We start from the raw sequence: 58,129 nt of genomic DNA, 5'->3' as shown, positions 1-58,129 counted from the left end.
AAAAAATGAAGACTGAACGAAAAAGACACTAAGACCAGCACAGACTAACAAACAAATGTATTTTTATTCATCACACAACACACATATACCCTCTTTGACATGTCATACACACAAACACAAGAAAAAAAAGCACTTTACATTATCTCATGTCTAACAACTTCGTCTAACATTCAGTAGCCCTGTCCGATAAGGAAATTCAGTTGTTAAATGAAATGAGATAATGTAAAGTGCTTTTTTCTTGTGTTTGTGTGTATGACATGATACATATTTGTTCATGTGCAGGTGTTGTCTAAGAGGGTATATGTATATGTGTTGTGTGATGAATAAAAATCCAGTTGTAGTCTGCTCTGGTCTTCGTGTCTTTCGTTCAGTCCTCGTTTTTTGTGTTCTCAAGTTAGTCATGAAGGGCAAACTGTTTTGTGCATCAATCTTGAGCAGACAGAAACCAGTGATGGCGATTGGAAGACATTGGTGCTGCTGGTACTGGTGCATACTGTTGATTGGTTCAACAGCTAAAGGAAGTGATGCAGTCTTAAGAGATGGCTGCAGTCAATGTGCGTTGACAGGAAGTTCATCCTGTTGCTTGATGGCCATCTCCCCAGTCTTGTGTAATGTGCCCAATATGGCCTGCTTGAACTACGAGTTGTGCGTTGCGATTACTGCTGGGAAACATGGCTTCACGCTGATAGGTACATGGCATTCACACTGCATGCTTGTGACATTGTTCCCAGATATGTCCGGTAATTCCTGTACACGTCCAGCGCTATCTACTGGTTTGCTTGGAGCACTGCCTATTGCTAAAAGACCCACTGTTTGGCCTCTGTAGCCCTGGGGTTACCAACGTGGGTTTTAATGTGATGCTTAACTTTGGTTCTTCAGGGCCAGTTCTATGCATTCCTTTCATAAATAATGTGGATGGTTAGGTTTAGGTCGGTTTAGGTGCGAAGCACCATGTACGAACACGTATTGCACCTGACAGGAAGAGCTTGCAACTTTCTCGGAACAGAATTTGGCGTTTTGGATAGATGTGGCCTGCCAGCTGTGCTAGCATAGACGGCAGGTGCAGGTTGAGTGGCATTGGTGTAGATGGGATGTTGAACATCATCCACAAAGGCCCGTACTACTCGGGACTGGGTCTTGGCCGCCAGTACCGATATGCTTGCGAGATGCAGAAGTGCTGAGGCACCCGAGAAATATGGATCAAATGCTGTTTGCACACCACACAAAAAGCATCCAGTCTGCCAACACCAGATGTCTCATCGCAGTGCCGTAGGGCTGCCAAGCAGTTGAAAGCCCAGTGCATACTATACGTGGCTTAGAAGCACACAGTTTAGAGAGGCAGACGCTCCATACCATAATGTTGTTCATATATGCGTAAACTGTAGGTCTGGTACAGAGGCAAGAGGCCAGGGATGCAGCCGGACCACCACACATCATATAAGAAGATACTGGGTCATTGCACGATGCCATTTGCTATCTGACAGCTGATACCCCATTTCAGCTGTGGCAGACCGGTCTTGCAGCTTCAGCGTAGAGCTGCAAAAGCGGTCTGTTTCAGCTGAGGTGGACAGCTGCCAAACCAGTCTTACGAGACCAGTTATATCGTGTAAACTGGGGAACGAAGGAATGCTTTCACATTAATAATATTAAAGATCAAAGGTGTGAGGGCTTTAAACATGCCTTTGGCGTTTTGCAGTCTTCGCTGTGTATGATTCTTCACAACACCGACTAAACTCTGACCCTAGCTGTACGTTCCCAAAGCAGCAATCAGAAGAAGTGCAGTTCAAGCAACTAACAGTGGTAATACTTCAAGGAAACACTAATGTGATGAGTTATTAGGCAGGGAGATGATGTTGAAGCACAGTTCAACAATTATGCTGTGCGAAAGGCAAAGGTGGGCATTTATTGGATGACAATGATGTGGGGGGGAATGCAGCAATGATGTGTCTTAGTAGCTGAGCTCTGCTGTCGCCTGGCTGAGGGTCCTTAGCAAGGGATATGGCGCTGCTGCGTTGCTTCGACATGCGCCCTTGACGTCGTCTGAGTCCACGTTCCACGCCACCACGCACAGGTTCTCCCAGCCATCCTTCAAGAGCCACTTGGCCTGCACAAAATGCCCAGGTGACCGAGTTGGTGTTACCTTGCTTCCCCATCATATCAAAAGAGCAGAAAGTGTATGAAGCAGCACTTTCTGTTTGCAGGATTGATATGAATCTTAGAAATATTGAAATGCATGCCAGGGCACATTTTACAGCCTTAGCTGTTATAGATGAAATGGCATGTTACCATCTCAAGCTTGCCGTTTCATTAGGGAGCATTCTTGTTGGGGTGTCGGCTCAGTTGAACATAAAATATTCTCGGACAAGGGCACCTGGAGTTTATAGTGGGCCAGAAACTATGAACTGGTTGGAAACGTTATCAATTACCAATTAACGAGACGGTTGTAAATAACTAGTCCAACATACATGTATACATGTCACTCATTTCTCCCGTTTGGGAATCCACTCATGCAGGTAAGTATTAGGCTCAGTTTTTATCACAACCTTTGCAATGCAGGCTACAAAATATTGTTCGCACCTGTACTTGTAGATAAGGCGCAAACGATCCAGGCCCAGTGGTTCACACCTAAACTTACAGTCCAGGTGTAAGCGATTGTACCACTGTTGACTGACAAAACTCACCGACGATTACAACACTCCCTAATGTGTAACTTAAGTGCAGCTTTTTTGGTGTTTTCATTCTGCGATACATTGAGGCAATGTATTTGAAAGGCATGCACTACTTGTAATTCTTTTTCGATGTCGGTGGAACGTTGTACAGGAAGTACTTGGCTTGTACCGCCAAGCCAAGCACTTCCAGTTCAACCTTGCACCATGTACTGGTTCGTGTGGAACAATACCACTATTCTCTTGAGCAACTGTGGTCTCGAGGTAGAACCGTAGATCCGCTCATTCTTACAGTGATAACTTGGGTTCGAGTCTCTTTTTTAAATGTTTTCTTAGATCATCTCAACATGTTTTTGTTTATAAGGGTGGTTTAATATCTTCTAGGTAGGTTTAGATGCAGGGCACAGCATGTCACCACGCTCAATGAAGGCTCTTCATTGCGTCAGAAATATTGGGCTTGTACCTACAAGGGAGCGGAATCTCGCTGTACAGTTAGATCACACTAGCACCACCTCTTAGCTACCGCTAATAGACCTCCGTTCACGTAGCGCTGTGTTTCCAATTATGGTATTGGTAGACGCGTTCACTGCATACCTTACCCATGGCACTGGCACTGCTCAACGCAGAAACGGGCGCTGAAAGCTGTGCTCTATTAGAGTTCCTCTATATTGTCACGTAGCCAAGGACGAAGCAGTTGTTTGGAAAAGAAACAAGTTTATTGGAGCGAACTTGTGCTCCCCTAACAACTGAAAAGAATACAGACGTGGCGAAGCAGTGGTCAACAAAGTGACGTACGTGCGTCGGCGAGCGTCACAGAATCGAATGCCCCGGCGTCTGCTCTGCAGGCTTTTTATCTTTCGGCGCGCGTGGTTCTGGAACCGTCGATTCGCATCGAGAACGTTGTAGATGCAAGAAGATTATTCCGGGATGTTCACGTTAGATCGGAATGCTCTCCCTATCTGAACAGATAACACATGCGGCACAGAAAGAAAGAATGGAACACGCGCTTCCCTTGGCACGGAGATAACACAGACCGGCGCAGCCGGGCGGTAAAAGCAAAACGCAAATAAACAAACCCAATGCATGGTTCGCGGCATTACCCCCCCTCTAAGAGTGCATCGACCCGATGCTAACATAAGCGACAGTCCGAAAATGAAAATAAAAGTTCGTCATCGTTCGTAGAGAGGTTTTAAGCGAACCACGTGGACGACTTCGGGCCGCGTACGTCGTCGTGATGTGCCGGAGTCACCATCGGGGATCACTTCGTAGGTAAGTTGGCCAACACGTCGTAGAATCTGGTAGGGTCCGAAATACCGTCGCAGGAGCTTCTCACTGAGTCCGCGTCGTCGGATGGGAGTCCAAACCCACACACGATCCCCTGGTTGGTACTCGGCGTCTCGGCGTCGGAGGTTGTAGCGGCCCGCATCCACCAGCTGCTGGTCCCTTATACGAACTCGAGCGAGCTGGCGGGCCTCCTCCGCACGTTGAAGGTATCCTTGGACGTCGGCATTGAGGTCGTCGTCTTCTACATGCGGAAGCATGGCGTCGAGCATCGTAGTCGGTCGTCTTCCGTAGACAAGCTCGAACGGTGTCATCTGCGTAGTTTCCTGCGTCGCTGTATTGTACGCAAACGTGACATACGGGAGGACTTCGTTCCAAGTCTTATGTTCAACGTCGACGTACATGGACAGCATATCCGCAATTGTCTTGTTCAGACGTTCTGTTAGTCCGTTCGTTTGGGGGTGGTACGCCGTCGTTCTTCGGTGATCCGTGTTGCTGTAGCGTAAGATTCCTTGCATCAGCTCCGCGGTAAAGGCCGTTCCGCGGTCTGTGATTAGGACTTCAGGGGCTCCATGTCGCAGCACAACTTGGTTTATAAAGAACTTGGCGACTTCTTGTGCAGTCCCCCGCGGAAGAGCGGCGGTCTCTGCGTAGCGCGTCATGTAGTCTGTCGCTACGACAATCCACTTGATCTCCGATCGTGACGTCGGGAACGGGCCTAGAAGGTCCATTCCAATTTGTTGAAAGGGCCTCCGCGGGACGGCGATCGGTTGTAGAAGTCCGGCGCGTCTTGTCGGCGGCGTTTTTCGTCGCTGGCAGTCCCGGCAACTCCGAACGTAGTGGGTGACGTCGGATGTAAGGCGGGGCCAGAAGTACTTCGCCTTAATTTTTGCAATAGTGCGAGCTGTGCCGAGATGTCCGGAAGACGGGTCGTCGTGGGACGCTTCCAAAATTTCGTCACGAAGGTCTGCGGGGATGACAAGTAGATAATTCGTTCTTGTTCCGGGGCTGAAATTCTTCTTCACGAGGACGGAGTTTCTGAGGCTGAATGCTGGTAAGTTACGCTTGAACGCTCTAGGCACGGCGACGTTTCGTCCTTCGAGGTAGTCGATCATTACTCGCAAGTCGGGGTCGGCACGCTGCTGGGCGGCTAGGTCGCTCTCCGTCACGATCCCGAAGAACGCGCTGTCTTCATCAGCGTCTTGTGGTGGTGGGTCGACGGGGGCGCGGGACAGGCAGTCGGCGTCGGAGTGTTTCCTGCCTGATTTATAAACGACTGTAACGTCGAACTCCTGCAGGCGCAAGCTCCACCGCCCAAGACGGCCAGAGGGGTCCTTCAAATTGGCTAGCCAACACAGCGCATGGTGGTCTGTTACAACCTTGAACGGTCTGCCATACACGTATGGGCGAAATTTTGAAATGGCCCATATAATAGCCAGGCACTCTTTTTCGGAGGCAGAGTAGTTTTTCTCCTCCTTCGACAGACCACGGCTGGCATAGGCGATTACGTTTTCGCACCCGCTTTGTTTTTGGACAAGGACGGCACCCAAGCCTATATCACTGGCGTCCGTGTGTATTTCCGTTTCGGCGTTGTCGTCGAAATGAGCGAGCACGGGCGGGCTTTGCAGGTGTTTTTGCAGCTCGCAGAATGCCTTTTCTTGGTCGTCTTCCCAGCTGAAAGCGGTGCTATCTTTCGTCAAGCGCGTGAGCGGCTCTGCAATGCGTGCGAAGTTTGTGACGAAGCGCCGGTAGTATGCGCACAGTCCAAGAAATCTGCGCACGCCCTTCTTATCTTCCGGCCTTGGGAAGTTCGCTATGGCTGAAGTTTTCGCCGGGTCAGGCAGGACTCCCGCGGCGTTGACGACATGGCCCAAAAACTTCAGTTCCTCGTACGCGAAGCGGCACTTTTCAGGCTTCAGCGTTAACCCCGACGTACGGATGGCCTCGAGTACTGACTGCAACCTTGCGAGGTGTTCGTCGAAAGTCCGGGAGAAAACCACAACGTCGTCGAGGTATACGAGGCAGGTGTGCCACTTCAGGCCAGCTAGCACAGTGTCCATGACTCTTTGGAACGTTGCTGGTGCCGTGCATAGCCCAAACGGCATTACCTTGAACTCGTATAGGCCGTCCGGGGTTATGAATGCAGTCTTCTCTCGATCTCTCTCGTCCACTTCAATTTGCCAGTAGCCGGTCTTCAGGTCCATCGATGAGAAGTACCTCGCATGGCAGAGGTGGTCGAGGGCGTCGTCGATTCGTGGCAGGGGGTACACGTCCTTTTTGGTGATCTTGTTCAATCGCCGGTAGTCAACGCAGAACCTCAGTGTGTCGTCTTTTTTCTTCACGAGTACGACCGGCGCAGCCCACGGACTTTTCGATGGCTGTATAATGTCGTCGTTGAGCATGTCGTCGACTTGAGTCCGGATGGCTTCGCGCTCGTGGAAAGAGACGCGGTACGGTGACTGTCGGGTAGGTCGGGCTCCATCCTCGGTTATTATCCGGTGCTTCGCCAGAGGTGTTTGACGTAACTTTGAGTTCGACGAAAAACACTCGCTGTAGTGACGCAGCAAAGCCAATAACTTGTTCCTTTCTTCTTGCGGTAGCGCCGGATTCACGTTGAAGGGGTGCGGAAGCTTGAAGGTATCGTCGGGTGCGCGTTCAAAGTCGGCGACTGCTATCACGTCACTTGCTTGTTGCGTTTCTTCGACGAACGCAATTGCAGCGCCCTTGTTTAAATGCTGGTACTCCTCGGTGAAATTGGTGACCAAAACGTGGGATTTGCGCTGCTTAAACCGCGCAATGCCTCTTGCGACAGACACACCGCGGTCAAGAAGCAACCTTCGGTCACTCTCCACGATAGCATCGACGTCGGGAGCAGCACCTTCACAGTAGACGGTGATCATCAAGCTTGCGCGGGGTGGCAGGGTGACGTGATCATCGGCGATCCTTACAGCTGCACGGTGTTCGGGGTTCGATTCCGGCGTCATGGAGTGGTCGGAGGAAAAAGTTATCGACTTCGTCTGGAGATCAATTATTGCGCCGTTGTCTGTCAAAAAGTCCATTCCGAGAATTACGTCGCGGGAGCAGTTGGGCAAAACGACGAACACTGCAGGGTACGTCGTGCCGTCTATGGTGACGCGCGATGTGCACGTTCCACTTGGCGTCACGAGGTGGCCTCCTGCTGTGCGTATGTACGGACCGTCCCATCTGGTCATAACTTTCTTCATCTTAGACGCAAATGGTCCGCTCATTACGGAGTAGTCGGCTCCCGTGTCTACGAGGGCGACTACATCAAAACCGTCGATGGACACCTTGACGTCGGATGCCGCCTTCCTCGAGTTCCGGGTGCGTCGGGGCGTCGCATCTCGGCTTGTGCGTGTTGACGGTCGGGCACTGTGCGTCGTCGTTGTCCACGTCTTCTCAGCGGACGTCTCGGTCAGGTCGGGTAAGCGTCACGGCGTATAGCTGTCGTCGTGTTCGGGAGTCTCATCAGGGTTAGGTCGGGTCGTCGGGATGAGGGCATGTCGTGAATCACTGTCTTCGGCGCGTCCTTGCGTCGTTGGAGGGTTTCCGGTTTTTCGCCGTAGAGCAACTTCACCTCCAGAAGTTGCTGCTTTTAGTTTCCCCCGCGTGGGCTGGGGGACCTTCCACGGGCGAAGTCAGCGTTGCTACGGCGGTTCGGCGATTGGTATGGGTAGGGCGACGGCGAACGGTTGAAACGCGCTGGGCCACGGCTGGTTTCAGATAGATACTCGTCGATCTCACGTGGTCGGTGGCCAGGGAGAGGGCGACGTGCGTCGACGGAGAAACCACGCAGTCCGAGTCTCTTGTATGGGCAGCGACGGTAAATGTGGTCGGCCTCTCCGCAGTGGTAGCACAGAGGACGGTTATCGGGAGTTCGCCATACGTCCGTCTTCCTCGGCGTCTGGTTTCGGGCTACCGGGGGTCGGGCGGGTGACAGTGGGCGGCGGTACGGCGGGGCCTCTTGACGGCGTGTTGGAGCAGGGCGGGGTCGACGAACAGCCGCGGAGTATGTCATATTGATTGATTGTAGGGTTTAACGCGCCGACGCAACGCAGGCGATGAGGCGCGCCGTAGTGGAGGGCTCCGGATTAATTTTGACCACCTGGGGATCTTTAACGTGCGCCGAAATCTCGTACACACGGGCGTTTTTGCTTTTCGCCTCCATCAGAAAAGCGGCCGCCGCAGCCGGGAATCGAACCCGCGACCTCGTGCTCAGCAGCGCAACGCCTTAGCCACTGAGCCACCGCGGCGGGTCGGAGTATGTCATAGCTTGTGGCTCTCGGGGTACCTCGGATGGCGTAGAAGTTCCCAACGCTTGTTGCACTTCTTCTCTAATCACGTCGGTGAGGGAAGCGACTTGGGGCTGCGGCGGCGTTGGGAGAAGTTTCCGCAGCTCCTCTCTCACTATTGCGCGGATAGTCTCGCGTAGGCTGTCGGCCGGGATCCGCGTGCTGCCAAAGTCGTTCTCATTGGCCGCGCCAACAAAGTTGCGGTCATACTGCTTAGCACGCATTTCGAGGGCTTTTTCAATGGTGCTGGCTTCGGTCACGAATTCGGCGACGGTTTTGGGCGGATTTCGGACAAGTCCAGCAAACAGTTCCTCCTTCACTCCGCGCATTAAGAAGCGCAACTTCTTTTCTTCCGTCATTTCGGGGTCCGCGCGGCGAAATAGCTGCTTCATCTCCTCAACGAAGATCACGACACCTTCGTTGGGGTGTTGCGTGCGTGTTTCCAACAAAAGGGCGGCTCTTTCTTTCCGCACGACGGTAGTGAAGGTCTTAGTGAACTCGCTTTTGAACTGAGCCCAGTTTGTCAAGGAGCTCTCGTGGTTCTCGAACCAAGTGCGAGCCGAATCTTCCAAGTAAAAGAAAACGTGCCGGAACGTTTCTGCGTCGTCCCACCTGTTAAATTTCCGGACGCGCTCCAGTTTCTCCAACCATTCTTCTGGGTCTTCTGCGGGGGCTCCTCGGAATGATGGCGGTTCCCGTGGCTGCTGCAGAACGACAGGAGGATTGGCTTGGTTGAGCATGGTGCTGGTTGCGACGTTTTTCTTCTTCGTCTTCTCCGGTAGTAGACCGAACTCGGGTGGTAAATCTTGCACGCGGAGGCTGGCTCTTGTTGGACTGGCTTGGCGGCTTCCAGAGGTTGTAGTGGGCATGAAGGGTGCGTACCCCGCACCTCCACCAGATGTCACGTAGCCAAGGACGAAGCAGTTGTTTGGAAAAGAAACAAGTTTATTGGAGCGAACTTGTGCTCCCCTAACAACTGAAAAGAATACAGAGGCGGCGAAGCAGTGGTCAACAAAGTGACGTACGTGCGTCGGCGAGCGTCGCAGAATCGAATGCCCCGGCGTCTGCTCTGCAGGCTTTTTATCTTTCGGCGCGCGTGGTTCTGGAACCGTCGATTCGCATCGAGAACGTTGTAGATGCAAGAAGATTATTCCGGGATGTTCACGTTAGATCGGAATGCTCTCCCTATCTGAACAGATAACACATGCGGCACAGAAAGAAAGCATGGAACACGCGCTTCCCTTGGCACGGAGATAACACAGACCGGCGCAGCCGGGCGGTAAAAGCAAAACGCAAATAAACAAACCCAATGCATGGTTCGCGGCAATATAGCTCCCGCAGGGAGCTAAGAGTTACGCGACCGCCCGCCATCTTGTTATCCGGATTAGTGCGGGAAAGCCGCCCGTCGCGAGTGTAGGAGCCTCGCCGCCACGCGTCCGACGGCGGCCGACGCGCGTTGGGGCGCTTCGGTCGGCGGCGCCTTACAGCGGCTACCATGGAGGAAAGCATGAGGAAAGGCTACGCTGAATTCCTGCAATGGCTGCTGCCGCGGCTGTTCCTGGGCGGGGCGTGGTGCCGCCCGCGTCGGCGGCTGCGGCGCAGCCGTAGTGGGGGCTTCTCTGCGCGGCATGGATAACCGGAATGACGTCATCACGGCGGCGCGCGGAAAAGGGTCGCGCAACTCTTAGCTCCCTGCGGGAGCTATATAGAGGAACTCTATGTTCTATAAACTCTTTCGCCATACTCCTCTCCTCCTCAATTTCCTCCTCATGCTTCTACTCTACTTTGCTCCGCTTTCTTCCTCGCACTCCCCGGTGGAAGCGAAGAGTCTTCGCTATCACCTTCGTCCATTGCCTTCGCCATTCACTATCTTTCATCATCCATTGTGCTCCTTGTTCGCTCGGCCGGTTCCACTAAGCCATAGGTACGGGCACTTGAGAGCTACGCTCTAAAATTGAGCCTCATCCCACTGTGGAGCGAGGATGGTGCAGGAAGTGAGACAACAGGAAATTGCTAGAGAAAGTAAAATAGTCTGGTAGCTGCTTATTCCTAGTTCTGGTTGAGAGCATTCTGGGAAGGAGGGGAGGGTACGGAGCGAAGATATTACCTTGGACGCGACGGCCTCTTCGTCCACGTAACCGTACCAAGTGTCTCCCACCTTGTCGTAGCAGCTCTTTTCCACGTACGCTCTGTGACAGGTCAAGTTGAGCTTGCACACCTGCGGCAAGAAAATGTCCGACAAGGGCACGTGAAAATGATATGTTGCGACAGTTTAATCCTTTGGGAAGAATAAGTTTAAACGAAAGCCATTAAAATGATCCTTCATGCTTGTTTGCAAACAATGTTATGTCTTTACGCTAGAATTCACATGTTGCACTATAAACTGCCTTGTTATCTTCATTCCCATATGTAATATGCCCCACTGAAGCCCTCAGGTTAACTGACGTTAGTAAACAAACAAACAAAAAAAGACATCTGCACCTGTGGGGCTTAAGAGGTAACTGAACGTGTGCGGCTGTAGAGTGTTGTGTTTGATTGAGAACACGCCAGTTTCAGTTTCTAAGTGTATTATATAGGTTGTATTCATTGAAAAGTTTAGCTGCCAATTTCTTCACCTGGCAACACTGGAAACAGCCACGGACATCGTGTATGACTTACGCGTGCCGTCTCTGGAGGTCCAAAATTATCGATGTTATTTAATAACTCATACAAGTTATTGCGTTTGTTTTGTTTACAAAAACAGTAGTTACCGTCGCATTAAAATCATGGGTGACCTGCGTGAGAGGCAGCAAAATACGGAAAACAGAATTTAAACTATCGATAGTTTAACCATATCCTTTTTTGGAGGCCACTAAGTACGGATAAATCCGAAACCAACGTGTGTGTAGGCTGAGCACGCGGGTTCGATCGAATGCGGGGCGGCCGTTTTTTTTTATTATTTTTTTTTATGGAAGCGAAAATCAATAATGCAAGCCTCTCGAGATTTCGGCGCACATTAAAGGTCCCATGTCGTCTAAACTCATGTGTATGCCTCCACTTCAGGTTCCAGGGGAAATAATGTTTTTTGGAATCACAAATTTCTTCTAGCTAGAAATAGGCAGAATTTCTAGCTAGAAATTAGGTTTCTGGCTCATTTCTAGCTGGATTGAGAGTTTTTCCGGCTCTTACTTCCAGCTAGCATTTGTCAGTCCAGCTGGAAGAAAAAACTGCCAGCTGGAAATAATCGTCTCTAGCTAGACTAAGAATTTTTCTAGTTAGAAGGTGTCGATTCTAGCTATAATCCATAAACCTAGTCAGAGATGAAGCTGGAGATTATGCTTTCTTGCTAGAAACGCTCTTTCCATTTCCACGGAGGATAATAATAAAAAAAACGTATCGGATAAATTTTAAAAAACTTTTTTTTTGTTTTTTTTTGGGAGGAGTGAGTAGCGCAACCAAAGACTACGGACAGGTAGGGCGCACACGGTCAGAGTGCTCTGTCCATATGTGTCCTTCCTGTTCGTCGTCTCTGGTTGCGCTACTCCTTAAATATGCTTTACCAACTATTCATACAACGCGATTTATTAAACCCGTTTACAGGAGCCAGCCCGGACCCTCAAAGGAGTACTGACACAAAATTTTGAAGGCTAGATAACTTGGGCGATAGATTGGTGCGAACACACATACATCATCTGCAAAATATCAGCGCCAAATACAGCCTAGAACATACTTAAAATCAATTGTAAGGTGTGCGCAACGCAGCCGAGCAGCCAGCGGAAGTCCTCGCGAGATCGACATCTGCTTTAAAATCAATTGTAAGGTGTGCGCAACGCAGCCGAGCATCCAGCGGAAGTCCTCGCGAGATCGACATCTGCTTAGGTGTGAAGTACACGTCCAAATACGTCACGAGTTTGTGTTGGCCGTTCCGCACTGCCGGCGTTTTTCGCCGGCTCGCCGCTCTGATCGGAGGTTTGGGCTTTTTGCTCACGAGCTAACGATCCTATCGTTGGCGGCGGAGGCGCCGGGATTTCGTTGGCTCATCGGGCAGCTGGCCGCTACCAAAGTTCTACAGCGATCCAGGCCCTTCTTTTAGTGCTTATTACACTGGACGCAAAAACGCGGCGAGCACACGACAGGCGCACTGAGCACCAGCACGGTCGCTGTGCGGGCGGCGGCCGCACGCACTAAATGACGCTCATGGCGCAAACAAAGGTAAAGATACGAGGAAGGGGGCAAATTGCATTAAGAATCGTTATCTGCACTGCTTACGAGAGGGGTAATCGAATATCCGCCGCAGTGTTAAGCCTAACATCTGTAGGCAGACCTGTAGGCAGACCGGCCGGCTGCTCCAGCGCGTGCCACTCCACCCACTGCCTCGAGCATCGCGCGTTGCTGCCGCGGCTATAGCCGCGGCAGCAATTTGCACTCGCAGCGTCTGCATCACGTACACCGTCGCTTTTTATTTAGGTCGCTGACGAGATCAGTACATAGGGGAATTAGCAGAAACTGCCGCCGACGCGTAATCGACAGTCACGCGGACAGCTTTGTTTATACCGAATCCAACCTTTTGCGGCACTCGCTGAAGCCGATATCGGGACTGGCCGCATTAAAAACGTGCCTAATTAAACAACCGTCGCGTGCTGAAGCAAATGAGGTTTCCATACGTGATAAATAGGTCATTAGCTAGTTATCGCAAAACAAAAAACAAGATGGAAAATATTTGTGTCTTAACACTTCGTGACCATAACGAGGCAGATGTATCCCGGCCTGGTTGACAAATTCCAAAGATGACCCGATCCTGGCCCGCCGGTTGCGAGGGAAGGGACACTTAATTTAGACTTTAGGGGAGCTGAGCTCGTGCCTTTGGGATGGCCCGAGGGTGCGCAGTGTTACCACTCACCTCGTCATACGTGACAGCCCGGCCTTCCTTGGGCAGCTGAGCGGCTTGGCGTGCGGCTTCTTGGGCGGGCATGCCGCTCGCCTGGTCTCTGCCGGCTCCCACCAGGGGCACGTACTTGGCCAGCGCAGAGCCTTCGTCCACCTTGTAGGACACTCCGGACAGGCCGAACGTGAAGCACAGCTGCCGAGAGTTGCTCGAACCGATTTCCCTGATCACGTCCGCGATGGCCGTGAACTGCGGGCGCCACAGTTTAGCTTAGGGCTTGACAACAGACGGCGCTGAAAGAGCGACCGCTTGCCACCCGCTATTTCTCTCAACAATACCGTTCTGTGACAGTTTAAACACGTTTTTCGGACTATTAGCGATGCTGGACTTTGCCTCTTCAGTGCAGCACAGCCCAGTCCACGCCTCGATGACGTTAGGGTCGCCGCAGCAGGGGCGGTATTTTCGTAACTGTCCCTTTTAAAAACGTCCCTTTTGAGTCCCTTTCATCGTGACGTACTTCCGGTTAAGCAGTGGGCGTTGGCAGTAGGTTTGTTGCGCCTGCGTTACGTCACTTCCGGTTGTTTGCTTTTAGCCAATCAGGGCTTGCCAAAAGGGACACTTTTGAAAGGGACGCAAAAGGGACAAAACTCGAGAATACCGTCTCAGGAGTCAGGTAGCAACTCCTAACGGTAATGGGTCTTTTGATAGCTCACGCTGGGCTCACGGTTTCTGCCTCACGCTTTTCGCCCGTTCAGAGAATCATCGCTTAATTTCTGCCTTTTTCTTCTGCGTGACAATGTTAGGGCAGGGCTGTACAGTCAGAATACTTACGATGGTCATCACGCGAGCTGCCGCCGCAGTTGCAATTCCTGTTTCTCTTAGAGTGGCGTTGCAGTGCCTAGAATATACTATAAGCACTATAGTAGCGGAGTCGCGCGACAATCCGCCATATTGAGTTCTAAATTCGTGCAAAAAAGCCACCCGCTATGCACGCAGGAGCCACGCTGTGCAGCTCGGCCGTACAGGAGGCTTTCTTTCGCAGCACTAAAGGTGGTGCGGCAGCTCTCCGACCACCGGCCCTTTAAAAATACGAAGGCAAACTTTTTTTCTTTTTTTTTTTTGGGGGGGGGGGGGAGCGTATCAAGGGAGCTGTAAACGACTTTTACCATTTGCTGCAAAATTACTTGATCTCAATACTGCCGCCGGTTTCACAGCTCACAACGAGCTCGTCCTCGTTCGATATGGCTGGTTGTGTTAGTGGCTGATTCACCCCAATATATTTTTCAACCATATATGTATTTCTATCCTCAGACGATTCACGCACCATGCCGCCTGTTTCAGTGTCTTGCGCCGGGCCGTTGAAGCGGGTGAGTGCCGAGTACGGGTTGAAGTTCTTATGCGTGCTCAGGAAAAGGTAGTTAGCCAACCTGCACCAAAACACAAGTTTTAGCGGAATGCTTTAACTTATTAGTTTGTAGCACTGCTTGTAAAGGACTGCTATGTCTGAATTATCACTAAAGTAAGGGTTTAGCAGGAGGGGTGTCATAAATGTTGACTTCCAATCTCCTTACGGCTGAATCGCCTTGACGTTGAATGCTGCGTTCCTCTCCTCACGCTCGCTGGGCAGCACGACAGTGATGATGGCCGACGAACCAAGTTCTCTCCTAAGTTTCTGTGGGACAAAGATTGCGAGCAAACGAGGTTAACTTCACAGTATTGTCTATACGCATGTATACGCATTACACTATTCATGGCTCAAATACACTTCTCCACCCCCATCGGCACGTCAAGACAGCAAACGTGGTTTAAATGGAGCTTGTGCGCACATTTTATGACAAAATTTTGTGACAAGGTTAGCTGCTGCAGAGGCTAGTTTGCACTCCTCAAGATCGAATTCGCTGCGAGAACTTGACGCAACTTAAACTGCCATGCAAAGGTGGAAGTATGTAGAACCTAATTCTATCCGCTGCGGGGGCTCAGTGTCTCAGTGGCTATAAGGCGCTGTGCTGCTGAGCTCAAGTACGCGGGTTCGGTCCAGACCGTGGTGGCTGATTTTCAGACGGTGGCCAGAACTCCCGTTTGTCGAAACTTTGGCGCACGTACGTTAGTGATCCCCAGGTGGTCAACATTAACCCGGAGTGGAGCTTCGGCACGTTAAATTCCATAATCTGAATCTATAACCTAATTCTCATAAAAACAGATCATGCAACTCGTGTTGACCTTGTGAACCTCACAGCGATGATTGCGAACCTATACATGTTCCAATGTCTTCCTTTACTACACTGCACACTGCGGCATTACAACGTAATGAGGCAAGCGCTGCACTGATCGAAAAAAAAATCACGTATCTCCACGAAGTGAATCATGACGAGTGGGCGAAGCACCGGGGAATCGTTCTTACCGTAAATGACCCGTGAGAGTGCTTACTGCTGCTAAACAATTTTTCCAATCCAATTCAATCCAATCCAATCCAATGCTCCTCGCGCATGCTCAGCACGGCTCTCCAGAAGCACTCTCTCTCTCTCTCTCTCTCTCTCTCTCTCTCTCTCTCTCTCTCTCTCTCTCTCTCTCTCTCTCTCTCTCTCTCTCTCTCTCTCTACCCGCCGCGGTGGCTCAGTGGCTAAGGCGTTGCGCTGCTGAGCACGAGGTCGCGGGTTCGATTCCCGGCCGCGGCGGCCGCTTTTCTGATGGAGGCGAAAAGCAAAAACGCCCGTGTGTACGAGATTTCGGCGCACGATAAAGATCCCCAGGTGGTCAAAATTAATCCGGAGCCCTCCACTACGGCGCGCCTCATCGCCTGCGTTGCGTCAGCGCGTTAAACCCTATAATCAATCAATCAATCAAATCTCTCTCTCTCTCTCTCTCTCTCTCTCTCTCTCTCTCTCTCTCTCTCTCTCTCTCTCCAACTTTTTGTGAACCTAGCTTATCTCAAGGCCATTTTTCAAACGGCAGCAATCATCGTTTTCAACCTTCGCGTACCGGCGTTCTTTAGGCTGACGTCTTAGGTCGGGTTGCTCTTTCCGTTAGGTTAGTCTATCAAAAAGACAGCACACTGCAGGTGCAAGAAAGTACAAGTGGGTAATGGGACACTCGACCTTGAGAAAGGTGACCAGCCCTAGAGCCTGGCTGTCCACGTCTCCCTCGAGGTCTGGCACCGCCCAGTGCACGTTGAGGCCGTCCAGCCCCCGGCTGCGCACCAGGCGAGCCGCGTCCGTGGCCAGCGCGTCCAGGGCCGCCTCTCCGGCCTCGAAGGCCCGGGCCAACGCAGCGTCGTCCCGCTCGCCGCCCCCGCCGAGGCTGGTCAACAGGCCCACGTGCGGCCAGCTGGGACGAGCCTTGGTCAGCAAGCGCAGTTGCTCTGCGCAAGGCCGACGCGGGCAACCATGCAAAAAGTGATGTCGCTGCAAAACCCAGTCAGCAGGACTGTTTCACGCAAGGCGTCAGGTTCGACCTCCCTCCGTTGGCAGTTGTGTTTCTAGGAGAAGCGAAACAGAAAAAAAAAAAGAAAAGTGCGTGTGAAACTCGAAGCACATGTGAGGCGATTCCACGCAGTCTAAATGCTTCTACATAACCATTGTTGGCAGCGGAGGCAGCAGCCATTTCTTCATGGCTTTTGACCGAGATTTTCGTTGACATTGGGCCACAAATCGAGGCTCGCTGCAGTACCTGATGGGTGTAATCTTCGCGTCAGCTTTGTGCCGGCTTGCAGCGGTCGCCTGCGCTTGAGCTTACCTCGCTATAAAACACGTGCTGCGAGCCCACTTTCGGCAAACACTGAGCAAGGCGCCAAAAGCCGTGCTGCTGCGAGGTGGTCGCAACATGGTCGCTTCAGTTGCGTTGTGTGTCCCTCAGCGTTGGAACTTCCCCTATATCAAGGCGCCATTAGTCCTACCACATTCTGGTTGCCTTCTGTCTATAGCAGGCCCGACTAGGCACAAGTGAAGGGCCGAGTGGCCGTGCCACAGACCATAGAAGCGACGCTCGGCGTCACAAGGCGTTGGGTGAAACTCGACACGGCGTGGCTTCTAACAACCGAGCATTCGAAATAAGTTAAGTGAAGGCGCGTAAGACACTCCCTGTGCCTGCCAGTGGGGTGGTCGGCACTTTCCTGCGAACAACACCGTGTGGCATTAAACGGTTGTGAGCTTATATACCCGCCTAGGCCAATCGAATGCGTACCTCGCAAGGAAAGAGCAGCGACGTTTCGGCTCGAGGCATCGTACCTTCAGTGCTGCTGTCAAAGTCGCCGACCATGACAGCCCCGTTAACCGTGACGAGCGGGAGCCGGCCGAGCAGTAGGTGTGTGCAGTAGGACGCCAGCGGCCGCGTGATGAACTTCCTCACCTCGCAGAAAAGCGGGCGCTGGGTGCTAGCGCCACCGGCTGCGGCGGCGGCACCACCTGCGAAGGGCACATAAAGTTAAACCTTGATACAACGAAGTTGGCAAAATATCGCAATTTTTCGTTACGTGCAGGTTTTAGTCGCATGCAGGTTTCGAGTTAAGGCTCGCGTGAATGAAGCGTAAGCGAAACCAAAATGCTAGACGTCAGCGACGGTGAACTCACCCTTCACGGATTTATTTCATAGTGAAAAACTGCGTTATTTGCGCCTGGTGCTTCCCCAAGAGCTTAGTAACTACAAGGCATTCCAAAGAAGCAAGGTCACCTACCTCCATATTCACAAACGTAACATAAGCATCACTCTTGCCTTTTCACACTTTTAACGCGTTTCAAGGACCAAACGTATCCAATGAAAGGGCGCTTCTCCGCGAACTTGATGCCCTTTTCCGCTCACAAAATTGTTAAGAGGACCTCAGGTACTGTACCGGGCGGAGACGGCATTTAAAATTGCGAGATTGTCTTGAAAATACATTACTTTTCGTTTTTAGGCAGCAGGACACATCACCGACGAACCGAAACCACAGATAGCAGGGGAGTAGCGCGACTACGCGCCGACAAACAGGCCTAACCAGCACCGCATTCACACGTGAAAACACACGGTATAGTTCGAGGGGCGGGCGAAATTCGTTAAATTAGTACATTTCCCCTGCCGATTTTTCAGAAAAAGTACAAAAAAAAAAAAAAAACAGGGACTCATCAGCGCAGCGAATTCGTTACATCAAGGTTAACCGTGTCAACGCCTTCGTTACGTCGAGGTCGCAAACACATGGACTTCAATGGGGCTGGCAATCGGAAATTGAAAAACTACTTTAAATACAGGAATTTGTTGCATAGAGGTTCGTTACATCCAGGTTTAACTGTATATCAGCCATACGTTCTACGCGGTGTTCACCCAGGGACCGTGAGCTTGGCGTCGCTGGTCGAGAGGCATAAGGGAGGCGTGTCCTTCCTTTTTTTTGCCTCTACAAGGCTTCTCCAGGGCCGCCATTCTTTTCACAATTCGCACAAAGCAGTTTTTCATTGTGAAGCAACAGCCACCGTCACCACCGAAGCCTTCCCAACAACATAAGCACGAAAGCTTGACGTGAAGTCATGTGATACAAGGCGGGGAAGAGAAAGGGTTATTTTCTCTTTAAAGAGTGAATGCAGTTTATAATACGATGGTATTTATACAGTTAAAACCCGATCTAACGAAGTTACCGCGAATCGCGAATTATTTCGTTAAATGGAGAAGTTCGTGAAATCGGGCCTGTAATTTTACAAACAGTTGATTCCATAAATTCGATGTCTAAATAGAGCGCATCCCAGCAGGTATACAATGACATCGTTTTTGCGCGGCGGCCGCGGCGCTCGCCTGCCTGAACTTAGCAATGTGCTAAAAGTCCGTGGTAAAAACAATAATAAAATTCTAGGGGTTCTGGGAGAAACAACTTCATTTCTTAGCAAGGAAAAAAAAAAGCCGGTGATTTCCGCATGAGCGCGCTTCGTCAGCATTGGGCGGACAGACTTTTCGTAGCACGCACGCAAGCACGTTCAACGCGCGCTCAGTGCCTTCGTGAGCCCCAGCAAAGCATCTGAGCAAGTCAGTATATAGCGTCTGGCCTGGAGCGGGTACAGGGGCTTCAGCAGTTTCTGGGTCGTCAGCATTCTCTGACACCTGTTGTGTACCGGAAACTAACTGCACGTCTTCTTCATCGTTCAAAACCTCCTCCGTGTCGGCGTCTGCGTCGGCGCTCAGACAGTCGTGGAAGCTCAGATCTGCTTCCACCTCGTTAGACCGACGAAGCTGTTCCCAGGAACCGGGCGGGATTTCTTTTTCTTGCTCGTGTCAAGCACTTGCGGAACTCGAAACCATTCGTTAAATCGGGAATGGCGCTGGATCTATTTTGTTAGTTCGAGTTCATAAAAGCATTGAGCCGTATAGGCACCTGCTGGGGAATCCTAATGTGTTCGTTAGATCGGAAAATTCGTAACATCGGTTTTCGTTAGATCGAGTTTTGACTGCAGTTTAACAATTAATCCGTATACGTCCATTCATAGCTGTCAAGACGTTGCGGAGAGGAAGAGATGGGGATCGGGTGAAGATGACTATTTTGTCAGCTACCTCACCTAAATATCTCTCGATAAGTCTTTGGCCTCATAACAAAAGAAGAAGCTGCCGCTAGCTATAGAGCCGCGCTGTCTCTCGCTCTCTTTTTCGCGCTCACACACACACGCGCGCGCGCGAGAGAGAAAGAGCTTGTATGCTGGTTAGCTGCCTTTGGAATTCGAAACAGTGTCATCTGTTCTCGGCGCAACCTCACCGGGTGACCTTGGAATGGAAGCAAAGCTTAGGCGACAATAGTGTTATTGTAACGTCCTCGGTGTCCCATCGTTCCTGGGTCAACGTTCGGAAGATGACTGACAGAAAAGAAATATTTTTTTGCACTTGTCAAAGTCAAAAATCGCTTCTTATGTCCGACTTGTAGACTTTCAAATCACCACACAAATCACGGTTTTAAAAAAATCGTGTACATCGTTTGCTTAATCGTCGAATTTGAGGTTAGTGCGTTACATTGTAGAAAATTACTCACGTAGGAAGTCCTTCAGACCAGACTTTATTTCTGGGATTATTTTCCTTTGGGTTATAACTTCGTAACTTCGTGGGCCTCTAATTGGTCTACAAATATGCGCGGCCTGCGGTTGTACGGAATGTATGCCGCTAGAACTGCTACATTTGAGGAAGAGGCAAATACACAAACCAAGGGCGTTTATTTAAAGAAGCCCCAACGTTTCGGAGCCTATTCGGCTCCATCAGGGGTGACTGTGTAAGAACAGAAGCAGCAGTTATGTAAGGTGTTATCTTTTTTTTTCTTTTTACTTGCATTTTGCCCTAGTGCGTCAGAGGCCGTGGGCGTAGATGGCGGAAAGGGCTCCTAGTGATCTATTCCGAGTCCCTTGTATGTGCAGGAAACTCGAGGGCTTCTCTGTGAACTGTAAGGACTGCAAGGACTTTTTTTGTACCGTATTTACTCGCATAATTGTCGCACTCGCGTAACGATCGCATCCTTGAAGTATGTCGTCAATATTCGATTTTTTTTATTTCCCGCGCAATGAACGCGCCCTGAACATACCGCAGCAGTATGTAATATGGGTGCCAAGTCTAGCTGATGATGATCGTGCTTACCTCTGTTTCCTTCGTTTTCAAAGCGGACATGACTACGTTATTGCTGCAGACTTGCCAATATTAGCGATATCGGCAAGCATGCGTTCAATATTGATGAGGAAGAAACTCACTAAATGCACATAATGTACTCGCAAGACAAAGAGAAAAAAATGTACTCAGCTTGCTGCGTCGGCCCCCATATCTGTTTTGATGTCCCGTACTGTAACAGCGGCAGCCACTTATTGGTTGCCCTGTTGTCACCTCGCAGCAAACTCGTTCCGGCGCATTCCGTAATTCATGAAAACAGTGCATTTTGCGTCACTTTGCGGAGCGGCTGGCGGCGATGTGCTGAGTTTTTGTTGTTTTTATTATGATCATGAGACCTATCGTACAAATTCTAACCCGCAACTTGCTTGAGTTTTCTGTGCTCAAACGTTTCTCACGAAAAATTTACCCCGCGTAATGAATGCACCCCTAAATTTGAATCAAAATTTATTGAAAAAAAAGTGCGATCATTACTCGAGTAAAAACGGTAATTGGTTCCTTGTCTCGCCACTGTATCTAGCTGGGCACTGTGCGCAAGCAATTTTGTTAACGGAACCAGCGAAACATTTTCCCGCATTCTTAAAGGAAGGTATCATCGTTAAATGAAACACGTTTCCTGTAGCGATAACGAAACATTATGAAACATTATGTTAAAGGAACCAGTGAAACATTATCCGGCATTCTTCGGAAGGAAGGCATATTATCTGTGTCCCACAGCCAGTGTCAAAGCTTGGGCGGCTGAAGTCCCGACCGAAATAGCGTCCTCCAAACGGAAAAGCCCGGGGGTCGTCTACAAAATTGCTTGCGCACATTGCCCCGCTAGTTACATTGGCTAGACGAGGAGCTTCCCAGAACGCCTCCGACAGCACAAAAACGACGTTCACAAGTCAGATTCAGCGCAGTGCATTGGCCGAACACTGCGAAAAAGCTGACCACAAGAATCGATTGACTTTTACGGCGCTCAGGTGACTAGCACCGAAACCAATTACTCACAATGAAAACTGCTCTAGTCCTAACACATACAGGGGACTCAGGGAGGCCTGAATAGATCCCTAGGAGCCCTTCCCGCCATCTACGCCCACGGCCTCCGACGCGGAAGGGCGAGATGCAAGTTAAAAAAAAAGAAGACACCTTATATAACTGCTGCTTGTGGTCTTACACAGTCACCCCTGATGAAGGAGCTGTCTCCGAAACTTAGGGACGTACCGCTTTGAATAAACGCCCGTGGTTGATGTATTTGCCTTCTCCTCAAGTATAACCCAACCAGACAGAGTTCCGTCGGAGATGTCCACATTCAACTGTTACATTTGTAGGCCTCCGTACAGTACCACTGTGAATGGTGGGTTAGGTAAGACACACGCGCTTGTGTTTTTTTCTGTTTATCCCCGCTCCGCGACTACATTGCCCTTATCGAGTAGAGGTTCCTTCTTACCTGGTGCTACCGGTGCAGGCGCTCCGTTAGCTCCCTTATTATTACCTGCAGACTCTTTCTCAGCCGACTGGCCTAAATTGCTGAGCGAGGCATCAGAGGCCGATGCACCGGCCGAGGCTCCACTGCCAGGCGCAGGATGGGCCGCTGGTGCTTTGTCATCAACGTTGCCCGCGGGAGACCTCCCCTCTGCAGACCCACCCGCTGGGACTCCATCGACGGGTGCCCCACCCTCCGGTAATATGTTGGCCCCTGCTGGAAATTCTCCGGCGGCTGGTGGACTGCCAGCAGAAGCACCGGCCGACGCTCCGCTGGCAGGCGGGAGATTTGCTGCTGGTGCTCTGTCACCACTTTCCCCCACGGGAGACTCGCTGGCGGCTGACCTTCCCGTTGGCATTTCACCGACTGGTGACCGGCCCTCGGGTACTCTGTTGGCGTCGACTGGTACATCTTTGGCTGCTGGTGGGCTACCAGCGGAGGCACTCGCCGACGCTCCGCTGGCAGGTGGGAGATTTGCTGCTGGTGCTTCGTTGCCAAATTTACCCGCTGGAAGATTGTCCGCGGCAGATCTTCCCCCTGGTACTTCATGGACGGGTGACCGACCGTCCGGTAAGTCGTTGGTGCCGATGTTGGCAGGTGGTGCATTATCAGCAGAAGCACTTGCGGGTGCTCCTTTCGCAGGATGAACATTCGCTGCTGGTGCTTTATCACCAATTTCAACCTTGAGAGGCTTCTCTATGTCCGCCTTTCCTGTTGGAAGGTCACTGGCGGCTGGCTGTTTGTCCACAGCTTTGTTAAGGGCAGATTCGTCGGCTGGGACGGCCTTAGCTGGAGGCGAGTTATCAGCAGGAGCTCGTGCCGAGGCTCCGCCAGCGGCAGCGGTATTCGTGTCCGGCGCTTTTTCAGCCTTTTCATTAGCTGAAGACGTCTTGGCAGCAGACGCTACGGGCGGAACTTCGCCAGCGGGTGATAAAACTCCACCCGGAGCTTTGTTAGAGGCAGACGGATCGACGGACGTGTCACTGGGGTGCGTTTCAATAGAAGCGGGAGCTGATGCCCCACTAGCGGTCAAAGGGTTAGATGCTTTGTCCACGGGCTGATCAGCAGGCGACTTTTTAAAGGAATGTTCGCCAGCCTGTGGTCCCTTAACATCTGGTGATTGCCGATCGTTCGATTCATCGACTGGCACGGCGTTTGGGGGCGAGTCTTTGTCAATAGAGGTGCTTTCGGACCCTCCACTGGCGGACGGGGAATCGCCCTTGGGTGACTCTTTGGAAGACACGTTGGAAGATGCGCCTTTAGCGACAGACGAGCCGGCTGGATGTTCGGCCGCGTGCGACAGTTCGCCCGCCGATTTGTTGCCCTTGGCATGGGGCTGCTTGAGAGGTGATGCTGCGTCTTCGGCGGCTTTGTGTTGCGAGCCTTTCGTCGCCGAGTCACGGGCTATCGATGATGCATTAGCGCCATCAGGCGCGCTTCCTTGGGATACCCCTGGCAGTGATGCGTTGCCGGAGTGGCCACGAGGTGCTACCGGGGCTGACTTGTTGAGGTGCTTGACTTGAATGACGATCTCAGGCACTTTGTTATTGGCTCCAGCAATATGGGCCACCAAATCGGCAGACTTTGGCAGCGTGCCCGTGGCATTTTCGCTCGCTGCCTCGGCATCTTTACTCGCCAGCTCAGAAACTGGGCACAAGGAGGAGACCAAGTATAAGTACTTTCTATAGCTCGCACTTACATCGCCGTTCCTTCCCATTTCGTGAATATTGAACGCTGAAACTTCCTTTGTATTTTTCGCAATAAAGAGACTCTGCAACACTTTCGATGAACGCGTTCACTCTTTCCTTCGCGTCTGGAAGCACTGCGAAAACTATAGATATCGCCAGCACGGGGCGGCACTTCGTGATTTGCTCGTCGCACCAGATACGCCTTCCGTTCCTGCTTTGTTTTTGTGGCTATATTTTTCAAGTTGCTATCGAAAGTGTTCAGTGCTGCAACTGAAGGAAAACCGGCCAACAGCCGCTACACGACCTTAGTGACGTAATTCGGGGGCTCGTAGAACGTCAAGACCAGGAAAGAGAGAAAAATCTTTTGGGCTAGTTTTCAAGTTATCTGATGGGCATAGAGCAGTAATTTTTGGCTGAGGTACTTTGCGACCCCCTAATCTAGGTACTGGGTGTGTTGGGTGACTACGTTCTGCAAGCATTTAGGATTTCAAAAGAAGTTCGAAAAAGTGTTGCAGGGTCCCTTCAAGAAGGTAGACAATCGTTGAAGAAGCGAATCCGTACTTCGCGCAGGCGTATTTTTTCTCGTTTCTGCTGTCATTGTTTATCCAACTGTGCTTATCTTCTTGTTTGTCCGGTTATTTTTTTATAGCCCGCTAGAAGACCGACCGTGACGTGCATTATTTCGCCCTGACAGCTGCGCCGCTGACTTCATTCTTTCCGACATTTATCATCGAGCTTCATACACCCACGGCGCGAATCTTCAAGGCTAGCGCATATTTTCTCGCGCGTAAAACAAAGTCGTTCCACTCAGATGATTCGAGTGGTAGCACTCGTGCGGGAAAAACGCTGCTTGGGTAGGCACGGTAGCAGACGATGTGGTCAAATTCTCCCGCCTGCAGCGCCAGACACAAACTATCCTGGGTGTCGCCTAGCAACGCGTTTTCTTGCTCCAGCGGTATTTTTTTACCTTAGTGAACTTGACTGAGAGGCTCCACACGCCGACAGAACAACGTCGCCTACACCGGCGACGGAAACCTCCACACGGGCAGGCATAGAAACGTTTAATACAGCATTGCATACTGAGCTGTTACAGCGCCTTGCATTATCCAGTTTTTTTTATTTCTTTGTTTATTTATTTCTTCAACAGCTAGTGTACATGTCTAACAGGAGACCAGGGCTAAAGGCGAAAACCGCCTGACGGGGTCCCGGCCACCTTCCCGCGTTAATACATCAATTCACTTAATACATTATCGACAAAACAATAAAGAAAAAATAGGAAAATTCGGGAATTAAGATAAAATTAAGTACGCCCCTATAATTTAGCAGCTGTCAACGAATTGGAGTTCTGGGTAGATTTCGAATTTTCAATAAGTAAGAACGAACGCAGGCGTTAGAGATTGTAAAATGCAGCCAAGCCAGTTTACATCGATGCTTGATATTTCCATTTACTGCGTATATTTAAAACGAGAAAAAAAAATCAATTTATTGTAGTCGATAGTGAGGGCCACGACAGTCGTTACATGGATTCCTTTTCCTGGCTTTCCGCAAGAAAGCTAGGCCCCGTATTTTTCGGACACCTCTCATGATAATGTTTTATTTATTTTTAGGTAAATTGATTGTAATAATTAATTTGTTTCAAATTGCATGCTTATAGTGATACTCATTGCGGCCATACTCCTCAACAAAAGCAAATTTCTAATATCCCAATTTCGATGTTCTATTTAACACGCGCAGATATTGTCATTTATACGTTTCAGCGATATTTTTGCTATCCCATTTTTTTTTTGGCTCAACAAAAACTTTGCCTCCTCCTTCTCTAGCGAATAAAGAAATATCCCATTTAAGTCCTACGAAAACTGTGTCAGTCTTACCACTGTGGTTTCAAGTGCTGTCATTTATGCGTTGCTGCGATATTTTCGCTACCCCATCTTTTAGAAGCAACGCATCTCATGCTCGCCCCTCTGTCCTTCCTGCGTCTGTCCGGCGTTGTCGGCAAAGCTACGCTTCTCCTCCTCTCCTCTCTCCGATAGCGAACGCTCTCTCCCAAACAGCTACGGGTTGGCGCAGCGCGCTCTCACTCCGTTGCTAGGCGCCGGTGGGCGGCGTTGGGCTCGGCGCTGCGCGCGCTGCGCATGTGCAGTACTCTCTCTCTCCGCGCTCTCCTCTCCTTCGGGCGCTGTGAATATAAAGCGGCATGCCGCGCTCCGACGGTCTCAGTCGACGGTCGTCCGCGTTACGCTTGCACTCTCTCGCAGTACTCGACGATTGCTTGATGCAATCGTCGAGCCCCTAACTGTGCACTTTACGGACCACAAGGCACTCATTCTCGTCTGCAATAAAGAACGTACCTGAGCATACGTGTACTGCATGTGCATTGCATGGTGAAAATGGAAAATTACGCCCACCTCCCCTTCGCGTGAGAATCCCTGCTATAAGCGTAATCAATACGATGGAAAACGCCAATGGAACCCCCCATGAGATGCGTTGCATCACACCACGGTTCCCGCGAGGGGAGATGGGCGTAATTTTTATTTTCCTTTTTTTCAGCTCAAAGTTTGCCTCCTACTCTAGCGGTTGAATAAATACTCGAAAAACAACGTCAGACTTACCACTGTTGTTGTCCGATGCGATGAAGTCTGCAATCCCCAAAACACCCCAATATTTGCCGCGTCAGTTCCTTCACAGTACAGTCACAGTACAGTCACACGTTCACAGTCCAGTCAGTTTTGCTGCAGCCTATCTAAATATGTATTATAACCGGCGTAGCGACTTCCCTAGAAACATAGACGGAATGTCTTAGCACCACAATGTCGTCATTTCAACAAAGCCAATAATACAAGCTGCAAGAGAACTTTTGATCACTTTGTTATAAATTTTAATGTCCTGCCAAAGCTGCGATTATTTACCAGGGCACGACTCGGTTAGAACTTTACTCATCTGGCTCATATAGGCAGCCACAGTGCCCTTTTCATTGCAGTAATGAGCACCGATAGTTCACCAGTTTTTCAACGTAGAAGGTAGGCATATCCGAAAATTGCGGTAGTTATATTAACAAACTCCATTTTAACAAACTCTATTGAACTCCAAGAAATAGAAGTTTAACGACAGGTTCACTTAAATTATCTGCAAAGTGGCCTAACCTCGCTTATTGTGCTCAGAATGCAAAACACTTCTTTCCTACTCTACGGACGGGATTAGTCACTGCTTTACAATAAAATTGTTCGCCCTTAAAATTACATTTGTTGCAATATACAGTTAACGTCACTAAACCATTCTCTTGACTATGGCTGAAGTTACTTTTCCCATGGAAGAAAATACAGCGTATAGTAAGGTCGGTGAATAGGCATACCTGAGACGTCACTTAGGTTGATCTTATCTGGCGCTGAGTGCCATAGACATGTAAGGAAAAAATACAATATTGTTAGACCGAGCGACCAGAAATAGCAAAAGATTTAGCACGTGGGATTTCCAATACTGACCATTCATTAGGTTTGATGTTTTTCCGAGTAAAACTGTAAAAGGGAAGAAAAAAAATGTGAGCGAACAAATCGAAGAAGGTGGAATACGGTAAAAACATTATTGGCTTTCGTAAAGCAGAAAATGGCGCGAATCGGTGAAGTACTTACGAGCGCAGATACTCTGTAAAGCATTCCCCTTTGATTTTTCATGAAAAATTTGTTTTTTTTTAGTTTTTGTTTTGAAATTAGCAACCTGCGCATCAGATGTCTGCACAACGTTGTGTGCACAAGGCTGCCATTCAACAGCGTGACGTCAGAAAAAAGGCGCCGGCCAATCATGCACCGTTCCCACGAGCGGGCGGTTTTGTGAATAAAGTTTTCAGTAGATGCTTTCCCCGCATCTTAATTGCTCACTTAGATGAATGAGCCTCCGGGTGATTTAAGAGCATGCTAAGACTGCCTTTATTGCATTACCCGATAACTCACATTTCTATATATTGGTATTTTACTGTCGCAGCTTTGAGAACAAAGCACAGACATGTTTATTTTGTGTGACCTTCGCGAATTCGTTGGCCAAGCCTCCGTGACATCAGATAATGTCCCAGAAACTTGCGGGGGTGCGTGCGAGGAAGATTGGGAAGCCATGCAAAAGTAAAAGCAAGCAAAAGAAAAAAATCTGTATTCACTTCAAAATAAATAAAACCAGACGCCGTGGGACTCTCTACATGACTTTGCAGTTGTTTTGTTGGTACTTGTCTTTCGCCAGGCAAATCACAAAATGGCTAATCGTAGCGGCGAAAGCAGACATGAACCCTATAAGGTTGGGGCGCACGTTGAGCCAGAAAAAAAAATAGCGGGAGTTGTTATTTGATATTCAGAGTTATCAGCCTACTCCATTTACCCTCTGACCTCAAAAATTTCTATAGCAGCAGTGCGTCCGTCCACGCCAATGCGCCAAGGGACACTCAGCGCGTACGCACACAGCATCGGCAAGCCCGTAGGCCCTCTTGGAAGGCACTTCCGCACCTTCAATTCTGGTTCTCCGACGCCTTTCCGACCGACATAGCATTATTTGCATGAGATACCCGCCACTCACTTCGGAGCCGCTATACATGGGCAGGAGCTAAATAGCGAGAACCTCGCTCCCGGTTGCGACCGTTATGAATATTGAAAAAAAAAAAAAAAACTGTGGTTGATTCCTATGTCATGGGAATCAGTAAAACACGAAAGTGAAATGTGCACCGAGATCTGCAGCTGAGCATGATTTGCCGGTCGGCGGCTGTCTTGCGGGTGCGCTTGGCTGGCGGTTCGCTTCGGCAAAGGTGTACTAGCGTCATTTCCGTGGTGGATATGACGTCAGTGAAATCTTTGTGTACCCCGGCATAAAACACTTTCGTGTGAAAATATAAAACCCGAGAACGAACAACCCTAAGCATAACGTACTCATTAGTACTTAAGGTTGATTCCCCGCAAGAAGACACTGTGTGCAGGGGTGCACTCTTTACAGGCCGCTTGTTTCGTTGTACTGGCGTCATTTCCGTAACGGTTATGACGTCAGCGAAATCTTTGTACATTTCGCAATAAAACACATTCGCGGTAAAAACTCAAATTTCCCGCTACATTACGTCAGCAGTGAAAAGTGATGACAAACAGGAAACACTGTGTGCTAACTGCACGTTAGAGTTGAAGCGATAGGATCAAACGGAGCTGGGAGGCCATCGCAATCCCCCAGTAACGTTTCTTGGCTGTGGCTTTGGTCGGCAGGTGGCAATCGCACATGCGATGCCATGCGATGTCTCTGCACATGCGATGTCTCTGTGATGTCATTGGCAAATCATCGGAAAGTGACTGGTGATCGAGTCGCCACTGATTCATCTGTTTGCCTTCACATCTGAACCATTGGTTTGAAATTAGCGATAAAATTAGTTATTGCTGTCATCGGGACGTAAAGGACCTTTGTAACGAACCGAACTTCTATTTGTTTTCATTGCTTCGTAAAATTAAGGCAGTTTCCCGTAGGATCGTAAACCGCACTTGGCGAGCGTCATAAATACGTCAACCGCAGTTGTCTCTCTCCGGGACTGGTACTCACGTTTCATGGTTTCCGCGATGGATTTCTGTTTCTTCTCTGCGTGATAAAACCAATATAAGGTATAAGAGAACATTTCCTTGGTTCGATAACAAGAGAAAAGCGTCGTGCAAGCAATGGTCGAGACGATTTCGCAAACAGAACCACCTGCTTACCCTTGGCAGATAGCTTCTTGGCTGCAACTGAACGAGAATGGCGAAGGGCGAAAAAGAAAAAAAAAGACAAATTCTGCTAAAACAGGCTATTTACGTCATTAATAGTACCACTGTTGTTATAACAGACCTCTTTTCGAGATAGTTGATGCAGTTCGTTCGTCAAACCTACCTGCTAACGTACGACCCATCGCGACGACTTGAATGCTCCGCCTCATTCGTATGAGTCTTACTTTTCCGCTTCCAAATCTACCAGTTTTGGCCCCCTTTTTATTTATTACTTCTTTACAATAACTTTCGTGTAGTGTCAGCTTCATAAATTTATTTTAATTTTGATTTTGATTTTTTTCGTGCGTTAAGACAAAAGCTTTGGCTTTGACTTCAAATAATGGATTGAACATTATTTATTTATTATTTATTTATTTATTTATTTTGTTATTTCTTTATTTATTTGACAAATGTCGCAAATGTATCCTTGGGCTCCTGAGCTCCCTTATCCCCCCCCCCCCCTCTTTTTTTTTTTAAGCCTTCGAAAGTCGTCTAATCGTGACTGTCCGGCGCATTGTCTGTCCTAGGGGCTGCTAAAAGGTACGGAGAACTCAAAACAACACCAAAAGGACGGAATGTACACACCGTGGATGACACTGTTCTTCGAAGTGTCATTCTTGGTATGGTTGCCGCCTTTGTTAACGGCGGCCACGGGCTTGTTGGCCTGGATTTCCACTCCCTCCACGCCGAAATCCGAGATGCCGCTTTCCTTCACGGCTGCGCCGGGGGCCGCGGTTGCTGGGCAAACAGGAGAGATTGTAATAACCGGCAGACCCTGAGCGCGTGTGCGCTGTCCAACGATGCGCACCTATCTGCGCGCCGAAAACATTGCAATTAGAAATATTCTGGGGCTCTCAAAACAGCTCCGCCGAAAGCAGTACCGCCTTCTTTCGTATAAGCTTTAAAGGGAACATGCAAGACTTTTCTCAGTTTTTTTTTTGAAATCTTAAATGATTGCAGAACGTAGTCACCCAACACACCAAGTACTTAGATTAGGGGGTCTCAAAGTACCTCAGCCAACTACTGCTCTATGCCCATCAGATAACTTGTAAACTCGCTCAAAAGATTTTCCCCTCTTTCCCGGTCTTGGCATTCTTTGACGGCTCGATTTACGTCACTAAGACCATGTAGCGGCTGTTGGCCGGTTTTCCTTCAGTTGCAGCAATGAACGCTTTTCGGTAGTAATTAAAAAAAAGCCACAAAAGCAAAGCAGAAACGGAAGGCGGATAGTTCTGCTGCGAGGAGCAAATCACGCAGTGCCGCTCCGTGCTGGCGGTAACTATAGCTTTCGCAGTGGGTCCAGACGCGAAGGAAAGAGTGAAAGCGCTTATCCGAAGTGTTGCACGGTCCTTTTAAAGGTTCTCTGGCACACTTCACATAAGCGGTTTCACTCTTCTCTGCATATGGGAGCACTGTGAAAGCTATAGTTATCGCCAACACGGAGCGGCACTGCGTGGTTTGCTCCTCGCAGCAGAACTATCCGCCTTCCGTTTCTGCTTTGCTTTTGTGGCAATTTTTTTGTAGTGGCTACAAAATGCGTTTATTGCGAAACTGAAAGGAGGCCGGCCAATAGCCGCTGCATTGCTCTAACGGCGTAATTCGATCACTCGAAGCACGCCAAGACCGGGAAAGATAATTTTTTTCAGCAAGTTTTTAAGCTATCTGTGGGCATAGAGCAGCAATTTCCCGCTGAGGTACTCAGAGTACTAGGTGTGTTTGTTGATAACGTTCTGAAAGCGTTTTGGATTTAGAAAAAAAAAGTTAAAAGAAGTGGTGCAATGTCCTTTTAATCTTTAAATTGGGTGCTTTCAGGAAGTAAAGTAAAAAAAGAGAATAGTTTTAACATGTCCACGATTAAACGCCAGCACAGGCGATATAAGCTCCCGAGTAGGGGAATCGGAAAATATGCTTCTATACCTTTGCACCTGGTTTGATACGTACTCAGGCTTATCTTGACCATTTTTGTCCTACACTTAAGGCAAGAGTGGTCTTTGATTATCCTGCTAATGCTCACTTTTTTGGCGATCGTCCACAGTACGGATTAACGATGTTAAAGTACACTTGTGATGGACCTCGGCCACGACAAACAAATTTCGAATAACATTCTTGTTATTGGTGAGTTACATCACTTTGGGAACCCAGTATTTACGCGTGTTTTTTTTTTTTTTCTAACTCATGCACAGCGTTCTTAAAGACCAGAAGTGCTTGTCCTAGAAAAAAAAAATAGATCACCTCGCTATATCTTGACCTCATTTTATTATCTCGACGCGTATGCGGAAAACAGAACCACGTGACAGCGAGTTGCAGTTCGCTTATGCGGGTGTATACAATATACGATTTGCAAACTCCCGGGCACACGTGAAAAACAATGATAAACCGTGATGCTTAAGGCTGGGACACTAAACAGACGATAAATCTCTGACGAAAGCAGTCCACTGACCGATTTGTAAGCATTTTAGCATGTCGCCGACCTTTTACCAATGCTATTTTTTTATCTTCGAGTCGCTAAACGGGATGAATCATCGGCCTTTTTGCGTCAATTTAAATTTATGCGATTTCACCCCATATTAAAAAGAAAACATCACTTTTCGGCTATCACAAAGGGCAGTAAACTAGCAATTTGGTACAGTAGTGTCTTCTATATCGATGTCAGAAGTATTGGTTAGAATACCAGCTTTGTAATCGGCACGAACGCACATTATTGCACAATAAAATAACTTAGGTGCCATCAAATTGTTTCCGGTGGAACAGTTTCTTATGGCGGGAAACATTGGCTTAAAGAAAACTATTAACGTTCCTAAAAGTAGACCTTTTTGAGGAAAACTGACAAATTCTTAGTTTTTTTCCCTGAGTTGAAGCTGAAGAAGGTTCGAAACCTGGAAACTTGGACGAACATGAAGTGGCAGGACCAGATTACGTTATCTACTACAACAATGTTTAACCAACTCAGCCCGCTCGAAATATTTTTCTGCAAGTTTTCGGCAAAATGGACTTCGCCCTGAACTAACTCTGTAATATTGTTTGTTCTGGGTGGTCATCGGAAGTGGGTCGTCGTCAAGATTCGTTCTCCATTGTTTTGTGTGATTTTAATGTGGGCGGCTAGTTTAATGCATTTTCTTCGCTACGAGATAGAGGCATATTTTTCTCTGGCAGAAAAAATCACGAAGATGCCGTTCACGCTTGCACTCAAGTAGTCGATATCACAGCAGTCGTACCTCCCATAAAATACCCCAGAAGCTAGGTTGCGCTGTGTGCTCAAGACAAGATAGATTTCCACTAGACAACGCAGAATTCCCCTCGGCTTCACACAAACGATGTGGTTGCCGACTGGCAACAGAGGGATAACACACTTACTTAGCTCACGGTCTGTAAAATGAAACAAAACCCAACGATATGAGATGCAGGTCATGAAGTTTGTTTCAAAAAGAAAGTATGTTATGTCTAGTACTTGTACGTGATAAGTTGCATCTTACGAACTTTCAGTATACGGCAACTCGTTATAACGAGGCCATCGAGACGAGAAAAATTCGTTATGATCAGTGTTTTCAGGTGGCTGTAACTTGTGTACTGGGTTAAAGGGACCCGGCAACACTTTCTATAAGCGCTTTCACTCTTTCCTTCGCATCTGGAACCACAGCGAAAGCGATAGTTATCGCCAGCACGGAGCGGCACCAGCACAGATTTGCTCGTCGCACCAGATACGCCTTCCATTTCTGCTTTGTTTTTGTGGCTTTTTTTTTTTATTTCTATCGAAAAGCGTTCATTGCTGCAACTGAAGAAAAACCGACCAACAGCCACTACATGACCTTAGTGACGCAATTCGAGCCGTCGAAGAAGGTCAAGACTGGGAAAAAAAAGAAAAATCTTCTGAGCGAGTTTGCAAGTTATCTGATGGGCATAGAGCAGTAATTTTTGGCTGAGGTACTTTGCGACCCTCTAATCTAAGGACTAGGGGTGTGTTGGGGCGACTATGTTCTGCAAGCATTTAAGATTTCAAAAAAAAGTTGAAAATGTGTTGCAGGGTTCCTTTAAACGGTGATTAATTTCGAATAAAATGATAATTTTGAACAAAGTGACTGCATTATAACGAGGCTTTACTGCATTGGTTTAAGGAGGAAAAAAGCGCTGATCTTACGTTGGGCGACATGTCCCTTAACTCTGCCCTTCTTTGGCGTTGCTCTTGCCGGTTTGGCTGCGAAAAAAAAAAAAAAAGAAACGTGTGCAAAAAGGAGGTTGTAATTCACAGAGGTGTACACTTGGCTTAGTTATGTGTCTGATCGACTCTAGGCATTGCACCCACCACAATGGCGCAGGTTCTCCCTCAGTTGGAAAGCGAAAACGTAATGTTTTGATCTCCGTGTCCACGCTGTTGCCGTTACCTTGGGCAGAGTTGCTACACAGCGGCTGCACTCCTTGAGTTCTAAACGTGCAGTAAGCGTATAGTCCTTCCTACTGCAGCGCGAGGTTGTAAGCCCGGTACCAAGCGTAAAGTCGTTCGTAGAGCCGATGCGGCTTGTCCAGAGACCGTTCCACTTCGGTAACATCACCAGAGAAAGCACACATTTTTTCTGTTTCGTTCACTGTTACCCCGCTAAATGCATAACGGCGCAAGCCTGAACGCACATTCTGTACAGTGCACAGATGTCTGGAGTTCTTAATCTCATATCGCGCATGATCAAGACGTCTGGAGGCCTGGAATTATTGACTTCAAGAACAGCAGCACCACGTGGGTACCTCTGGCGCGTATAACTTTAAACTGCATTTGTTTATACTCTAGACTTTGTGTAGTTTATCATGGCAAGTTTCTGAATACGAAGTGTAGCGCGTGTTTTAGGTTAACCTGAAACAAAAAGGAGTATGTTTTAATATATTGTCGCTTGTAGTATACAACGTACAATTATAATGCTGTTCATTATAAAACGTCACAACGAGAAATGTACACGTTACTCACTAAAGCAACTTAGGTTCGTTGTTTCACTACCGACCATTTCAGTACCGTTTCAATACCGTTGTCGTTGTTTCAGTACCTTTGTTTCAGTACCGTTGTTTCAGTACCGCTGTTTCAGTACCGGCGCGGTGACCACATGCATGCATGCCATGCGCAGCGCTGCGACTACATGCTATTCGATAGGCGTAAAATAGAAGCTCAAGCCCATCCCGTGCTTGAAAATGTACTAAGACTACAACCCGATAAAATATAACGTAACCGTCACCTTTGCCACGATAGTGCTAAAATTGTGGTTGATTCCTCTGTCATAGGGATCGCTAAAACACGAAAGTGAAATGTACAGCGAAATCTTCAGCTGAGCACGATTTGTGGGTCGGCGGCTGTCTTGTGGATGTGATTGGCGAGCGACATCTTGCTGGCGGGTCGCTTCGCAAAGGTGTACTGGCGTCATTTCCGTGGCGAATATGACGTCAGGGAAATCTTGGTGTATCCCGGCATAAAACACTCTTTTGTAAAAATATAAAACCAGAAAACGAACAACCCTGAGTATAACGTACTCTTTGGTTCTAAAGGCTGCTTCCCCGCAAGAAAACTCTTTGTGCAGGGGTGCACCCTTTACAGGCCGCTTGCTACGTTGTTCTGGCGTCACTTCCGTGTCGGATATGACGTCACTCAAATGTTTGCGTATCCGGGAATAAAACACTCTCGTGTTAAAAAGGAAACTTTCATGAACGTATTTAATACCCACAGAAGTTATAAAAATTTTAAACATTTTTATTTGTTTTGCGCATTGGATGGAAACACTATTTGAACGAAATTTAATAGGACACGTCATACTTCCGACGGAAGAAAATTAGACCTCTTAACACACTGAAACTACAGATGTTCACGCCGTTGGGCAGAATTCAGGATTCATATGATCCCCCGTAACGTAAGTTATGGTCGGGCACAATGATATTCTGCCTAGTGAAGACCACCTCGACCTGGTTTTTAATACCGTTATACTGGTGTAGCTGAGGTGTACAGCCTTCGTCGAAATTTTCTAGGCCCCGACAAAAGTGCACAGGCCGCAAAAATTCCGATGTACAAGCTCACGTCTCGAGCGAGGTTGAAACGTTTTATGCAGAAAAGCTAGCGAAACTTTTCCTTGCTGTCAAAATAATTTTGTCACAGTTAAAGGCTAAGCTTAATATTTGAATTCTTTGCGGTCCAAAAGGCTTAGTTTGGCCTAGAAAATTTTGGCAAAGACTGTACCTTCACCACTATTGATTATTGTTTTATTACAGAAAGAAATGGAAGAGCGGGTACATAAAAAGAACAACAGTCAGTGAACTGAGTTACAATTATCTGGAAGTTCCATTTCTACTTGCAACATTTTTGAGCTGTTACGTACGCCGTGTCGGAGCCGCCGCTCGCCTTGCCGCCGGCTTGCGCGTTGTTTTCTTCTTGGGAGGGGTCTTCTTCGGCTTGGGAGGTGGCCCTTTCGCCTTTTTAATCGGCTTCTTGCGATTTGGCACCCTCACGGTAGTCTTTTTATCTGAAAAGTGGAAATGGGAACAGTTGAGTAAAGGCCAGAGTACAGGCGCCACTATAAGTCGAAAGCTGTAGGTACACTCTCGCTACAGAGATGTGACGTTCGGGGCCGATTAGGGGGGTCCTTTTTGCGATGCAAATTTCTGCTGAGGAACTCCTGTTGTAAGCAGCGCCCCTGGCGGTCGCTGCTGACCAGTTGGTTTAATCCTTATCTACCACCTTAATAACTGTTTAGTTTGGTTTAAAAACATACATTTGGCGCTGGCTGCAACGAGAGTTCTCTGGGGAACGCCTGCGCTCCATACATTTTTTTTCATCGCAAAAGGGACCCTCGCTCTCCACTGGTTTTTCCCCCGCACGACACACCTTACCTTCTAGAACACTGTACCTCCGCTGCTTCGGTACACGCTATAACAACGGAGGCCCATCGGTAGAGTTTTGTAGTGAGGCAATGGAATTTTTGTGCTTAAAATACCGCATTCAAGACGCAAATTAACGTCAGCTCACTAACACAAAAAGACAACTATCTCGTCTAGGAGGGTTCGCAAGCACGCGCGATCGCCAGAAGCATTGCCCCGAGGCGTTGCTGAGGTTCACAGCTGACCGAAAACCAAAATAAGCTTCACCATCAGTACTGCATCACATGTGCTTTATTTATTTATTTATTTATTTATTTATTTATTTATTTATTTATTTATTTATTTATTTATTTATTTATTTATTTATTTATTTATTTATTTATTTATTTATTTATTTATTTATTTATTTATTTATTTATTTATTTATTTATTTATTTATTTATTTATTTATTTATTTATTTATTTATTTATTTATTTATTTATTTATTTATTTATTTATTTATTTATTTATTTATTTATTTATTTATTTATTTATTTATTTATTTATTTATTTATTTATTTATTTATTTATTTATTTATTTATTTATTTATTTATTTTGTAAGCCATGTTCGAACGATTGTAAGAGGGGGAAAAACAAGCGTACACGCGAGTTACCTTAATTATGTAATGCGCATACTTCGTCATCAAAGATAAAAGCTTTTGGGGCGCAGATCATCAAGAATCAGGCTTTGTTAACTCAGCGCCCAGGCGATTTCACACTATCACCGCATTGGCTGCCTCAGTCGCATCGTAGTCTACAAAGTTTCTACTTGAATTCTGGCCCTCAAAGTCGTTTGCGAATCGCTTTGTCGACGTGATTCACCCCAGGCTCAATCGTGCCCCAAAAGTGCAGCCACTGCCGAGAGTGAAAAAAAAAGGGGGGGGGGGTAAGGGGAGGGGCTTTTATGCATAAAAAATTAGCAGTGGCTTAGCTCGGCTATGCCAGGATATACGTAGCGTGTAAGGGTCAGCTGGTTATTCTTCGGTTTACGGGTTGTCTAGGATTAGCTCATTATCATGCTTACTGCTGCGAAAACGATTTTAAATCCAGTCCAATCCAATCCAATCCAATCCAATCCAGTCGTGGCGGCGGTGGCTCAGGCGCGCCAGCTGTGTGCCGTGAGACGTCACTGCTCCTCGCGCATGCGCAGCACGGCTCTCCAGGAGCCACGCGAAACTGCTCACCCTGGGCCAGTGTAGCTCACGCTACAAAAACCGCCCTGAATATCCACTGCATCACAACGCGTGCGAACAAACTTTCGATGCGCGAACGAACTTTCGATGGGAGGCCTAGCAAACACGAAACTCGTGCGTCGGATTACGTTACTCACAAAGCCCGTTCCCCGGGGACCGGCAATTTGTGGTTTAGGTATACAGTGGCGAAGCACACCGGCGGAGTTTTTCATGACTGCGTCAACTTTGGGGGTCGCATCGTGCAGCTTAACCAGCTCCTGAACGGGGTGACCTCACAAGCTTATCATTATCCTAGAGAGTTAAAGGGTGAGCCCGAATGTCCTACTGAGGCAAGGGGGCGGCGCAATTATAACGGGCACTTGAAACTGGAACGTCCGCGTTATGTGAACGCGCTCTTGCGGAGACAGTGAGGAGAAATCCTGCGCCTAAGTTACACAATTTCATTTTCTTTCCTTGAACGTTGGTTCAAAAGTTCCATTTTCTCTTTCCCGTGATATTCTCATGGCGTGATTAGCTGACGTCAGCTTAGACGACCCGCCCGAAACACCACGAGGCGATATGTGACCGATTGTGGATCCGCACATCCTATAAATTAAGGCGTTTTGGCATAGAAGCTGAGAAACCAGCATTAAATCACGCTCTAAATTTGTTGACGTCAGTGCAGTACTTCGTGAAGTTGGCGTGCAGGGCGCTTCTGGTGTTTTCTGTTCCATTTTTGGGGAGGACTGAATGCTCTTGACTGGCGGTGCATTACAAAACAAAATATACACACAAGTTTAACAACAGCTACAATAAAAGGTCGATGAAATTTCTTTGGGTCGCTCTTAGCCTAGCACAGATTTTTTTTTCTCGTCGTTTGATTTATCTGCTGGTTGCGTCACAATATTATACCCCCTCTCTCTTATGCGCTTTGTATTCGCAGCGGCTTGAATTCTCCTCCCTTTTGTTTCTCTGGGGCACAGATGGGCACTTTGAGGCGCTTCTATTGTGGGCGCATTTGTTTGAAGCCAGAGCGCCAATACGTGAAGAAACTTGGTCGAGTGAACTTACGCTTCTTCGCCTTCTGTTCTGCAGAAGCAGAAGAAAAAAAAGAAGCGGGAAATGAGAAATTTTACCTGTATACGTGAACCTCTTCAGCCACGGCCGCTGTCGTTCCACGCATACACATGGACAAATCGGGTAGGCAGGCCTGTCTGGCATAGCTTACATACTTGAGTGAGCCGCTTCATAGAAGGGGATTTTCCGACGGTAACCGCCTGCAAAGAAAGGAAAGGGGCACAGCTCGAGCGGGGCAATTTCCCCGAAGTTTAGCACTTTCACTATCTAAGCAGAACTTTTAAACGCGTCACGGCAGAACTCTGAAATGTTTCGGTTCTTCCCACCGTTTTACCCAGCAAGCTCGGGCGATTCGTGGCGCCATCTATGTGGCACAAGGAGCTCACGCAGCGTGTGCGACTCACACAAAAGGAAGTGAACAGTCATAAAATAACACAAAAATAAGTGGCGGGAATCAGACGCACTGATGGCAAGCGGTAGTGAATGGCAAGCGGTAGTGGCAAGCGGTAGGCAAGCGGTACCTACAGCTTTCGACTTATAGTGGCGCCTGTACCCTGGCCTTTACTCAACTGTTCTCATTTCCACTTTTCAGATAAAAAGACTACCGTGAGGGTGCCAAATCGCAAGAAGCCCATTAAAAAGGCGAAAGGGCCTACCGCGCACTGATGGCAAGCGGTAGTGTTTTCTAGTGGATTAGGGGATTGGCGGAAGCTGAAAGTTTAAAGGAAAGGTCGAACATGTGCATTGAATTATACAGCTTTGGAATTGGCTTGGAGCTCCTCTTCTGGTGTAAATTATGATTTATCATTGCAACTGTAATAAACCATCGCGCGACAGCAACTCTCAAATAGTTTCCTTCGCCCCGTTTTGCCAGCTTCACGGCAGCATAAGTATATCTGCAGTGAAGCACGCTTTAAAGGCACATTTTTGGGACGAGCATGGACATGAACCGCTGATATCTTTCGTAAAAGTTGTGTGACATGTGTTACTAAACAAATCGGTGTCGGAAGAGAGAAAAAGGACAGAAAATTTCATCCGAGAGGAAATGAGGACATGCAAGTGAAGAGGTCACGTGAGCAGAGGAGAAAATGTGGAAAAGAGAACTTAATAGAATGCTTTGTTGGACGGGTTGGTTCATTTTTTCAAAAAATTAAAAAACAAAAACTTAAAAAAGAGAGCAATGGACGAGGACAGAGAAACAAAGAAGGCTGGAGGTGCGCCCTGCTGTTTCTCTGTCCTCGTCCATTGCGCTGTTTTTTAATTTTTTTGAAGGTGTAAAAGAGGATGCAAGTGAAGCAGGAAGGAACAGGGACGTAACGAGTGGTGAGTTGCACAGTTTACAGAAACAATACATGCGATGATGGGACTTTGCTTGGCTGTTGTCCGCCGTACTGGACAGAGCGTGAATGTTTTACTGAAGGACAAAAGGGGGAAATTAATTGTAGGGAGCGTTGCGGGATTCAGAAGCCTCAGTCCAGGCTTCTGCTGACGGCTTCCTGAATGAAGTCAATCAGGTCGCATTGCTCAACTTCTCTTCTAGACGAAGGCAGCCACTTTATAGTGTTTTTTTTCAGTATGGGTGTACTGGGAGCACTCCTGGTGTACGCCAAGCCCAGGAGAGCTTGTGCAGGAAATTCTGAGCACTGGCTTAGCCCACTTCAGTTTTGCAAACAAGTTTCCTGGCGTCAACGCTACGTCCTGCTGTTCCCACTTATGTGTGTTGAAGGGCCACGTGTGTAGTGAACATATAGGTAGTGTAATAGATGGATAACGTAATTACGTATTGCAAAAAACTGGCTGCTTGGGTGAAAGAAACTGCTTATGCCGCATCTGCGGACAAACTAGAGGCGCTATTGCAATACAAAATGTCGACTGGCTCCAGATCGTCGGTATTTTTGTTATCTATGAAACCATTTTGTGAGAAATCTGGGTGGAATTTTTGCGGAAAGTATGCCTCTAGAGAGGACGTGCATCCGTGTCTATCAAAACTATTTATAGAGGTGCTTATGAACGCGTAGCCCTTTCTCTCATTTGCATAAATTTTCTGTTCATTGCTAAGCGGAAAATTAGAGGAAATCCCCAATAAAAATTTCAGAACCAAAACTGGCTTCTGCACTTGCTTAGGCTCTTGCATTAAATTTTTAATAGTATAAGATTGCCAAGTCCATCCCCATTAAAAAGTGACCAATATTCCACGCATACTTCCTGCTTTATATCTTGACAAGTGTGTAGGTTTTTGTTCAGTGAAACTGTCGCGATCTCTTCGAATTGACTGCTTCGAAAAAAGGTCTTATCAAAATTCTCCAAAACCATACGCAGATAACTAAAAAAGTGAAAAATGGGCAACGAGCTAATTAGGCTAACCATACGCTGTCTGCTCGCAAAGCCAGCTAGGCCACGTACGTCACATAAGATCAAAGGAAGAGTGTTAGCACCTGCTGGGGGCAAGGGACGAGCCATAGATGTATACTCATTCTCCCATTTCGAACAAATAGCCTCGACCTCAAAAGGTTCGTTAGGGCAACCAGGAGGTACGAAACCGACGGATGGCTGCTTACTTGCAGGCAAACTTGAGGGTGATACAGAGAGTCATTTTTAATGCGCAGTCAGAAAACGAGAAGCTACGTTGCCCGAAACTATCTGCTTCGACTACAAAAGTCGTAGTGAAGCCGGAATGATCGTCAACAATGCAGAGAACCAGACGCAAAAAGTGAGCAGTTAATGATTGATTACGAGGTTTAACGTGCCGACGCTATAAGGCGCGCCGTCGTAAAGGTCTCCGGGATAATTTTGACCCTTTGGGCATCTTTAACGTGTGCCTAAATCTCGGACGCACGGGTGTTCTCGCTTTTCGCCTCCATCAGAAAAGAGGCAGCCGCACCCGGGAACTGAACCCGCGCCCTTGGGCTCAGCAGCACACCGCTTTTGCCACTGATCCACCGCGGCGGGTGAGCAGGTAACCTCAACCAAATGATGCCATACTCGCAGCGTCATAGTCTTAAACCGTTCTTTGGCGGTCGAAGATAGAAAAGAGAGGGGGTTGCCTACATAATAACAATCAGACCATAAAAATAGGCATAATAAAAAGCTCGTGAAATAGCGCTTCAAAAATGGTTACTGGGCTCAAAATATATTAAACAGTGATGATTTATGGCTTATGTTCCAAACATTCGCTTTAATACACTAAGCGAAAAACAAGCGTAATGATAACTTGCCTCTTGCCTTGGCCACCCGGTAATCTACAGAAAATGAAAATGAAGCGATGTGAGAAGTTTGGCCCATAACGCGGCTGTAGCAATAAAAGACGGCTTTGTTATTTTTAATAGAATAGCCCTCTTCCCATTAAAGCACAGGTTCGTTGGCACGCTCAGATGCTATAGCGAACGTTATTTCGGCCGACCGAGTAATTTTTTTAGACAGAGGAAGAAGTACCTATGGCCAGCCAAGAAATGCAGAGGGAGTAATCAGTAATCTACGATTCAATAAATGAACAAATAAATCAGCAGGGAAGGCCGATATTCATTTATAAAGAAAAAAAGCACTCAGCTTCAAGTTTAGAAATATCCTTTGAACCTTTATACCATGACTCCTGTAGTCGAAACTGAACATTTTTGGCACCTTTTTGTGGAAGAATTACAAGTATGCGATGGGTCCGAAATTTCAAGTTAAACGAGCGAGTGAGGTAATGATGATGTAGACGAGCGAGTGATGTAATACATGGATATATGTATGCGGCACTAAGCTTGCTTGCTATGCTAACATTTATCCCGAAATCCCGCGTCTTGTGTCGCCATAAATCAAGTACCTTGGTGTAAAACGTCAAGTTTTCACCGTCCAAAGTCCTAAAAAAGCATAAAAACTTCTCGTCTCGCGTCCTGAAGCCCTTTTGAATCCTCAGAGAAAAACTTTCTCTTGTTTAGTTTTGTTACATATTTTCCTGAGTGCCCATTAATTGAGTTAACTGCCATTAGGAGGTAGGACTTGGGTACTTCAGCAATACCTCTATAACAAGCACCAGCTGCTAAAATTCACGCCATCCCTGTTGCGTTTGATCACCCAGCGTAATTAAGCACGTTCGGGACAGTTGAGAGACATCGAAGCGTGCCTTTTTCAAACGCATTTGTAGGTGGCTTCCCAATTTACTTCCGCGAGGGTGCCGGTCCGTTGGCAAAAGAGGAATAGGGCCAAAGCTGACGGGTCTAAATTATTCTAGGTTCAGTATAGGCCTGTAAATAGCCTTACAGCGTCAGTATAGCTTTGGGCCTCACACAGGCTTTACGCGTGATTTAAGCCACCAGAACCCCAAGAACGACTGAGCTGAAAGTGATGGGAATAAATCGCCAAGTCTTATACATATGCTTCCTCGCGGAACCTACCATAGAGCTGATTTATAAACGCAACATTTCGCATACTGCAAGGTTTTCCCCCAAGCTCTAACCGAAGTTGTTGCCCATAAAGTTAAGCTCAATGGCTAACATCACTCTTGAATTAGGGCAACCCCTCCTCATGAAAGTTATACTGGACAGAAAGCATGTTTTTCTTTAAGTGCCAGGTTGAGAGGCATCTTGGCAAGAAACACCAAAGAACCTTCAGAGTAATAGGTCATAAAACGCTGGACATGAAGTGCAGTAAATATGTTCTACGCCAGTGGACCCGTATCACTGCACACCGATCACTACTGAGTACGGATCGCGGGATCTAACAATAACCTGCTCGGTGTATTTCTCAAAGCGAAAAGACAGTTCAGTGGCGGGGAACTTCAAAGGATGTACAAGGTTACCGAATAAAAATATCACGCGAGCCCATAGCGAAGGATCCATCCCATACAGGCCCCGGAGCTACGGGAAAGCGCAATTAGCATGCTTTCTTTCCCGGATTTCAGATACTTCTCGTTCTCGTTATCTTGCACGCGGGCCACTTACGGAATGGATCATCGTCGTTCAATATCTTGAATTCTGAAACAGAACAAAAGGGTTGGTGCCAGTGTAGTTACCGCCCAACTCATTAAAAATATTTCCTTTCAGCCTGTAATACTATGCAAGCCATACACATTATTTTATTATTGATTTATTTTGAGCAAAATGGCACATTGTTGGACAAAAGCACCGTGAGGAAGTATTAACTCTGTGCACGTAACATTTCTAATTTAGGTTAACAAGAGTAACTTGGTTGCTGGCTAATGCAATCAATCAATCAATCAATCAATCAATCAATCAATCAATCAATCAATCAATCAATCAATCAATCAATCAATCAATCAATCAATCAATCAATCAATCAATCAATCAATCAATCAATCAATCAATCAATCAATCAATTTGTTTTCAGTGCCCAGGAACGATGGTGATGTCTTAGTGCTGGTACACTAATAAACATAAAAAGAAACAAAATGACATGATACATACAACACGTATCACTAAAAGTACGCTACACTAATACAAGCACAAAGAACTGTAATAACAATGATATCACACTCTGTGGAAGGAAGAGTTAGCCACAAATAATGTACTAGTTAAGTGAACACACAGACGATTAGAAGATAGTGAGGCAAGGATAAAAGCTATACAAACGAGAAGCTGAATAAAATGCAGTAACGAGCAAACAAAGGAAGGTGGCATAGCAAGATTGTGTGAACCGAGTAAGACATATACCGTTAGCTACACACAGCACTACTCAGCCCTGCACGAAACTGGGCCAGGGAGCCATTAAATACACCCAATTTGTCCCCAAGAAAGTTGTACAGGCTTTGCAGTCGGTGGATAGGCGAGTGACGACCACTAGTTGCACCAGTATGGAATGGGTAGAGCGATCGCGTGCACTTCTGGGGAACTCGGAGCATAAGCTGGGACAGAAGTTCTGGGCAGGAAATGACTCCGTGTAGTAGCTTGTGCAGAAAAAGAAGATCAGCTCGATCACGCCTAGAACTCAAGGGAATAAGCTTAGGTGGCTGATGTTGACTAGATGACGAAACAGAACTGCGTCCTAGCCGGTGTTTATATATTGACAGGAATTTTTTCTGCCCTCGTTCAAGATACTGGTGGTTGGACTGGCAGGTTCCATTCCAAACGACAGATGAGTACTTTCATCTCCAAAAGGTTTCGAACCGCCTGTATCCTGCCTGTATCACCTACATCCATTCTTTGCCCACTCTCCCCCACCCACCCAACAATTTTCTTATCAAGTGCAACTTTACCTAACTTGGTCCTGGGGAGCAGTACAACACGCAATATTTCATGAAACGGGGAGTGGAGGGGGATGCCTACCCCGAGAAAATTGAGGAGGAAAACACGATAAGGAAAAAAAAAACTATTTGAAAAATAAAGGTGTGAATCTGGTGGGTTTACTTTGAATAACCTTCCTACTTTGCCTTGAAACTTGGTTCGGGGATAGCTGATAAAAATGAGAAGAACCCAGTGTGCTCCGTAAGTCGCCGCGACAATAAGTATGCCTAAATTTTCATGGAGAGTTTCGTCTGGCCCTTTCTCTCCTATCCTCTCCTATTCCTTTATTTCAATTCCCGCGATCCCTCCGTCTCCCCCGAAAACGTTTTGTGGAGCAAACTTCATGCTGTCCTCCGCTTTTACAGCGACTTAGCCTTGTGTAATCCCTTCAGTTCGCATTTCACATCGGTAGGGCTTTTTTGTGCATCTAGCAGCTGTGGGGTTCTTCCAGTGGAATCTGAATGCAAAACAAACCACGTCATCATTCTTTAAAGCCAAGCTATCCAGTGTATGCAAATTACAAAAGAAAGGTCCCTACCGTTGGCTTCCGAGTCCTCGACAGACACCAGCCGCTTTGGAGGAGCCCCGGGTGCCGGAGCCCCTGGGTAGAAGAAAGAAAAGAAAGCCACCGGTGAACTAAAAAAAATTAGCAGGGGCTTAGCACGGCTATGCCAGGATATACGTAGCGTGAGCTAAGCTTCAGCTGGTTATTCTTAGCTTTCCTGGTTGTCTAGGATTAGCTTGATTATCATGCTTACTGCTGCTTCAATGACACACACACGGTATACGCATTATGTGACACATGTATATTTATCAAGCGGCTCTGGCGCAGCGTCACCAATCGCCCCAGAGCTAAGCTGGTTCCACAGGCGCACGCCGGTGTTGCTGCGACGCACGAGCCATCGGTTCCACACCCGGCCACCCCTCGCATGATCGGGGTGGCCGGGCCGCCACGTGTGGAACGGAGGTCGGAGAAGACGCTAGGCTCGTGGGGTGTGTGAGAGACGCCGGGCAGCGAGCAATGTTTTGTGCACCATGTGAGGTCACTGCTTCTCGCGCATGCGCAGCACGCCTCTCCAGGAGCAACGCGAAAATGCTCAACCTCGACCAGAGTAGCTCACGCTACAAAAATTATTTCGCCGGCATTTCTTGACACTGTTGACAAGCTCAGCTCATTACACTGAAAGTGTAAGGGGAGCGGTGGGTCAGAGATTTGTGAGGTATGTGTTCCGCATCCGTTAGCAATTGGCGTTATGAGGTAATATGATTAGCTGGTGTCATCGGGCAGGTGGTGTTATCGGTGCGTCGTTGGTGACCTGGTGTTACCAAAGCGAAAGAGCAAGCGACGCGGTCGGATGACTTGCCTTTGACGAAACAGTGATGCGTTCGCCCTTCTATGAGTATATGGTGTCACTAGACCACGCAAGTGATCACACGAGGACAGTGCACTAACCTCGTCGGCTTTCGCTCAATCAATGACTCCCTTGGCAACATTGGCCATTATTTGTTGGGAAGAATCAAAACGCAGGCCTCAAACAGCAGCGAGTCGTGTGGCGCAGAACGCTGACACTAGTTGGTTCACGGAGTATTATTCACATACAGATAAAAGCAGCGAGGTGGCTGACGCGATATATTTTTGGTTCCCTACAATATCACCCCCCCCCCCCCCCGCCTTTGATCACAGTGAATCCTTGTCATTACCAAACAGCTGTATGCAAAGCAGCGCTTCCTAAGTTAGTGCATTGAGAGCAAACCTCCGTTTTGAATGAGGTATTGCTTTAAGGAAGCCAGCTTTTCGTGCCAACTTAAAATGAGGGTGTAATTCATATGGTTTAGATGCCGACGCCCGCAGGATACGAAAACCAGAATTATTCAAATATGGGCTAGAATACTGCACAGTGCCAGCTTCATTATCGTAAGGTGCCAACAACAACTCGGGGAGAACTTAGGAGCTTGCATCGTCATCGCCTTGCATTGTCATGAAGGGTAGTAAAATCTGCATTTCCTAGTGCAAAATATGCAGCAGGTGGGGATACTACCGTTTTATATGTAGGAACGTGTTGCCGATACCCGCTGGCTTTTGCGCATTGTAATTATCGCATCGACTTGTTTTCCTTTAGCGGTAGCAAACCCAACGACCAACGTGCGCCGATAATACGCACGGCTGTCCACAGTGCGCAGGCGACAGGTGCGCTTCCCAAACTTTAAAAGGAGCGGTGCATAACGCGTCGGGGAGGAGGGGAGTCTGCGATCGAGCCACACACGTGCGGGACACCAAGACGGTGAATAAACATGTTGCATTGATGTGGTGATGCCAGTCTCTACTCTATACCACCGGCTAGCTGCAAACGACAAAGATATCAAAGGCATCTCTTCTGCAATGTGCTAATATTAAGGAAAAGCGTTATGTTTCCCGAATGGCGTCCATGTGCTCCACAAAATGCAATGCAGGAAAGCAAACTTTCTCTGACGATGACGATGGTAGTGAACCTGGGTGTCCCTCGCGTTATGAAGCCGAAGTCTATCCCACTGCGCCATTCTGATACGGTCGAGGCGGTTTAGATTTCGAGAAGGGTGCATGGACGTGCAAAATTAGAAAAATCGTGCACCCCTACCTCTAACGTCGATCGGGGTTGAACGCGAAGCTTTCTTCACGCGAAATCAAATGGTGAAGGATCAAAGTCAAAGTCGCTGCGATCAAAACTCGAAACTGTGTACGAGTCAAAGTCAAAGCCAAACAGTCTGCGATTCAAAATCCAAAACCAGACGGCGACCAAGGAATCCCTCACAAGAAAGCTTCCCGTTCAACCATCGTCGTTGCTAGAAGGAGGGGTGCATGATTTTATCACCTTTTTCCTCCTTTTTGCCTACTTAGCAAAATATACACGTCTTTCGAGTATTGGTTTTTATGGAGCTAAAATGTGTGCAAACAAATACGTAGTGAATATTCTTAATACAATTTAAATTGTGCCATTAGAGAGAAACATTTCTCGGGAAACGAAACGAGAAGTTTATCGGCATTGCTATTCGAAGTCTTGCAAACGTTCCCCCTCGCAATCACAACGCAGCTTCTAGAAACCATGTAAATTATTTTTTTCTTTCTCTGAAATATTCACCTTAAGTTAGCATTTTTACATCAATAGAATAGAATTTGTGGAGCACCTGATTACATCACCTTTCTTGTGACGATACAGGAATGAACTGTAAAACTGCAACACGTTCTTTTAGTTCATAATTGTAACACGCGGGGAGAGGGGGGAAGGGGCTCCTTTGCGGCCAGTACATTAACAGTGCGCAAATTGGGGAACAAATATGCGAGTTATTTTCAAGTGTAAAAATATTCTTGTAGGAGAATCCTTTACCGCGGCATTGGGCTGGAACATCATCAATAATCTACTTTTACATTTGCCCTGGGAAGATGGGAAAGTGTGTGTGTGTGTGCTCGCGTGTGCGTGCGTGCGTGTGTTGATGCACACACGCACGCGCGCAGAATAACGACTTAGTATGCACAGGCGTCCCTGCAGTCAGGTCACGGAGAGTGCTCCTTGTGGTGCATATATAAAATTGTTCATATACACAGAAAACAGCAGTTAGCATATTAAGACAGCTGATAAACAGTCAATTCATACACTGGCTTTTAGAGAAAGTGATCTCAAACATATAATACTTAACATAATTGGAACGTGGTCCTAATCTTATCAGTTTTGTATATCAAAATTACTTTAATAATTTGTCAGCTAACTTCCGCATACATGTGATCACAATATCTTGTTTAGAAAATGTTCAGGATCGTTATCTCCTGCCGTAATAGCCGCAGGCCACTACAAATACACTTTGAAAACTTTATTCACGTAATCAATGCGTTGCCTACTTCCCCTTCATCCCCGTCTATTTTTTTTTTTCGTTCATCTGCCAACACACAAAGAAAACAGCAGTTAGCATATTTGGGCAGCTGATAAACAGTAATTCATACACTGGCTTTTAGAGAGAGTGATCTAAAACTATTTCTGACTCGTTAGACACCATGCACGAAAGAAACGACGACAAAAAAGTGAGTTCTCAGATTTTCGAAACTTCGTGAATTAAACTGAACGAAATTCGAACCGAACGCAAATTTATTGTGGCTCGGCGTTAGGCTGCGCACGTTTTTTTTTTTTTTTTTTTCATAACATTGGTCTAAACGTTCACCGCATCAGAGGCAAAGAGGGGCTAAAGAAAAACTTCAGTGGGAGTGCTTCGCTCTACTATTTTCTGCTACAGTGCGGGATCCGGTAACTAGAGGCGCTTAATGCAGTTACAATAGATAGATCAGTGGTGGGTATTCAGCAACCCCCCTTACCTGTTGTGACGTTTTGGTTAACCTCTGAAAGGAAGAAAAGCAAAGAAAACAGAAAAAGTTAGCTTACTAAATAATGCTCACCAACTGGAAATGAACTGCTTGCGAACAATTCAAATGTTTTTCGTCGCTAAACAACAATTCAAATATTTTTTGTCGCTAAACAAAGTTACTTAATATTGAGTCAGTCATACCCTCATTGCGCCCGCCCATTAGGTGGCAAATACAAATGACAAATTAGAAAGGCTGTAGGTGTTAAAGGAGTACTTACACTAAATTTTCGTGTTACGTTTCTTTCGCTGCTATGTGTGCGTATTAGCCCACTGGTCATAGAAGGGGCGCATTAGACGGTAGATCGCAGCTTAAACAATCATTTACGGCGTCGTATTCGTGTCAGTTTCGGTTTGGACAAAACGACGCCGAGCGGCCGCCATGACAGGAGGTAGCACCTGACGTCACCATTCTTGTCACACCGCTGCCGGTCTGGACGCGCGCGCGATCGACCGCACGCGCTCGCCCAGACCGGCTGAGGTCTTCACCATCCCAAAACCATGACGTGTACACACGGTGTAGCAGCGCGCACCAACCGCAGCCAGCGCGCCGGCTACGTCACGGCAGCCCCAACGTCGGCAGTTTGGGGCAATTAGCAGATGATGTCATGCTGGCCCGCTCTGGGCTTTCTCGTGCGGGCAGAGATTAAAATGGATTTAAAATATGTTATACTGGACGGCTACTCCTGAAACTTGCTGGGAGATATCTCCCGAGAAAAAGGAATTTCACATAGTTATCTCAGCTTTGAAATTTCGTGTCCCTACTCCTTTAATACACTGTTATAAAAAAATCTGTAGAAATTCAGACAATTGTCTGCTAATGCGTAGAATTTATGCCCCTTGTCTGGGGTGTGAGTCCTTTACTGCCAAATGTTTGCGTTGTCTAAATTCTGTGTGACCAATTATCTCCTTTTACGCTATTATAACGATTGCAGGTGTTACTTCCTCGAAATCTACATTTTTGTGGAAATACATGGTTTTACACGGTTCGCCTTTTTCACTATTTTTCTATTTTTCTATTTTGTTCTTTCGAAATTCTGTTCGACCAATTATCTCCATTTACGCTATTATGTCGATTAAAGGTGCAACTTCCGTGAAATCTGCATTATTGTGGGAATACAGGGCGTTACATGCATGGTCCTGGCAGTGGGGGTACTCGGAAAATAATGCTACGCATTAAAATTCAGCACTACCTCTAGAAGGCCGTTAATTTGTGATAGAAATGGCCGCAAAACACTGTGCATTATGAACGCTGTCATGACTATATGTAAAAGATTGAGCAGGTGTAACGCGGGAACGCAAAAGTTTAATTCTAAGAATAAAAAATTCATGATGATGATGAGGAGGAGGATTTTTAAAAATCTCAGAGGTGCTTCGAGGATTTGCATAAAAAAGTGTGAGAGACGTCAACAGAGGAGCAGTCGCACTCACCCAGTCGCTGCTTCATGAGCATAGACAGAGCGATGACTCCGCCCACGACCATGACGACGATAACCAGGCTGCAGACGTAGACCACGGTGTCGGGCACAACAGGATCCGCCTTTCCGCCAGGCGCAGCAGGACCGCCAGCCGTGGTGCCAGCCGTGCTGGCATCGCCAGCAGTCGACATTTCCGTCCTGCAGGTGCGCACAAGCTCACACGCTATACGCTCCCATCCATGTTGGACGTACTAGGGTTTGACCTTGAGACAGCCTCCCAGCATTCACAACTCACTCTAAGTTCAATCTATAGTGAACTACTATAGTTCAAATCAAGGAAACGCCTGGTAGCGTCCTCCTGACCTTCAAGCTCAGCCAAGGTCGAGAAGGTGCCACGTTTGGTGTCGCTGTGCCGACGGAAGCGCCACCGACCGCGCTTAGGTCGCCGGCCGAAGCAAAATTGAAAACAGTGCTTGGCGCTGGTGTCTGAACAGAGTATAGTGCTGCGTGGTGAACACTACTACCCAAAGCGACAATCAGAACAGCGTCCCGCGGTTTTGCGAGAGCAGTGCGTTTCGTTTGTTGGTGCAGAGAAATGCTTCGTAATGCATCCATGTTGTGGGGGACTAATTCGGAACGGCTTCGAGCTGATTCCCACTTATTCGTGCGATTCGTAAGTTTTTTCTACTTCAGTGTTGAGAGACTGCGTACAACTGAGCTCTTCACTTCACTATCTCCTACCTAATCTTGGCGCTTAAATCTAGAAAGCAGCATCAAAGCAAGGTGAGGAGCCTGGGGAACTGTGCTCCTTTTCTAAGGTTGACGTTTGAGGAGGAGGTTTCTCAGGAGCTGCGCTGCGACGACGACGATGATGACGAAATCGAAAACAAAATGCCGTGAGTGGTTAACTTGAGTTGGTTAACGTGGTGGTTGGCTAAGAAAAAAAATATGCGGCACAACGTCACATCTGTGGTCACGACAAAAGTGTCTTCTTCGAATGCAATCAAACCAGCTTTGCCACGGGCATTGCTGGTGGTTGTACCGTTATTATACCTAACTTGTCCATCATCAAACTTAACGTTATTGAGTCGCTGCACTTCGAAGCATTTCAAAAACTGTTACAGTTTAGACGACGAGGCTTGTATCGGGGAAAATTACTTCCGGGGAAAAGGGAAAGGGGAGTAGAACCACACAACTAGAGAAAAAAATTACGCCTACATGCTGATGCAGTTAGTTTGTATGGGCGTTCGTACGTATACGATCGTGGAGAGAGACTTCTTGTACCAGGAATACAGCCCATTGGGGGCCGAAGAATAGAAGTAGTCAGGCCTTATGTAAATGGCAACAATTACAAACGAGTGCGAAATACGAAAATCAAAGCCCCTTGCTTAAAGCGCGAAGCTTTCTCCCAAGCAACCTGAGTCAAAGTCGAAGTCCAAAATCCTAATTGCTTCGACCGTGTCCGAACGGCGCAATCGCAATAACAAAAAGTAATGGCGCAACCGGATAGACGCCGACTTCATGACGCGAGGGTCGCAGGTTCGAATCCACCACGGGAAGTGTTTTTTTTTTCTTGAGGCCCTTGAATGTGCCTTCACTGATCCTTATCGTCGTCGTCGTCTTCTGTAGCATATTGTGTAAGTAAAGCTGGCTTTCATGCGGTACGTTTCGGCGCGACTTGAATGCTATCAATGAGACGTAGGAAGCTTCGCTTTGAAAAAACTTGGGGGAGGCCCCATGCGTACTCATAGCATCAAAAAGAGTCCCGCTACATTAGAAACATGTCTTATGCGCAGTTATTTTAGAAACACGCTGCGTTTGATGCTTTAGTTGCGGGGAGGAGTGGAAGACGGTTGCATTCCGACTGGAGGAGCATCGACAAGACATTTCGTTTCGATAAGTGAGAAATTCACGCACGGCGGGTACTCATGTAATGTAGATGCGAAGATGAAGGAGAACTGTGAAATGGATGGTACTTTGCCCCCAACAGAGATAGGTGGTACGGGGTGACACCACAGATCTTGAGATAATCCATCGGGTATTAGTAGTGGTCATGGATAAGGAGTGGATGCAAGGTGAAGCACACTTTGTCGGTAGAGCAACCTGTGGTTTCTTCGATCGTCCAGGGGAAGAAAAAAAAAATTAGCAGTGGCTTAGCTCGGCTATGCCAGGATATACGTAGCGTGAGCTAAGGTTCAGCTGGTTCTTCTTAGGTTTCCTGCTGTTTAGGATTAGCTGATTATCATAGTTACTGCTGCTAAAACGATTTCCAATCCAATCAAACCCAATCCAATCCAATCCAATCCAATCCAGTCCAGCCCAGTTCAGTCACTGCTCCTTGCGCATGCGCTGCACGGCTCTCCAGGAGCCACGCGAAACGACTTTTAAGCGGCTCCGGCGCACCGTCAGACTTGGCTACTTCGCAACGGAGGCGCACAGCTGGGCACGCGCCGGCGCCAGTGCGTCCGCCGTGGCTATGACGTCACTCCTCTGGAATGCGCAGATCGGCGAATGTGCAGCAACAATTCTCTACACACCCGGGCTACAATTGGATTGGATTTCCAATACAACCCAATCCAATCCAATCCGATCCAAATCCAGTCCAATCCATTTTGATCTAGTCCAATCCAATCCAATGCTCCTCGCTCTTGCGCAGCACGGCCCATCAAGGTCGACGCGAAGCTGCTCAACCTCGGCCTGTGTAGCTTACGCTACAAAAATTCTATTGCTTACGCCCTACTCCCATGCACTCTCTTCTCTCTTATCGTCAAGCGGAACAGCCATCCTGCTCACCGCGAAAGAAACCGCGCCTTTTTTCCTCGTGGCGAGCACGATTTCCTCGGCAAAAACAACGCCCAGTCGCAAAGAAAAAGCTCCGGTATGTCCGGCGCGCCGTTGTTCCTCCCGCTGCCTCTGCTGCTCTTCGTTTTCTTTTTCTTTTTCTCCAGCGGCGGCCCGTCGTGCCGGCTGGTGACACTCGGGGCCGGTTTCCCGGCTCCGTATCGAACTGCCCGGTCGCATCGGCGGCAGTGCCGTTGCCGGCTTTCGCAAGTGCGCCCGGTGGCCCGAGCTACGTGCATAGCGCCGCGGGGGTTCGCAGTCGGCGCTGATCGAGGTCGCCAACGCGGGCACGAGCGTGACTTGGTTCGTTGAGAGCGACTCGAGTTGACGCGCCCCGAAATCGACAGACGACACGCCGACACCACGGCGCTATCATGCGCGCCACAAAGTTACGGTAGCAGACCGCTGCACCCCCCGAAAAAAAGAATAAAAAAAAACGGTTTGTGGAAAAAGAACCTAACCTCATAACCGTACGCAAGATTTTCGAATTTTTTGGGATAGGTTAGAGCCGAGGGAAGATTTAATGAGCAAAAATTGGTCTTAAGCGCCACTTTAGGAGGCATCCTGGGTGGAAACTCCGGACTGCTGTATTAGCACGGATATGACCCAAGTTACTCGCAAAATTTCCCGTTTGAAATTATGCTTGTGCAAACCATGGTCAAAGATATTTTTCTTTTTTTGTCCTCACCACGCGGCGAGCTCAAACGCCCAACACTAGAGCTCTGCAGAAAAGCCAATTCTTAGACATCCTTCGGGCGAGCCGAAAGCTCTTATGTGAATATGGCGGCTAGAAGAAAGCCTTGGGCGAATGGAGGGAAGGAATGTTGTAACAGAAATGCACCAAATTAATAGCAGAAAGAGGAATATATAACGAACACGCACAGAAATGGCAGATAATAGAAGATAGAAATAGCGGGAAGGGTTCTAAACATTTTTTTTGTCGTATTTTAAAGTCAGAAAGCTGTTTCCTATTTCCAAATTAAAGTTTTGCTTGATGGCACGTAGATTGGTTTTATATTAGCCCCATTATCGTGGTTGGCGTATCAATCACCCTCAAATAGAGTAAATGAGTTTTTCCTCTTTTTTTTTCGAGATGTGTCAAATCCACCTAAATCGAATTTGAGAAAAAAACGAAACTGTTACCGGACCTAAGCGCAACGCTCGAAAATTTATACAGTGATATGTTTTACATGTCAGCTAGATAAAGTTTATGGCCCCAAGTAATAGAAATTTAGGCAGTAATTACTAATTAATAATTATTTACTAACGCCCCAATTAATCAGTTTCGCCTGACAGTCCGAATTGGCAGGCGAGAACTCGCAAGGAGACTGCCATCTTGGTTATATGACGTCACGCTCCTATTGGGAAAATAGATTTGGCTCAAAATTTTTTCTCTAGGGGAAAATTGCCGAGTTTTTCTCTTCACTACAGTTTTACCTGACTAAGTTGCGATTTCTGGATCTGACTCATTCAAAAAAAAAAAAAAAAACATCTCAAATGTTGAACCAGCTACGTTTCCGGTAAATTCTTGCCGAGCATTTCGTGTCATCACAGTATTACCTGACTTAGTACCGATTTCCGGATATGACTCATTCAAAAAAAAAAAAACACATCTCAAATGTTAAACCAGCTACGTTTCCGGTAAATTCGCTGAAATCTCGGCCTTTTTTTTTCTTTTTTGCGCTCAGTGTAGGTATTGCAAATAAACTCAGTCTATGAGACTGATTTCCCAAGGTCGGGTGAGTGTGACGTACATTGCTATCTGTGGACTAGCCCGACAACAAAACAGGCCGCCTTCCTCTTTCCTTCTCGCCTCTTCCAGCTCGACTAACTCTAGTGAATTCCACTCTAGCCCATAGCGCGGATCGCTGCCATAAAAACCTGCCTATAATACCAATCTATACGCTTCAAAGTATGCGGACGCGTAGCAGTTAACGCGCGGTACAAGATCGAGCGGCCTTGAACGAGGTCAAGAAAAATTCCCTCCCAGCTCGGGTCTGCTCGCCAAGGTCGTGCTACGGTCACGCGCGCTAACGCTGCCCAAATGTATTCGATCTCGGTAAAACTGTCGTTCAGGCCTCTTCCCCGCGCTTTTCTTGGCTGAGAGTTTCCACCGCCGCTTCACCTAGTACATTTTCTGAGGTATTAATAAAGTAGACAGTTTTTTTATTTTAACGCGACGTGGTTTCACTCCGTTTTCACAAACGCCGAGGCGGTGACCTTTACACGAAATTAAAAAAAAAAAAGCTTTCGTTTACTTACATCTTGGCAGCTGTTTCTGAAATAAAAAGAAAAGGAGTTCAGTCAGAAAAGGCTGTACTTTCATTGAGGATGCAAAGGGTGGTATCACGGCAACCGGTACCACGTTTTCGAGCACAAGCGTGTCAAGTACTGCACCAACGCCCCGGCACCCGTCGGCTGAAGACATTGACCTTCATCGGCTAAAACCGAATTCGGTGAAATATACCCGGTAGCCTTTTACCGTTATTCCTTAGATGTTTAAACCGTAAATGCCGAAGCCCATATAAACGCAGTGCAGTGTGTTCGCATTACTTGATACATGTTCATCGCTGCATATATGTTTTTTGTACTTAGGCTCATAAATATTGTAGGGATCGTCTGTAGGTTGGAAACTTCACGTGGTTCCAATGATAAGGCGTTGACCTGAACCTCAAGTCAGTCTCAAGCTCGCCATATAAAATGTGGTCAAAGGACATCTTATGTGGTCAAAACACACGACAATCAGGGTTAGGTCATCTATTTTGACCGGAACATGTTTGTCTTTTTCTGGTCCGTTTAGATCCTATCCTCCACGCCAGATTCCGCTGATCGTTGGCGGCTTTTAGCGCTGCTCCAAATCGACCAGAGGAATTTAGTATTGCTTTTCGCAGTTTGGGAAAACAAACTGCGTAAATGATTTCGCGAAAGCATAAAACACGCCATGGGGGACAGTTGTTTTGTGATGTGTAGGGTAACACGCTCAGGATACGAGGAGAAAGAGGCTGAAAAGAGAAAATATCGAATTTTCTTGTACTATAAAAACCCTTCTCGCCCCCCCCCCCCCCCACTCCCCCCCTCCGTTTCTTTCTCTTTCTGCGCACCCTGGGCTCTTGCTTTAAAGGGACCCTGCAACACTTCGGATAAGCGCTTTCACTCTTTCCTTCGTCTCTGGAACCTCTGCGAAAGCTATAGTTATCGCCAGCACGGAGCGGCACTGCGTGATTTGCTCGTCGCACCAGATACGCCTTCCATTTCTGCTTTGTTTTTGTGGCTTTTTTAAAGCTGCTATCGAAAAGCGTTCATTGCTGCAATTGAAGAAAAACAGACCAACAGCCGCTACACTGCCTTAGTGACGGAATTCGAGCCGTCGAAGAACGTCAAGACCGGGAAAGAGAAAAAATCTTTTGAGCGAGTTTGCAAGTTATCTGGTGGGCATAGAGCAGTAATTTTTGGCTAGGGGCTTTGGGACCCCCTAATATAAGTAATCAGTGTGTTAAGTGACTACGTTCTGCAAGCATTTAAGATTTCAAAAAAAGTTGATGAAAGTGTTTCAGGGTCCCTTTAATGTGTCGGAGGGTGCTTAGCATCTATAACATGCACTATGCTAAGAAATAAGCAGCTTACAGTAAGCAGGAAACTTCTGAAACAATATGTGTTACGCTACAATTAAAAATTGGCGTGGTCATATTGAACGCATGGAAATGGTGCTTTGCTTCAAGTTGCATTACTTAGTCATTGCGGTAGTGTTTCTCTCCACCCCTTGTCTTTTTGAATGTTCTCTACCATCAATGTGTGGGGATACAACAATGATAAGCTGGCTCATTATGTGCTTGTACTACGTTGCTCCAAGCAAGAAATAAAACGGTCCACCCTGCCCCGACATACGTTGGGCGAAATTTTTGTTAAAGTCTTTAATTTTCATTTCGTTTTGCTCTTATCACTCGAGTGAGGTTAAATGGGGTGCCTGATAATTAGGCTAACTTGTACGTTCGCACCAACAGTACACTTAGAATTCGTAGACTTCTCTCACTAGAGCCTACTTCAACAAAAGAAAATAGACTCGCTCGCAGCAAACACGTCGGATAATTATGGCCCTGCTACCACCACATTTATGGTGCCCACATAAAAGAATATTGTCCAAACGGCCCATTTTAACTTCGACCCATGTGATGTAGAGAGTTCGTACTATAATAGGTAAGTTTGAACTGATGTTGCTAAAACAGAATGTCGGTTTTAAATTATTTTTTGAAATATTCTTCCCAGTTCTATTAAATCCTCATAAACCGTTTCGTCGATTGCAAGAAAGCTGTAAATCCTCATTTGATGTATCTGGATCAATAATTTCTTTTGTTCGATTAGATTGGACGACTTGGAAGTTGTCGTAGCGTGCTGTACTTAACTTCCATCGACAATTATTTCTACTGGCAATTACGCATTTTTTTATGCTAGTACGTTACCGATATTCCAAATTCTCTATACGTAGTCATTATTTAATATTTTTTTTAACATTTATTTTCAA

General features: G+C 47.4%; 1 protein-coding gene across 1 annotated transcript; it reads right to left on the bottom strand.

Annotated features, from left to right (window-relative positions):
- Positions 1-1,782: 1,782 nt before the first annotated feature.
- On the bottom strand, positions 1,783-50,960 carry LOC144168597 (uncharacterized). The gene is made up of 13 exons (XM_077697547.1): positions 50,783-50,960; positions 45,504-45,566; positions 35,956-36,099; positions 30,200-30,352; positions 26,477-26,503; positions 22,144-23,826; positions 17,345-17,521; positions 16,217-16,479; positions 14,693-14,793; positions 14,446-14,548; positions 13,137-13,370; positions 10,365-10,475; positions 1,783-2,104 (listed from the first exon to the last, which is right to left on the bottom strand). The coding sequence occupies exons 1-13, from the start codon at positions 50,958-50,960 to the stop codon at positions 1,949-1,951; spliced, it is 3,393 nt and encodes a 1,130-aa protein (XP_077553673.1). The 3' UTR covers positions 1,783-1,948.
- Positions 50,961-58,129: the final 7,169 nt, after the last annotated feature.

Source organism: Haemaphysalis longicornis, unplaced genomic scaffold, assembly GCF_048455015.1.
Source record: "Haemaphysalis longicornis isolate Haplotype H1 unplaced genomic scaffold, Haemaphysalis longicornis Haplotype H1 scaffold_2, whole genome shotgun sequence".
Lineage (NCBI taxonomy): Eukaryota > Metazoa > Arthropoda > Arachnida > Ixodida > Ixodidae > Haemaphysalis > Haemaphysalis longicornis.
The sequence above is the reverse complement of the archived record's forward strand: the minus strand, read 5'-3'. Positions and strand labels throughout refer to the sequence as shown.

Bases quoted from the DNA above. Each gene is read 5' to 3' on its own strand.
- LOC144168597 (XM_077697547.1), bottom strand. From the start codon at position 50,960: ATGTCGACTGCTGGCGATGCCAGCACGGCTGGCACCACGGCTGGCGGT. The intron at 14,549-14,692 runs GTAAGGAGATTG...GTTTTGGTGCAG, and splicing joins AACGTCAAGGCGATTCAGCC to GTTGGCTAACTACCTTTTCC. The intron at 10,476-13,136 runs GTGAGTGGTAAC...TTCTTGCCGCAG, and splicing joins GGGCTGTCACGTATGACGAG to GTGTGCAAGCTCAACTTGAC.